General features: G+C 40.6%; 1 protein-coding gene across 9 annotated transcripts; it reads right to left on the bottom strand.

Moving 5' to 3' along the window:
• Positions 1 to 600: 600 nt before the first annotated feature.
• Positions 601 to 56,064, bottom strand: CNOT2 (CCR4-NOT transcription complex subunit 2). Of its 9 annotated transcripts, XM_033163426.1 has the most exons (17): positions 55,930 to 56,023; positions 28,202 to 28,271; positions 22,896 to 23,018; positions 20,361 to 20,427; positions 16,291 to 16,438; positions 15,638 to 15,820; positions 12,449 to 12,528; positions 11,318 to 11,443; positions 10,207 to 10,331; positions 8,961 to 9,081; positions 8,678 to 8,834; positions 6,717 to 6,778; positions 6,548 to 6,597; positions 5,903 to 6,003; positions 5,124 to 5,268; positions 3,255 to 3,336; positions 601 to 1,751 (listed from the first exon to the last, which is right to left on the bottom strand). In XM_033163426.1, exons 3-17 carry the CDS (start codon positions 23,004 to 23,006, stop codon positions 1,732 to 1,734), a joined length of 1,578 nt encoding a protein of 525 aa, XP_033019317.1. In that variant the 5' UTR covers positions 23,007 to 23,018; positions 28,202 to 28,271; positions 55,930 to 56,023; the 3' UTR covers positions 601 to 1,731. The 9 variants fall into 9 exon arrangements, 6 of the variants coding, with proteins under 6 accessions (XP_033019317.1, XP_033019322.1, XP_033019320.1 ...); XM_033163431.1 differs by lacking the exon at positions 28,202 to 28,271 and having other exon boundaries at positions 55,930 to 56,064; XM_033163429.1 differs by lacking the exon at positions 3,255 to 3,336.
• Positions 56,065 to 72,089: the final 16,025 nt, after the last annotated feature.

Below are 72,089 nucleotides of genomic sequence, written 5' to 3' on the forward strand. Positions count from 1 at the left end.
CATTTCTCTCGACATTATTTTGCTGTCTTTTCCCACTTTGGTAACTTCAGATAAGTTGTAACAACTTTATAATATCCGATTGCAATATAATTCACAGTTGACTGAATTATGTGTTAAAGGATACACACTATCCCCTTTCCCCCTTTGCCTAGAGAATAGTTACAGTTCCTTTCACAAATTAAATGCTTTTCATGTTGTTTTATTTAGATTTGAACCTCCAGGGGAAAAAATAGCCATTAAACGAAATGTACCTTCTCTGCTCAAAAAGTTTAAACAACATACTCATGACAAAAAGAAAGTTATTTCAATGTGAATTTTTGGACCATCTTCCATGATTGCCCATCTTACCCCATTGCTAAAAATACATTGTTCTATTATTACGTCAGCCTGTTCTGACATTAACAAGGTTTGATCACGAATTCAGACCTACAGTGGAAACGTACGCGACTCTTATTCAATGAAGCTCCAGCAGCAAAAAGACTCTTCCTTTTAAGTGCCACAAACACTTTATAGCTTAGTATGTTTTAATACTTCAACTTTTTTCCATATTTTTCTCATCGTTGAAGAAGTGATATCACAATTTCAAATCAAAGTCAACACTGCAGTGAGGAGAGCTTTTCTACTTTATTACAAAGAGAAGAAGCCTTTATGTGGTCAGAAAATACAAGATTGATCTTTTTTTTTTTCTCTTCCTATGAAACGCTGCTGTTCAAACAGCCAGAGTGAATTGTCTCAGTTCACTTCGTTAAGTCCCATCACATTCACTTGGGTATGGATGTCCTTGGCTGCTGAAATCTGGCCCTTTAGTGCACAGGGCGACAAAGACGTCCCCTGACCAGCAGTTCCAGAATGTCCCGTTTTCATATATTGCATCCATGCACACCTCCTAAAAATGAGGTACAGCAGGGCAAACATTTTCCAAAATAGATGTCATATATATAATATATACACATTCGTACATACATACCTTTATTCATGTGATGTCCAAAAATTTAAAAAAAATGTACACATTTATTACAAAATCGTAACAAAGACTGGACAGTGTTTTGCTCATTCTGGAAAGATGAAGCTCAGTAACACACAACCCTGGAAATGGACCAAAGGTTGTGGCAATATCTTTCTTCTAAACAGTCAGATATTCTTGCATTAAGTTGGCGAAAACTGCCTTTTCAAAAACTGAAGGGGAAGTAAAATGAAGGAAGCAGACCTTGCTCATCTTTCCAAATGAAATACGAGAAGGATCTTTACATAAAAATGCACAAACATTTTTTTTATTACCAAGAGTGCTACAATGAACAATGCAAATTTTATTGTCTATTTCTTGTTTCTTTTTTTCCTTTTTTTACATTTTGGAAACTAAGTGGTAAACTTTTGTCAGTGTACTTGCTTGTCTTTACAGACCCAAGCTTGTCTGCTGGCAAAAAAAAAGTAAAAATAAAAAAAATTAAATCCGACCCTGCTCAAACTAAAGAAAAACAAATTATAAATTTAGTTGTTGGGCAGCACATAATTAGTAAGGCAGGACTTCAAATGGTGACCCTTTTGCATGAGCCAATTGCCAGATCCTCATAAGGAATTAAAACCAGGATGCCTGAGCCACATCAGTTTTGCAGTTATGTTGAGTATTGTGCTGAGACAGCCATACCCCAAGACAAGGGAAGTCTTTAGAAGGCTTGCTGAGCAGGGTTGTAGTTGAAGGTGGATGGCAGATGAGGCCTTTCTTCTAGCTTGTCATATTCCAGATGAAACTCCTAGAAAACCAAATAAAAAAGACGATCACTTCATTATCAGCAGATGGCCCACTAAATTCTATAAAGTCATGTGTAACCCAAAGAAAAATGCTGCATCGGAGGGGAAATCTGCTAGATTTTCTCTTGACCAAAGAAGCTAATCTTCTCTTGGCCTTGTCTCCTTTTATATCATGATGGTGAGGGGGAAATAAATATTCTGCAACAGCAGCAACAGCCTTCACTTTTGAAATTGGTTTTACAAAAGCTCTCCAGTAGCTACTTAAAAACTTACGGCAGAATCCAACATAATGCCCATGAACTTCCACTCCTGCAGAAAAACTCTGGGCTTCCTGTCTCCCTGAAACCCCAAAATCTGCTCTGGAAGATCGTGGTAAAACACTACATACAAACTGTGAGAGTGAGTATTTTCTCAAAATTGTCCATCTACTACTTTCCTCATTTTATTTTTTTCTTCTGTGCCACATTCTGCAGATGTGCAGAATGCATAGCATATTCTAAATTTTGGGAGGTGCTGGACTATAAATTACATTTCCCCTGCCAGCTCTTTTATAAGGAGGCAGGGGAAGGCATTCTTGACAATGAAGAAGCAGCAATCTGTTAAGTGAAAATGATGTAGTTTTAAATTCTACTAAAGGATATATCGGGAGGAAAGCAATGACAAACCTAGACAGCATCTTAAAAAGCAGGGAATCACTTTGCCGACAAAGGTCCGTATAGTTAAAGCTATGGTTTTCCCAGTAGTAATGTATGGAAGTGAGAGCTGGACCATACAGAAGACTGATGCCGAAGAATTGATGCTTTTGAATTATGGTGCTGGAGGAGACTCTTGAGAGTCCCATGGACTGCAAAAAGATCAAACTTATCCATCCTTAAAGAAATCAGCCCTGAGTGCTCACTGGAAGGACAGATCCTGAAGTTGAGGCTCCAGTACTTTGGCCACCTCATGAGAAGAGAAGACTCCCTAGAAAAGACCCTGATGCTGGGAAAGATGGAGGGCACAAGGAGAAGGGGACGACAGAGGATGAGATGGTTGGACAGTGTTCTCGAAGTGACTAGCTTGAATTTGGCCAAACTGCGGGAGGCAGTGAAAGATAGGCGTGCCTGGCGTGCTCTGGTCCATGGGGTCACGAAGAGTCGGACATGACTGAACAACTGAACAACAACAAAAGGATGTATCTGGAATGTAAAGCCAGTCAGTCACCTGGTCACTTGTAGCTGGTAAGAACTACCTCCAGATGATAGACAGACATCTATTTATTTTCATTTCTCTCTATATATATTCTGCCCCTTTCCACTTCAGTGATCTCAGGGCAGATTATAAATAATGAAAGAAAAATGTTTGCCAGCAATATCGCCTTGCAGCTCAAACGCAGTGGCATGTGTGGGAGCTCCAAATGAACTGGCTCCAAATGAATTGGCTCCAAATTGTCCCATGTGTGAGCAGAAGGCACTTTTGCTCACATGCAGGAATTTCCCATTTCTCCCGTGATGCAATGCACTGACCCTCAGGAGCATCTTTCTGGGGGCTGTGATGGACTGCAGCTGAAAGATTGGGGGGGAATCCATGTACAGAAAGATCTGGATGCTTAAAACATAAATAACATAGGCCCATGAGGAATAAAACAAGGGAGTACTATTCATAGACAGAGGATTGCCAAATAAAAGGTTCTGTTCTTAACTTACCTATGAAAGGTTGGGTACAAAGAGCAAGACTTCTGCAGAAGATCTTAAAGGGGGGAATATAAGAGCAGGTAGGCCTTTACTTATGCCTCAACATGTTCAGAGTTTTATAGGTAAAACAAACATATTGAAGTGTGTACTCAGTGTGCATTTTTAAACTCTGGCAGTTCTTTGGATCAAAGTTCTCTGAATGAAAGAGCTTTCCTGCCCATCTCAGTATCAGGGACAGATCTGCATGTTATGTGTACTAACGGTAGCAATCAAATGCAGGTTTGCGCTTGCCAGCATGTTTAGATATACCCATTAAGCTTAAGATTTTAAAGGTAAGGCGGCATCCAAACACACCATTCGTCTTTCTGTGATGAAGGCTAACCAGAAAAAGTCTAATGTTTCCTGGTGATCTGAAATAGCTATACAGTATTTTCTCATCCATTTCTTTTAAACAATGGTTTATTTACCTACAATTTGTATCACAGCACACATTCAGGATGGATAACATTCAGTTCAGTTCAAAATGGCAAAAACAACATTTTTCAAAGATACAAAGTCACACTCAAACTCCTTCTCGTGTCCACAGGGAGCAAGACCAACTCCTAGCCATTCAAGCCTCCTGCTATGTTGGCTAGGACATGCCTCTCTCTCCCATCTTGTGTGTAAGCAATTATTCCAAGGTTTAAGTTGTTTCTTCTCCTGTCTTTAGATTGTGAGCTGTCTGGAGAGAAATGTCCTCGTTTATACAAAATATCTATTACTGACCCTGTACTCAGTCAACAAATACTACATGTAATGTAATCCACATGCAATTTCCTTCCTCCTTTTGCAGGTATGGCTTGATTTTAAGATGCGCCTCCTAACAACCCCCCCCCTTGTAGCCCAATTTAAATGGAGCCCATTTTTCTTGAGAAATAAAAATGCTCCTTTGCATCCCAAGCTTGACTTCAAGCCGGGTAGACAGAAAAAGGGAAGCAGGATATGAGTCACAGTGCCCAGAGTGTCCCTGGTTACCTCTTAGCAACAGATTCTGGATGCCGCAGATGACACCTTGCTTGAGCCTAAGTAGTGGTTCCCCACTGCTGATATATAGATTTGTGACAAAATAAACTGCATTTTACCACTCCATTTACTTTTCAACCAAGATTCACAGAAAGGTACAAAGCATACCTCTTCCTAAGGTGAACGAACTATTGTTTTAAGAGCCATTTCTAGAATGTGAAATCAAAACCCCAAGGCTTTCTACAAAGCTGGTTGAAGGATGTCATCTTTACATAATTATCCCCATGACAATAGTCTTAATACGTTTCAATCACTTACACAATGAGCGGATAAACAAAGACTGAAGCAAGTTGAAAAGAAGGAACATGGTTCCGACTTAACTAGGGGATCTTGATATACTTCTGGGTTCATCTTCCGATAAGCATTTGTGTAAAAATAAATACGGCCATTATCCGAGGCATTCCGAAGATGGGCAACAGCGAACTGAGAGGGAACCAAGGTAATGAACGCTGGTATGCGACTGCCTCTGCCCCAACAGAGTCTCCTTCCACATAATCAGAATTTTTTGGTGTAGAACAACCCACCCTAAATGTGCATAGCCTTGAATGCCCCCCTCTGTTTACAAATACTAGTGAGAATGTGCACAAAGTAAACATTTTACATGCAACTTTTAAATGTTTCTCTGAAGAAGAAAAATACCTTAGCTACTTTTCTCCAGTTAAGACAGTCGAAGAAGTAGTATGTTCCCCTCTCATATGTATTGGTTTTCATTGTTGGCTCCATGCCTGGTGCCCTGGTAATCCATACTCTTTCTTCTTTGTGGTATCTCCAATCTCGGTTGAATCTATTATTATCCAATCAGGAAGGAAGAGATTCTGTTAGCTTGGCTAATTTCCACTGATTTAATCTTCTTTAAAACTCAAAATATATCTACGCTAACATGGCTGCTCAACATCTTTAAAATGCTACAATAATTTAGCCGCTATCAAAGTTAGTACCTCAAGCAAAAAATTGAACATATTGTCCTATATGCAATGCCGATATTAGGAAGTATTAATGAAATATTTTTGCACAGCATGAAGTAGGCAATACAAGATACCGGTAACTAAATTGCAAGACTATTTATGAGAGCTTAGATTACGATTTTAGTTAATGGCATGAATCTAGACGATAAAGCAGTGCACACACACATCCCCCCCCCCATTAAGAACTCCCAGTATTCTCCTTCTAATGAGTGATGGGTGTCCATCATCTGGCAGAGGTTAGAGAATAGGTTCTCCACCATGCAAGCACAAGTGCAGGAAATATATAAGCAGAAACCAGTTTCCTTTCAAGTGACATTCTTGCTAGCATGGAATTCCCTAACATGTGGCATACAAAATAACTTGCATTTGAAACAGCAATTTAAAATTTTTAAATAACCAGAATAATTGTCTCCTTTGTATCCTAATACAAAATTCACTGAAATCTGAACATACAGCTCTACTGCTGCTAATAGCTGTAATACATCTCCTCCATTCATGTAATAGAGATAAAACAGCAGATCTTCCCCATAGCGGCCAAGCTTTATTGCAGCCAACTGTAAAGGAAAAAAAAAAAAAGATGAACACTTTTTAAAGAAAGGAGTTTGCATAAAGGCACTAAATCCAATCAAACTTGTGTTGACCTATAGTTAAGGGTGCTATTATGAGACAAATTACTCTGGTAGAATTCCAGCTGGCTTCAACAACGAAGCAGGAAGAGTGTAACTGGATTGTGAACCTATCTCCAAGCATACTACCAACACTTTTTCTAGCATGTATAATAAAGCAATCCATTTCCCCCTCTAGCGTCTATTTCAATTTACCTATTTAGCAGTTGTAGAGCTAATGTTGTAGAAAATATTTGGTCTTATAATTTTCTTGTCCTCCACATATTCATAGTCCTACTGCTAATTTGTTTACATAACAAGTATCTGTTAAAATAGTTTTCCTGAACTGTACTGTCCTGGGAGAAGTAAAGAATTTAATCTGTCTAGAAATCAAGTTTTTTGCTGAAATTATAGACAATTCAAAGAAACTTGCATTATGCATTTCAACAGGCAAACTTTTTGTTTATATAAAGGGACAAGACGGAACGCTCACCTTATCCCTAATGTGAATGTTCGTTAAATATTCAGATGGAACATGGAAGTCTAGATAAAGGAATGAAAAGCGATTTAATTTTGATCCCATGACATTGACTCTCACTTAGGAATTTTAACCACACACACACACACACACACACACACACACACACACACATCCACCCTACCTATATCTTGAGGTCGACAAGGTGAAGAAGCCCAAGGTGATGCAAATTTGGGATAAAGATTTCTGCACAGAAAAAAAAGTGACTGAATTGGTATCAAGATCCATCTTTCTCCCAACATTTGTGTTATTTTTCCCCACAATATTACTTTATGCACACACACAGGCTAAAATTCATACATTATCTAGACAACGCAGTAGCCATTGAAACCCTGATTTGGTATGGCTTGGCTCCATTGTGCAAAGGTAATGTATGAAATGGCAAAACACGTGGGCTGCTTGATCTTCTTGGGTATTTCCCATACCAATACTTCATCTCAGGCCTGAGGAGGAGCATACCACTGCTTCTCTTCTCTTGCTGAAGGAACTACACCAATCCTCAGGTTTCTCATACTCCAAAGAGTGGGAAACAACCATTCAGATACCAGTAGAGCTATGATCTTTCTTTTTGAGGTCACAGCTTACCCTGTTTTCTGATGGAATGGAGGGGATGCAGATGAAGGAAATTTTCCAGCTGAAACTGTCAATAGGTTCTAAAATTTACCATGTACAGCCATGGTAAATTTACCTTCAAGCTTACTCAATTACCTTTCTGTCCTGAACATGGGATGTGTGGAGAAATAGTGCACTAGGGAACTTGTTCTTCGCATACACTCACATGCAGCAAAGGAACTGGAAGCAGCAGGGCCCTCACATGCTATTTATTACCAAACATTTTTATTTTTGCAAAAGCCCAACACACAACACAAAACCAGAGTCCTGATCAAAGCAGTGGCACAGGCCCAATAAAGAGGGGCATGGAACGAGATTGTGTCAGGGGACCAGATCTTTCTGTTCTCCCACCCCCACCCCAGTCAATCACATGACGCTGTGATGTATTCCCCACCCATCTGTGACAACGTTTTCAAAAGAGGGTGCTGTAGCCACTGATTAGCTGGCTAACAGAAACCTCCTTTGAAAACGTGCTTTCAGCACCTTCAGCTGATTGGTGCAGGGACTTTGCAGAGACTCCATGTAACTGACCACCAGCTTATTGTCAGTCAGAGAGCTCCTCAAGTCTCTGCAAAGGGAAAAAATGCTCCTAAAAATGTAGTGCAGTTGGGGGTGTGTGGCGTCCATCATGCTCCCTGGGACAGCCCCCCTCCCAAAAAATAAAACATACGTTTAATAAACACTTTCAGCCATTCCCAGTTGCACACTTTTCTATGGAAAGCTCGATAAATAAAATCAATGGCTATTCCTCACCTAGCAATAACGGCAGCAAACTATGGTAATGCAAGTAGTCTGGCACATTGTCTGCCGCTCAGACAACAAATAACTCAAGAAAAGCAGGAAATACATAGTCAGTGAAAACAAAGTCTTTCTAGGGTGTGTGTGTGTATTATAAATGGTAATGATTGTGGCTGTACACCTAGTATGACCTATTATATTCTCTTATTAATATTGGTTGGTGCAGTTGGTTGGTTACTGCAGATATTAGAAATTATATTATTGTGCTTTATTGTTTTTTATCATCATCATCATCATCATCATCAAGGTTTTTTTTACAATCAAGCAGTAGATAAATTTTATGGCATAAATAAATTATTATTATTATTAATTGTATGCTTTTTCCTTTTGGACACTGCTTTAATATTCTCAAGTAAGTGTTATGAAAGTGTTTTAAACAAAAAAAATTGTGCACAAGAACATATACTATTCACAAATGCTAATCAATATCTTGTTTTGTTTTAATTGATTTGATATGAAGCATTTTTCCAATTCACACTCTTGAAAACAGAAGGAAATGAAAAGAGGATCTTGATTTATTGGAAGCTTGCAGAGCTGAACTCAACATCTTGAAACAAACTGTATTTTTTGCTTTCCAATATTACATTTTTAGTTAGCAAAATATATTTAAAGTTCTGATTTTTCAAGGTGCCTAGCTGAAGTCATTAGTTTGAACGGAAACAGAAAACAACTTACTCAGGAGAGTTGAGATTGAGACCTAGAGTTGTCAAGTCACTTCCTAGTGCGAGATGTACCATGCCGGGGTCTGTCTCTGCTGCCCTGATGAATGTTAACAAACCAATCATTCCAAACTGGTCTGTTACCATCCCTTGAGGAATGTTGGTAACCCGACCTAGGCAAACACACCACAAAATTAATCCCAAAATGTCCAGAACCAATTTTTTTTTTGGAGAAATTATGAGAAAATTTAATGGAAAACAGGTGCAGGAGGAGAGAAAGAGAAAGAGATTGAGCATACCATCAGGTAACACCTGGATCCCTTTTTTCTGCTGGTTATTGTTTTGCGTTGTTGAACTTTTATCTCCAGGAAATTTAGGTCCATCTGCACTAGAAGATGTCTTGCCTGATGTATTCAAATTCTATTCAGAGAAAATGTAGCAAGAAATTTAGCATGAGAAAAGACATAGAAGGACAAGTATACATAAACTGTAATCCACAGAATCCCTTTAGAGGTGTACAGAGATATGTGCTTGTGTACCATTTTTTCTTCCCAATGACAACTGTTTCCTTGTGTTAGAGGTTGATCCTGAACCTCCCATGAGCTTTGTGTGCACCACTGTAAGGGAGGACAACAGCCTTAAAACCATGGGCTCAGAAGACTGGCTGTGTGCATATTCAAGGAGTCCACAGTCCAACCCTTTAGAATAGGACCTTAAATTAAAGCTGCACTTCTTTTCTTTTTTTAAGTATTTGTCCAGCTGATTTCACCATATGTCATTTTTGCTATGAGGTCTTTGCAGGTCTCATTTTTGTTCCCCATGTTTTATAGCATCTTTATCGGGGTGGAGAACAGGAGGAGGAGCTCCTCAATCCCTACTGGCCATTTTGCTGGGTGGGTGAGGATGTCAACATGTCAATCACCTGGCGTTCTAAGTGCGCTCCTGATTCTTTGAACTCAAGGCAGGCTGCAAAGTCGCATGACTGGGAACGCCACAGTGCAACCTATCATGGAAAAGGTTTTCTGGTACCGCTGATTAGCACAGACTGCAAGTTTTGCTTGCCATGGAACAGTCAGGAGTGTACTTGAAGGCTCTCTCTTGCTCCTTTGCAGCTGAATCTTTGCCTGCCCAGCGTAATAAATGATTTAAGGTGTAGGGCAGGTGGGCATAGTTGGGGGAAATGGCTGGCTTTGCAGGCCAAATTAAGAGCTGTGCTGGTCCTAATCTGGCTTGCAGGCTCCCCACTGCTGATGTGTATGAAGGCGTTCAATGCCATGAACTGGGAAATTTGAATGGGGCATCAATGTGCTGACAGCACCCAACTCTATTTCTCCTTTACATAAAATTTAGGGAAGTAGTGGAATGCAAAATTAGTACCACGGTACAGTAGTAGACTCTGAGGGTCCATAAACTGATGCTCAACACCAACAATACAGAAGTTCTGCCAAAGAGGTTGATGCTCAACCTGTTCTGGATGAGGTTAATTCTTTCTAGATCCATGGGTTCAAAGTAATTGTTTCTTTTTTAAAACCAGGAGACACTTACGGATTTACTGTCATCATTACTCGATGTTGGATCTTTGTAGTTAGAGCCTGGTAAAGCTGGGAAATCTTCATTGTGTATTGAGAAGTCCTGGGTTTGCTCACTTGCTGGTTTTGTTACCATTCCAACTGTGTTGAAGATAAGTGTACCAAATTAGATATTATATTTCTGTGCTGCTATTGATTTTTCTCACTTCCATCAGCAAAATTTTCTACCTCAACAGATAATGAAAGAAGAAATTAAAAAACAGGGGAAATATGTTTTCAATGCAGCAGTTTGCAGAAACTATTATAAATGTAGGTCTATTGAACCAATTCTTCATAAAATATTTGATTGATATTTTTAAGTTAACATTCTTACAATTAACAATGTCAAGGTATGGGAGGGGGCAACAGGGTGCTTTAAAAAATAAAATAAACAGCATTTAACACAGTTATTAAAGAAAGCAGTTCTAAATTGCTTGGGCACATTTCCTCATCTTATATCTTCTAACATACTAAGATAATTGGTAACACAACATGGTCATTGCAATGGTTTATGGTGACTAAGTGCAGGAGAAAAACTGCAAGCACTGGTAGATCTGCAGATGCCCTCTAGACACAATCCTTCAACCCTTACACAAAAAAATAGGTCACGCTATTCAAGATGGGAATGTGAAACTGGGCTAAAGAGATGAATTCTTTGCTACAACAATGGAAAGTACATCAGAAATAACTGTTTGACTCACATATAGATAAAAAAAATACGAAGTAGCAGTTGAAAGTAGAATGGCGAGGCGGTAAGTGAAAACAAGAAAATGTATAGCACAAATGATCTGGCAATTCTCTCGCTTCTCTTAATTATTCTCAGATTAGGACATCAAAGTTCTCTCTTGATTTTAGGACCTCTGCCTCTTTAGGGCTTCTGGGTGAGTTGGTATAGGATTGCAGCCTACATATGTTTTAATTATGTTTCTATGGGAACCTTGCATTTTCCTTTTGCCCGAGAAATGACATTTACTATAGAACAGTGTCAAGTAGCAAGTTCAACACACCTGTTTTCAAATACCCATTGTACCTTTTGATAAAAGCAAACTAGACTGCCAAAGTACCAGTTTTAAGTGAGACACACTCACCATAGGGTGCCCTTCCAGCTAGAGGGTTTATTAGTGGAGTTGGATTCCCACTTCCTTCCCTTCTGTTTCTGTCTGCTAGTGCCGGAAAATCTGAAAGGTCCAGTCCCGTCACATTTTCACTGCCATCTAAAAGTAAATGCAGGCAACTTAAAATTCTTCTCAAATATTGTCTCCCATAAAAACAACACTGCAGAGTGAATAATTACTAACTCTCAAGCACCAGGGTGATATTTATATCACTTCCTTGCCCCTACAACAAAAGGAAAAAAATATCCCAAAATGGAGAGGTGAAGTTAGAGAGGGTCTCGCACTGTAAATATGATCAGGAGCTTAACACAAGCTAGTAAAAAAATAAAATGCTAATTCTTGAATGGACACAGAAAACAAAAGCAAAATTAACAGTCCTAAAACCATGTTGTGGCTATAGCTAGCTGGAAAAAAAGATGGGGGGGGGGGAGAAACATTACCAACAACATCCTGGAACAGGTTCAATATCACAGTGGTTTACCACTGGGGCTACAGGTGATGCAGCTCTGGCATCACTATACAATTTTAATTTAACTAGTAGTTGCCTAGTGTTGAATTACCCAGTTAATGATCCAACAGTAGTTCAAAACATCCTACGTGATAAAGGGTTTAAAGAGGGGAATTATGCCTGGTGTCTAGCCAGCATAAGCAGCTGAGTCCCAGGAAAACCAATGGATAGTTGTGTGTCAAATGCTACCATCACAATTTATGACATTCCCACTGCAGTGAGAAAGTCCAGTGGCTGGGAATGGGGAGAAGGCAGTCATTCCAGCATTGTGGTATCTGCTTCCCCTGAGATCCCCAAGGCTCAGCTAGAAGAAGGTTGCAAACCCAGAATAGAAATTTGGTGGAGCTGGGCTATGATTACATGCAAGAATTTAACACACATTATTTAAATGTTTTTGTAAATAAAATAATTTAGTTTGCCTTCTAATTTATATGACTCAGAACTTAAGTCATTTATAATTTAAGAACTCTGAATATTTATTGAAAAACATCATGAATGTCTACACAAATGTTGTAATTTTGGAGGGAACCTTAAAATTGTATACAAAATGTGCTTCCAGCAAAGTCTCTCAAGTGTGCGATTTTAAGTGGGCTTACCTGTTCCATTAAAAATGTTACTTGATAAAGAATTATTCATTCCAAACGCCTGATTCCTGTTCATTCCAAATCCAGACATACTATAAAAAACAAACAAATAAAAGTAGAGTAATGGAATAGATTTAAAATCACCTGTGGGGGATGAGAGAAAATTATACATGACTAACACCTAACTAACTGTTCATATGACTCCCCAACACACACAGCTCTGCAAAACAAACATTAATTTGAACACAATATAATGGTTAGCTTAAAAAGAAAGCTCAAAATTTAAAACAAAAATCTGGATTATACTGCTGCTTCAATCTCAAAAATGCTTTGGTCGTCTTTCAGTTCTGGATGACTACATTGGCTAAAATAGGTAAAGAGCTAACTGGCTCCTGCTGGAAGCCTAAATAGATCCTTATGTTTTTTTTTAAAAAAAGGATCAGGGATTTTAAATTGACAGCCCTTGGAGCTCTTAAAAGAACCAATCCTTAGTACAGCTAGGATCCCATGGAATGCTGATAAAGGCAATCAATGTGAAGAGGAACGAAAAACGTAAACCCTCTGATAGAATTTAATGGCACACCATTGTATTCAATGCTGGACAAAATGTTAGAATGAGATTGTTTCAACTTTTCCATGAATATTTAATTTAATAAAAAGTTAAGTGGAACCTTGCACCAAAAGAGGTAAAAAAAACCTGAGCATTTTAGTGGGTTCAACGAAGCATCTTTATGCATATCCTACATTTGTTTAAGCAGGGTGTGCATTCCAAGGTTGCTTTGTCTCAAACAAATCCTTTCATGGAAAATGTTAGAACAAGGTGTAAAGTGCAGCTCTGAGGAAATGCAGAAGTAAGCATCCAAGCAAGCTCTCAAAACAACAGAGGAAATTCAAAACCTCCCCAGGAAGTAGAGATCACTTATAATACTGAAACAATCAGTATATGGTAAAAAGAGAAAGAAAAAAGGGCTCTTAGTTGTTTCAGATTTGAAACATACTCATAAAAGTATAAAACTATTTTAATACTCAGTCTCTCTTCCTGTTTCTCCCTTTCACCAGCTGTTTGGTGTGTTTTTTCTATTTAGCCACTTCTTCATTTATACTTCAAGCGGTCGGTCCACCTGACTTTGGGGGTGAGTGCAGAGAAAGAACAGCCATGAGTATAACATGAAGGCTATTAACGTGTTCTCCGTAATTTATTAATGCAACAATAAGCTTGTTTTAGTATGTTATTTGGAAATGGGTATCTGATGGTCAGGTTCAAGATTCTTCAAGTGAAAAGAATGGAACTGCTAATGAATTATCAGTTGCATTCTAACTGACACACCTGCCTTCCATTTTTAAAAATGCATTGTTTGGCATAATTGATATTGTTCACTGTCAGAAAACTGGAATGATGGCTGAACAGGCTTCTGTTTTAACAGTTCTTATTTAAAATAAACATGTTGCAGTAGCAACGTTCTTTGTTAGCTATTGCCCTAGTAGTTTATGCCTTGGTAAAATTTATGTCTAACACTCGTATTCTTAAAACACAGTAATACCAATACTGCACCTCTTCCAAGCTAAAAATGTTCAGAAAATGGATATTACATTGACCAACAGACCCAGCAAGTGAAAAGATTTCTCTATGAAACAACTGCACAAACACAGAAGTCTTCACTGTACAAAAATTGTTGAGAACTGAAGCCAGTTAATAATTTAAGACGTTTTAAACCTTGGCTAAATTTGATAAATTTGAAACCTTGGCTAAATTTGATAAAGTACTGATATGACCTCCCTTAGATATGGGAACTTGCTTATTAGCAATTTTTTTTCTTTCCTTATATGAAGATCTACATTACCTATAAAAAGGCAGAGGTACCCCTGACCATTAAGTCCAGTCGCGGACGACTCTGGGGTTACGGCACTCATCTCGCTCTATAGGCCAAGGGAGCCGCCGTTGGTCCGCAGACTGCTTCCGGGTCATGTGGCCAGCATGACTAAGCTGCTTCTGGCGAACCAGAGCAGTGCCCGGAAACGCTGTTTACCTTCCCGCTGGAGCGGTACCTATTTGACTACTTGCACTTTGATGTGCTTTTGAACTTACCTATACTGCAACTTAAATATTAAATATATAACATTATTTTACTTCCTATCACCACTTTCAAGTTATTCTGTCTGGAATTATAAATACATGATACCAGTGTACTAAATGTTATTTTTGGTCTACAAGCATCCAAGACTGAATCTCAGCAGGTTAACATGGGTGACTAGAAGGTGTTCCATTTCAAGTTTGCTTTCTGTTCCTAGTCCTTTTAAAAAAGCTTGTATCAGGAAGAGTAGATGATAAGCACTATCTCAGGCATAGGCAAACTTGGCCCTCCAGATGTTTTGGGACTACGGCTCCCATCATCCCTGACCACGAGTCCTGTTAGCTAGGGATGGTGGGAGTTGTAGTCCCAAAACATCTGGAGGGCGAGTTTGCCTATGCCTGCACTATCTTATCCACAGAGGCCAGTTATATTTGTGCAGGGGCTTGATCTGTTTCAGTGGCGCTGTTCTGGATGGAAGGAAGGGCAGCTTGTTGGACATGGGTTTATGTCAGAAGAAAGGAAGTTCCATTACATACATGAAGTTCATGTTTTCATATTGCTCCTTGAGCTGGGAGAGTTGATACATTTAACATGAAGCTTGACAATACGAGCTAACTAATCCTAATACATCGCAAGTCAGCTTTGGCTGCTGTTCCACTTGAACAGTAAGACATTCATGCTCACAATGGCTCTTCCTCATCCTCTCTCGTTCCTCATGCACCCTCAACCTCAGCTAGGGGGTGGGGAGTTGGCAACACACTGCAGCAGATTTTGGGTGGCTGGGGTGGGGGAAATGGAAGTCCTGCTGTGCCAGTGGGACGCCATTGGTGTAGCATTCAATACAATCCTAAATAATTATGTTTTGATACATTTGATTAAAAAATATGTTTTGATTTCAGTTTGTAGGGCTGCAAAAACTGGTGAAATCATTTCAAAAGAAACCCAGCCAGATGGGCGGGGTATAAAATTTATTATTATTACTACTACTACCACTACTTCTACTACCACTACTACTACTACCACTACTACCCATTCACTTTCCCACAAAAAATGACCTAATTTAACTCGTAACCCAGCTTTGAAAATGATCATAGCAGCAAATTGGTTCCCAATACCGAATCTGAATTACCTGTTCACAGTAAAAGGTTGTCGAGAGGGTTGTTGCTTTGGCATACAGATTATGCTGGGTGAGCTTCGATTAGGGCTGCCTAATCCCGAACTACTCATGCTGTTTGTCCTGCTGGGAATTCCGATGCCCTGACCGACCTGGGAGTGGTTCATCATATTCCTAGGATTCATAGGCAATATACCCCTGTAAAAGAAGATCCAACAGATACAATGATGTTCAGCAGAATATTGTTATTTTGAAGCAGTCAAAGCAAACCATTCTTTTCAGAATTGCATCTAAACAAACTGGCTATTAGAAACATACACATATAAAGAGCTGCCTGTATTGTCTACCTTGACTGGCAGTGGCTCCCAAAGTTTTTCCCTAGCTCAGTTAGTTTCAGATTTTTTAAAAAGGGTGAGCAAGTTTAGGACATTTCATATATAGTGTCTTATTTTAACAAGCTGCACAGCAGAATGTGAATATTATTTTCCAAAGGCTGGGATCAATATTGCATTCCAAGCTTTCCTCCAGTACCCTCAAACACAAGCCGTAATCTAGAAAATTAAAACATTGTTCTTTTTAATGTATGTGCACTGCAAAATAATTTAAAGTAAAAACATATGCTACATATTTTAGGAGCCCCTGCAGAAATAAGTGCTGTCAATAAATACCTGCTTGGAGATGGAGGCGTGTGAAGTGACATTGTTGGTACCCCTGTTGTTGGCGTTACGTGGCTCGGTAACTGAGTGCCTTGCGATAAGCTGCGATTTAACTGAGGGGTATTGTTGCTCATTCCCCTCATTGGAAGGCCTAGTGCACCTATTGGAAAAAAGTCAGAGGAGTGGCAATGTACAGAATTAAGGAAGACAATTATGGTTTTCGCAAAAATGGGTATTCATTCTGATTTGACAGCCAAATGTGCTGGGTAGTTTTTAAAAAATGCACGCAATAGGCTATCTTTTTATAAAATCAGTTCTAAATTCAGTGGGTACAGTTTCCAAACTTTTTTTTTTTTAATTGGGTAAAGGGAACTTCATTTTTGAGATAAATTACTTACATATATATTAATATAAAGTTTTCCCTGATATGTTAATGTGTTTGATTGACAAAACATTTTTTTAAGTGACATTTTCAAGCAGCACCTATGTTTTCAGAACTTATTTTAAATTTGATGGCACCATAAGCCTCCTAAGCAAATATTGGCTCCAAAGAAATTTCACTAACAGAAATTGTTCCATTTGCTTTAAAACATCAGGAATTTTAAAAAGTGTATACCAGAAGTCTTCATTTCCAGTATTTATTGGTGCACTGCAATGTCACTTACACTGATTGTAAGCTCCATTGGCTTTGTTCAGGCTGTGTTAATTATGACAGGAACAAACCTAGTCTCTCCCCAGACTTGTATGTTTCCTCTCCCACTGCAGCGCCATGAAATCAGAAGCTGTTGCTTCCCATTTAGATTAACCAGATTAGCATTTCATCTGAATCCTAAAAAGCAGTTAATCTTAACTATGGTTTATTGGGGGGAGGGGAATCAGCTTCATAAACTATGGTTTGAAGTTAACTACAGTCTGTTTGAAACAAAGCAAGATTAACCAGAATTTGCTGGGTTCAAGTGACAAGTGGCAGTTAATCAAAAAGAGACCTGACCACTTCACAGCTATGCAAGAAGAATGAATGCCAAAGGAAACTAGGCATCAAAACATAGTCACTAAGTGCCTATGATTGAAATCCTTCACCAGCTCACTAGACAATGGCCTAGTTTTCCCATTATAGTTATAGAACCACAGAACTGTGCAGGCTTCTGGAGAGGAGCTTAAAGTGTCTTCGCTCCTCCCTGCTGTTTTCATTCTCTCTTCCTTCCTTTCAAAAAACTCTTATGCCAAGTTAAATCAAGGTTTGGCTTATTGTGTCATTCGAACCCAAGGTAGAAGAAGAAGAAGAAGAGTTTGGATTTGATATCCCGCTTTATCACTACCCGAAGGAGTCTCAAAGCGGCTAACATTCTCCTTTCCCTTCCTCCCCCACAACAAACACTCTGTGAGGTGAGTGGGGCTGAGAGACTTCAAAGAAGTGTGACTAGCCCAAAGTCACCCAGCAGCTGCATGTGGAGGAGCGGAGACACGAACCCGGTTCCCCAGATTACGAGTCTACCGCTCTTAACCACTACACCACACTGGTCATGTATAAGCTCTCTCCTTGCTAACTACAATCTGCAGTCAAGGTTCATTCTCCTCTTTTGCAACACATCTGTGAATATGGACACAATGAGTATGATATGAAGTTTTGTTTGGCATCTAGACCACCTGAAGTACCACAAACTTCTGCAGATAAGTTTCTATATTCTAAAAACCAAGCTGCCTAAAGGTATAACAAAAAAAGACTATATACCTATATGTTAAACAGGGATATATATGGGCTTTTGTTTTAACCAACTTTGTTGATATACAAGTCCCCAACTTTCGACTCATTTGCCCTTGTTAAAGGTAATGTATTAAAATATTCAAGTGGCAAACCTACTGATTTGCCATTGATCCATTGCCTGTGACAAATTTGTTTGAAAATATAGAAACATTTTTTCATGTGCAGTATGCAAACTGGGACTACTCAAATTAAAAAAGAACAAGAAGGAAGATCAAAATGGAAAAAATATGTACTGTCATCAGTTTTACAACACTATGTGTTGTGAGAGAAGCTGTTAATATTGGTTTGCCTAAGAGTAATCAATAGTTCTTTTACATGCATCAATTGGTATGTATTTATTTTGGAGTGTCTTATGGTTGTTTTAATCTTAATCGTCATAAAATATATTTAACTGATTCCTATGTGTCTGCATAACTTGGAATTTTGAATATGGTAAATACTATTTATCTCAACATGCTATGGCTCTTTTTAGGGTCTGCTGCTGGGTTTGATTTCATTTTGGCCTTTTGCTGTAAATCACGGTTTCAGAGACAGATCTACATAATATTAAAAAGCACTTGGAAAAGGAGAAGGCATGCCCTTGGTACAACTTTCCAGTTTCCATTTTCAGTCAACAAAGAAATACGCTTCTTAAAGAGTAGACTATATTTACATTGCAATACCTTCTATATTATTAGTGAAAAAATAAGTGGAAAATTAAAGTGAAAACCACATCCTGGAACATTCATTATGCCCAAGAAATAACGTTTAGGTCATCACGTTCAAAATTCTGCACTATCTACATTAATGTTGAAAATGCTGACTAATTGGTACAATATTAAAGTCAATTAAAAGGCAGTGGTCTCTAAGGTGCTACTGGAAGGAATTTTTCCATTCATCCATGTGAGTCTGGCTCTTCAGGCCTCCAACAGTTTGGGCTAGGGCTGCGATTACCCTTTGTTCTGCACTGGGAGCTGCCGCTTCATGTGCCAAAACCAACATTACCACCTGAATTGTCTAGCCAGGCTTCCTACTGTTTGCTACTCCTGCTTGCTCTTCACAGGTTTAGGAAAATTTGTACCACAAATACCACCATGCCTTCCCACTCATGAATATGGGTATGGAGAGAAACAAAACATCAGGCTATCAACATGAATGGTGTGTGTGTGTATGTATGTATGTATGTGTGTGTGTGTGTGTGTGTGTGTATATATATATATATATATATTAATGTGGAATCCTAAAACACCTTAGTTGTGAGGAATTAGATGTTAGTAATCATGACCGCAATTCTGTCTATATTATATCATAACTGGCTAATATGAAGCGGGGGAAGTATTAGCACATTGTTGCACCACGGGGAGCATTTCTTGTGGGCAGTCAAGAAATTTCTACATTTGCCTGCTGAAATGAAGATAAATTCCTAGACAGTCTTGTAAGGCAAGGGAGTTGCTTTTGTCTATTTTCACTTTTAATTCCTGTTGGCAGTTTATCCAGACTTGGAAATAATCCTGACCTACTGAATTATTTCCAGATATCCGCTAAACTAATAAATTCAGCCCAGCTGTTTTTCATTTTAGAGTTAAGGAGAGGTTGCCCACCCCAAAATTCATGAAAAAATCAACTGTATTTAATAGCTATATAACCTGATTTGCACTTCACATCAAACCATAGTTAAAACAGACTATTGTTTAATGTGATCGAGCAATGTGCTTGTTGTACAATGCTGAAATTGCAAGCACTTCCTTCTTCTCTCACTCTTGCCACACTGCCAGGAAGCAAGTTGTAGTATGGTCCGGTATGTTTCTGAAACAAACCACATGATTCTGTTTCCTCCCAACAAACCACAAGTGGTAAGCCAAGCTGGTTTCTGATCATGGTTTGTTCACAGTGAAATAAGCCACGGGGCCAGATTCAGACAATACAAGCTACATGCCTTATTTCCAGGCAAGACAGCAGCAACAAGAGCAGAAAAGATGCAATTTCAGCAGCATGCACCAGGACCATGCTTGTTCATATTAAACCATAGTTTATTTTAACTATGGTTTAATGTGGCGTGTGAACTAGGCCTATGAGAGAAAAAATCCACTGCACCATAGAGGATATTCAGCCTCTTGTAATCTAGAAAAACCTCCCTGTTAAGACAGAAGGTAGGACACTATAAATGTATGTTGCACTCCATTGACCTTTCAGGGGTTGGTTAAAAAAACAACAAGATTCTAAAGATACACTGAAATAACAGTGGTAGGCAAACAAAAAGCAACATTAAGCCAGCATGTTTGCAAAACAACTTATACAAGCCTGTACATTCACATATAACTTAGAATAGAATACTTACTTTGATGCCCGTATAAACTTGCCCCAAACTGAGACAGCTGACCTGATGTTGAAGGTGATGCCAGCATCTAAAATGGTAAATAAAAGAGTCGGTCAAGGATAGGATAATGAAGTATTTCTACAATATTAAACTTTTAAGAAAATTAATGAAGGCAGTTGTGAAATCAATTGCAATTATCTACTGCAGGCAAGTTTTAACTGCAATTAATGTGTTTGGGGCAAGCATGTGCAGGTTTAAAGTAGGGAGCTAAAGGCAGTGTGCAGAGAAGGCCCTGCTCCCAACCTCCCAGTAAACTCTGGCACCCTTCAAATTCTGGCACCCTTCAAACTTTCAATGTGTGTTGGGTGCATAGCTCTGAAGTGAGGTTATAAGCGTGCTCATATGAACATGTGTAAAAGTAGTAACATAGGGTTCTTGGCTAAGAAGAGGCTTCTAAGCATGTTCAGCTTAGAATTGCCCTTCTTTGGATCTTGCATTTAACACCAGAAGTTCGGAAACAGAACCAGTAGTCATTAGGAGTGGAGCCCTGTGTGCATGTGACCTCCCCACTTTATACCCACAAGCTTTTGCCTGAATAGGACTATTGTTAGTTACATTTTGCTATACGGAGCTGCGTACAAGGACTCAGTTTTAGTAAACTGAGATTAGGAAGGTTCTCTAAGCTAGTGACCACCACTAACAGAACAGATAATGGAACATACAGGAAGTATCTAAAGTTACAAAGGCAACACTAGTGCTTCTGCACAGAAGCTCCCAAGTGCCCCTCTCCTACAAAATATGCTCTAAAAGACTGAGGTTGAGAAAGACTGAGAAGCTCCCAAGGCACCATGGGAAGTTGCAGGAGAAAGAGGGAGGTTGGAAAGCTCCAAAAACACAGATGCAAATAGGAATGCACATGGGGGAAATTCTGGAAATGGTTAATGAGCAATAGTACCAAAAGAAAAAAAATACTAATAAACTATTCAGGTTCTAATTCAAACTAATCACATTTAATAAAACAATTTGAAATGAAAGTGAGGAAATTTCTCAGTGTGACACTCAGAATGCAAGGCTATCCGTGATTTATTAATACTCTTGATTCACCATAAATTTCTAACATCCAAAATTATTATTCAAAACTCACGGAGAAAAATGGTTCTATTACATATGTGCAGTAATATGCATATTTTCTGCATGCACACATTCTAACTTGTTATCGGCACAATAAACCTAACAGAGATTATCTGACTCACTAAGTATCATTGACCTAGTTCTCAGTCTGAGCTGTTTCACTTAGACTGCAGGTGGAAGTTTACATCATCAATTACTCCTGTACATAGAGCATCTCTCTACATAGATAACTGTATGACAGGGTGTTCTAGTTTAGCTTTCCAGATTTATTTATTTTTTCAAAACAGAGGGGTATTCAGTCATATGAACTTTCTTTCACCTGTTGTCTGAAGTGGTACTGCCCAACAATAGGCTTGCCACCTCACTGAGAACTAGCCCACTGAGAACTTTGTCAACAGTAGGCAGGTCACCATGAACTAAGCAGAAAAGCTTTTTGGAAATTGGAAAAGTGGTTTTATTTTTCCTTTCTCAGGCCACTTATGTATAAGAAATGCCTCAAGAATGTAAGAATTTCTGGCATGGGGACTAGGACAAAGAAGGGGGGACGGGGACGGAACTGGATGGATTTATTATCAAGGATGATCAACCACACAGCCATATGCCAATGAAAAGCTCCATGAGCATAAATAGCATTTCTATCTCTCTGAAACACTGAATACTGGAATGTTTGGAGTGATCCCTAGTTTGCATTTAGTGCAAAAGAGCCACTGGACTATGAATAGGTACATTATAAAAGCTTTCAGGAATGACTGGAGGCAAAATGGGGCCTCCATATTTACAGGCAGCACAGCAATAAACTTCATATTCTGAGTAACTGGAGAAGATTATTTCCTTCTTGTCCTGTGTGAAAGCTTCACAAGGCCCTCAGGTCTGGCACAAGAACAACCTATCCATTTTATAGTTCCTAGTTAGCTGAAGGGCATGCATTGCCACAGATCTGTGTGACACAAATGTGGAGCTTGCAAACACTCAAGTACCATGTGTGCACCTAAACATGATATCAAATATTTTCCAGTTGTTTATTCAAGATTTTGCCTACTGTGCCTGCTTTTGTTGTGTTTTCTTTCATATTACTATTTTATTGTGAAATTTAATCAGCAAAAGCGCCCTTGAGTAATACGTACATATTGGAAAGTTGGAGCAAAAATGCTTACATAAATAAATAAGGTGGTGCCTAGAAATCTGATTATGGCACTAAATATGTTAAATGCTAGCCACGAGTGCCAATTTTTCCAGTTAATGGTTAGATCTACACTTGAGGACTTGAGCTTTCCAATCTATCGCAAGTGTGAACACTTATGCACATTCTGTGCAGCATGTATGGTAATTCAAGCCAATTAACTCTGGTATCCCCGATTACAAAATCATGTATTTTCAACCAGTTTAAAAAACGGAAAAAATAAGTTAGTGTTAATAAAAACTTACATCTTTTTCTGATCGATGTGGGAACATCGAAGGCTGGCCGTAGTACATGTTTTCATCGTGGTAGTCACTGTCGACTCCCTCTACAAACTTCTTTCTTGAAGCACCAAACATGCTGTTTGTCACCTACATTATAAGAATATGGCATTAATCTCTGGAACAAAAGTAAAGCAATTCCTGAATTTAATGATGCTTAAAAACACACATACATACTCCAGTTCTAACAATTTGCTAAACTATGGTTTACAGTAATACTCCTCTACCACAGGCAAGAGGAAGCATTTGCTTCTACAGTCATACCTCTGGTTACGTTCGCTGCGGGTTGCGTTTTTGCGGGTTGCGCATGCAGCAAACCCGGAAGTGTTTACTTCCGGGTTTCATCGCGCGCACACGCGCAGAAGCGCTCCGCACAGTCTGCGTGTCAGGGTAGAGTTAGAAAAAGAGTTAGGATGTTCACAGAGGCAAGGGTTAAGTTATGACTCCAACTGGGGGGAGGGGAGGTACAAGCCAGTCCTCACTAGGAGGTTAGAAAAAGAGCTACCCTGACACTGCGCATGTGCAGGAGCGTTCTGTGCAGTTCACGCATGCGCAGAAGCACGTTATCGCGCTTTCACAATACTGCCACTTGGGATGCGGACTTTTTGGGGTGCGAACGGCACCCCGGAACGGATCGTATCCACAACCCAAGGTACCACTGTATTTGTTTGCTGAAAACCGAAGTTACTCATTATATTTGAATCTCTCATTTGGGGAATCAACCAAACTTAAATCAGGATTTGTTTCCCTAAACCACAGTTAAAGTTAACCATAGTTCTGGTTTTGGCCAGGGCTGTGTGTTTGGAGTACTGTAGCAATGAAGGGCCCAGACAGTGATAAAACATAGTCATATATGATAAAATCCTCCTTAGACCAGCTTCTTTTATACCCAGGCACTAATGTTCAGTGAAAGTTATTGAGCTCTCTCTCTCTCCCTTTACAGATTGAAAGCCATTTTCGTACTTTAGGAACTTTAGGATATATATCTTGTTATATATGTTTGGTATATTAAAAGTACAGTTTAGTCAGACAATAATTCGAAATTGAAGTTTTTATTTTTATTTTTGTTACAAATTGAGCTACAAACTGCTGAACTGTAAGGAACATGAGCTATAAGGAACCTTTTTGGTTTTGCTAGTTTATGACAAGCAGGTAAAAACCGATAAAAACAGAGGAAACAAAACATTAGCAAAACAAAGAAAATTATTATGTGTCCTACAGTACTTCACAGTGTCAAGCAGACATAAAACACTCATTTCCATAAAAACAGCTGAGAAAAAGGGGGGACTAGGCAACAAAGATTCAATAAATATACCGTACAGGTAATTTTAAGTACACTTTCAGCTCTTTTTTGTTGCCCTGTACTATGCTCCAGTCCTTTGAGGCCTACCGGTAGTCAAGGACAGATACAGATCCACCAACTATGCCAACAATAGAAAGCCCACAACCAAAGAAGGCACTGAAACCTTCCTCCTCCTCCTGTGACAATGGCAGTGCCCCTAGAGGCACAAGTGCATCTTGCTCTTACGGTTGATAGTAGTAGTCTCTGTTTACAACTCAGGGCTTGTTTGTTCTCAATGCACAGGAGCTGCAATGATCTGACACTGTACATAGTCTTACAGAAAGCTTTTGTGTTACATAGCTTTTAGAAATCATTTCAGGGGAGTAAATATATGAACACCTTGGCTTAAATATCCCCCCCCCCCAATCATTCTAAAAGAAAATATTCCATAATCCATTTTTTCCTGAAAACCAACAAGAAACCCTTTTTGGGGGGTGGGTGGGTGGGATGGAATCCACAGTTCCCCCTTCACTCCTCTAATCTTTATTTCACAGCAAAGTAAATGCCAGGTTCCCCCAATACACTTAACTAGCGCTCTCACTTCACTATTGGCTCACAAATCACCTACAAAATGGAATGCAGTATTTAACAGGCTAAGGGGATTATCTCCTCTTTTACTCTAGCTGAGCAAAGTGATGATGAGCTGAGAAATTGTTGGTGGCAGCTGCTGCTCCTAGCAAGGGTGAAGAAGAGTAGAGTCAACCAAGGTAATCTTGCATGCAGTGAAGCCAGAAAGAATGTTCTTTGCCAACTTACTCCCTTCTCATTATAACACTACCCTATCCTACTAATACTACCATTGCATTGTCCTCACTATAAAAAAGACAGAATTGCTTTGTAGTTATCAATACTTGCACTTGAAGCTACAAACTGCCAGCAGAAAGACATAAATCAGTAACCATAGCAGTTTGAACTTGTTCCTCAGAGAAGTTTGTGCTTTACCTTTGGCACAGGAGGCACAAGCAAGCCTCACCTGTGATATACTGCCAGGTGAAGGCACCATCATGCTCTGGCCCTCAAACTGGTTCTGGGCAATGTATCGATACATCACCCAGGCCTGGATAGCTCAGTTGGTTAGAGTGTGGTGCTAATAATGCCAAGACAGCAGGTTTGATTCCCATATGGGGCAGCTGCATAGTCCCGCATTGCAAGGGTTTAGACTAAGATGATCCTCAGGGTCCCTTCCAACTCTATGATCCGATAATGCCAAGGTTGCCTAGTAAACATAGGAACTTTCATGAAATGTTTCCTCATTTCCACATCAACTATAGAGACAATGATAGTCCACCCATCTCCTGAGCAGAGATGCCATATTTAGCCAAAGAAAAATATAATTTCCTCCTTTTTTGGAGCAGGGAGTGGAACAATAATAGCACTGTCAATTCACACATTTTATGCTAATGCTTGCTCTCTTTGAAGAATCTTCATTAGGCACGATTTTTAGCTTCCTAGCCTCAGTCTCAAAGATCAAAGATCAAAGTACTTCCTTCCTTCCTTCCTTCCTTTCTTAGTTCTAGCCTCCCACTTTTCCTATATTATCATTATTATATTCTTCTATGACTGTTTTTAAAGGATTTAAATTGTAAGATTTTCTGAAATTCAAAGAACTATAATTTTTTACTCATTCCACCAATACTAAGAAACTGTAGTAAAGGTAAAGGGACCCCTGACCATTAGGTCCAGTCGTGGACAACTCTGTGGTTGTGGCGCTCATCTCGCATTACTGGCCAAGGGAGCCGGCGTACAGCTTCCGGGTCATGTGGCCAGCATGACTAAGCCACTTCTGGCAAACCAGAGCAGCGCACGGAAATGCCGTTTCTTCCCGCCGGAGCAGTACCTATTTATCTACTTGCACTGCGTGCTTTCGAACTGCTAGATAAGCAGGAGCAGGAACCGAGCAACGGGAGCTCACAAGTATAAACGAGATAGAGGAACCTACTTCTGGAATTCTTGGAAAAACTAGGTCGGTCCCACAAGCCAGTGTGGTTTAGGTACTCTCATCATTTTTATTTTCATCACGAGAATTGCCTCCATGTGCACTCCCACAAGGGAAGAAAGAGTGAAATCTGAAGCATCTCTAAGTGGCAAGGGAAAACATTAACTTGAGTACCCTTCCCCAGCCAAGACAAGGGATTTGCATTGCCAAGTATAGGCATACAAACAGCCACATGGCTGTGGTAACAGCAGCTAAGAGAAAGATGTTGTCATAATGGGGTAGTTAGTATATGATCTGTTCAACAGTAGTTTACATCTTGTCTGAAAAGTCATAAAAGGGCAGAACAGATTTTGTAAGAATAACAAGCTCTTTAAGGGGAGGCAAAATCATATTCAGATTTTAGATGTCTAGTGTTTAAGGTTACAAACTGTAAGACTTCTCTTTGAAGATATTTAATTCAAATCATGTCTGATTAATTATAGATTGGAGCTTGGGGGGGGGGGGAATTCTGTACATTTCCTCCAAACAGCTTAACATTTGCTTCTGACACCAAACAATTTGGCATTCTTGCTCTCCCTCAAGTTTGCTCAGGGTACTGTCCTTAGTACATGATGCAGACTCTTAGGAATTTGAAATATTTTTCCTCCAAGGGAGAGTCTTCTCATCAAAATTTTGCTCTCTTATACTTAAGAAAGGGAGGTCTACCACCTACAACTCTCTGAAGACATTTTCCTGAATAACTCTTTAATCAAAGATATTAGGACATAGCTTTCAAATATTACAATAGTGGTGGCATATGGTGTGCCACTTCTGAAAGAGATCAAAGGAGACATGCAGGTACATATGGAAGCCATTTCCCTCAAGTATGCAGAACTCATGAGGTTTTGAACTTGCTGGGAGGAATTCAATGCAGCTCTATGGCAATCATTCCAGCACAACAAGCTTTTCAACTTTCCAGATGGAACATCCCCCCCTCCTGCTCCCATATTGTCCTTCTAGGGGCTCTCCCAGCCCCACCATAGCCCAATTTGGGTGATACACAGGCGACGGGGAAGGGAGAAATCCCTGCTGTGCTAGCAAAAGTCTTCACTGAATCCTGCTCTAAATCTTCAATCCTAGGCATGCTTATCAGAAAGTAAGCAAGCACAGTGTGATTTACTTCTGTGCAGACAATACATAGGACTGTTAAAGTCAAGAGGGTTCTTAAGGCTGAACAGGTTTTCCATCACAATATGTTAGCACAAATACCAGACAGTATCAATCAGGGCTTCGTGTGGAAGGCCCCTTCCAAAAATCTTAAAATCCAGCTGTTCAACTGCTTGGCTGGAACAGGGTGGAAAAGCAAGGAACTGAAAACAATTGCCTACTCCTATTTCCAAACAGCTGAGCAGTACTTTTCCCTGAAGAGTTATGTGCATGCAGTCTCAAATGTTGGATCAGTGAGAGGAATTGAATAAACATTTTAATATTAAGGTTCAAATAAATACATTGAATAAACATATATTTTAACAAATGGCCCAATGGGCACTCAAGGTGGCTTTAAAAATGTCAATGACAAAACCACTAAAATAATGTACAAAAATGTACACAGTGTACACTTCAGGTATTACTAACTAAAATGGTAATTCAACCACAACAAAGTGTTACCAACTCAGTTTAAAAGCAGCAATTTGCCTTATTAGAACTATAATATTGGAAGCAAACTTCCTATTTGGGCATTTCCCCCCCTCCCAAGTATTCCAAAATGTTTTCACAAGAAAAACGCTTATCTTACAAACCCCCCACAATACTGTACTGAATTGCCATTATATGCAAAGTTAAAAATAAAATAAAATAAAAGATTGCAAAGCTGCCCACAAACATCCAGGTTACTTTTCCATCCTGGACTGGATCAAATATTTATCAGTGAAAAACTTCATTTATTATCTGTTTACAAACATTACTAGAAAATCTTTTCTAGAAAACCTAACACACACTAAGAAAATATCTACCTACCTAAAAACTGTACTTTTGCCCATTAACTTTTTTGTGTCTGTTGAAGCAAGCAAGCTTTGATGGACACTTCCTGTAAATGAAGTAGATTAAGTTATTAGAAAAGTTGAGGGAATCAACAACTTTAGCAAACACAATAGGTTTTATTTCACTATAAAATGAAAAATCATATTGTAAAGTCAAAGGCTCATTTATATGTTACTTACAGAACTGAAAGGATCTTCAAAAGCATTGACCTTGCCATTATGCAATGTGGTTCAACATAAACAATACATGAATTCTTTAATGGCAAGGTATTATTGCCAATGTTAATTAAGGTTTAAAAAGGGGCTATCAAAAATTAGCTACAAGTCTTCTACTTATATGCTCCTTATTTACTTACTGGGAACATACCAAATGCATTGACCAGGTCAAGGGTCCACCGAGTCCAAAACACTGTCTCCCAACAGTATCCAACTAAGTACCAATACAAATCTCAAGCATGGGCATGGATGGAGGCGGTATTCTGGGTTTTTGTTTTTTAGTGTGCCAGATGATAACCAAAACAACAATAACCACCCGGCCACTGAAATATTGCCAGTTAATATGGGCATCAGTGTTAGAAACTGAGATATTAAAGCTAGGAACTAAATGGCACCTTAAACCTAGGTTATAGGTGCCACAAAGGATTGTCTAGGCACACTTTTTTATAACAAGAATACAAAGTCGAAAATGAATAAATGCAGCCTGTTCCTCATAAACTGGCAAAATCACATGATCTAGTCCTAATCTGAAAGCAGAAAAAAACCCAAAGCCATACTTCCCCTGCCCGCCCCCCTAATATTCTTATGAGGGTCCCTTCTCCAGTCTTCAGAATGGCTGGCAGTGGGGAGGCAGAAAAAGTTCTTCCTTTCCTTCCAGCAGTGGAAGTTTTAATCTGAAATCTTAGGCGCAGTACTGGGCCCAGAGCTCACAAGCTGCTTGCATTAATGAAATTCCCTGTTGCAAAATGTGCCTAGAACAATGAATTTGTCTCATCTTAGTATGTTCAGCAATGTAAGTTCGAACTAGAATTAATGGGAGGAGTAGAGAAAGACTGGGGAAACGAAGAAGACATGAGAGAAAGTGGAATATAAAAGAAACCAAGGAAGGAGAGGAAAGGAAGTCCGTCAGTGATTGTATTTTTTAACATAATATATTATGTAATATGTAATTCTTCTCTCCTTTTTTATTACTTTCGGGTTTTTCCTTCTGTTGAAATGAATCAGAAACACAATATTAAAAAAAAGAAGAATTTGTCTCATCTCCTTTTAAATCCATCCAAGTTGGTCACCATCACTACCTCCCATGGAAGCAAATTCCATGGTATAGTTTAACTATGCACTGTGTGAAGTAGTACTTTCTTTTGTCTCCTTCACACAGCACATAAATAAACAGTGGAACTCATTCCCACAGTAGTCACGTCTGTTTATAAATCAACTAAAAGGCACACCGATACTGTCAAGTTGCTTTTTGTGAACTGGAAAGTATTACGTTGATATAGATGTAAATGTTACTGAAACACATTAAAATGTTATGCAGTATTTTACAGTTATAAATTAGTTTTCCACTGGTTGTTTTTTCCTTTACCTCCCTAACTTTTGAAGACTGTGGATACAGAAGAGTGTTCCATGACCCCTTGTTTGCCTCATGAGCTTCTCTTCAACAGTCCATAAGAATAAAATGTTAAGGTGAAATGTACTCTTAATGCAACAATTCAAGGGAATTACTACTTTCTCTAGCACATGAAAATAACTCTGACTCAGTACAGTTGCTAAAGGGCTGAGCCTTCCTTTATGATAAGCAAGTGACCCAGATTCACTTCCTTTAATCTGTCCTTCTCTAACAGCATACAGAGGGCATAACACATCATAGTCAGCCCAGGAATATGGATCTTAACAGCATACAGAGAGAAGCCACAAACAATGTGTAAAATCTAACTGAAAAAAGGGCATGCTTCAATGCTATGCATGCATCTTCACTTAGACGTATGCCACATTAAATTCAAAGGGCCTTATTCTCTGTTAAGTGCACATAGGGATTGAGGCCTCAATAGCAGTTACTTTATACACTAAAGCAGGCATAGGCAACCTTCGGCTCTCCAGGTGTTTCGGACTACAATTCCCATCATCCCTGACCACTGGTCCTGTTAGCTAGGGATCATGGGAGTTGTAGGCCAAAACATCTGGAGAGCCGAAGGTTGCCTATGCCTGCACTAAAGTGTATGAGCTTTAAACTAAAAAAGTTGTTAAAATGCAGTATTTCATTTCAAGCTGCCTGTGCAGAACTGGTCAAGGGTGCTAAACTAGTTTCATCAATGTAGCTATCCTTAAATGCCAAGAGCAGCTCCATCTTCAATCCCCTTCTTATTGCAATATACATACATATGTTGCATGGTGGGGCTCCCTGAGGAGTTTGCTTAAAGCAGCAGCTTCATACAGGTATATGGCCCCAGTCCAATACTACTAAAATAAGAAATACAAAGGGGGGATTCAAACCATCTCTTACATTTAAGAATTCTTTGTTCTTTCTATGGCTACTGCAGAGGCAAAAACTGCCATTCATTATATGGCTTCCTTAACCCCACTGTGTAAGGACAGGGAAATGCAGGTGCTGCTAAATTCACTAATTTAGCAGCACCTGCATTTCCAAGGAGAGGGAGAAAGAGTGAGACATTGGCACCGCATGGATTTGCCCACCCCCACGCCCATCATTTCGCCCACCACCATACCCATGCTGGGAATGATGGGCTATGACAGTCAGCAGCCAGCTACAGAAAGAATAACAAGCAAAACATGAATTGCAAACTACAGATTGTGCCCAAGCCAGATAAAAACTAATGAAATAAGGAAACAAAAGACTTGACTCCATTATAGTTTAATGATTGCATTTTCAATTAATTAGAAACTTTTATTACTGAAGACTGTTTTTATGTTGTACCGTTTGTAAACGGCCTTTTAAGACCGCATACTGAGATAAAGAATAAATTATTGAGAAATATTACAATAACTCAAATTTATTTTAAAAACCTCTCCTTAGCTTGATAGTACATCTCTCAAAAAAGTCAAAATGTACACAAACTGACACTAAAAAATAAAGCTATAACGTTACATAAGTTCTGTTCTATCATTGCTTATTTTCTCTAATGAGTTCTGGTAACTATTAAAACTGAGCCACCTACACAACAGACACAGCGGTTCCATCACTTATTTCTGATCATTTTCCCACACCCAGGAATTATACATGGTGTATATTTGCATTTATAAACATAGAATATGCTAAAATGTGGATATTAAAATATAGCAAAACAAGTATTAGAAGTTGAGATATGAAAACTAGGAGCTAAATCGCACCTTAAACAGAGGTTATGGGCGCAGCAATGGAATGTCTAGTCTCGCTTTTTTATAACAACAATACACAGCTAAAATATTATGTTCATTTTTCACATAGTCTAGTCCAGGGGTAGGCAACCTAAGGCCCGTGGGCCGGATGTGGCCCAATCACCTTCTCAATCCGGCCCGCGGACGGTCCGGGAATCAGCGTGTTTTTACATGAGTAGAATGTGTCCTTTTATTTAAAATGCATCTCTGGGTTATTTGTGGGGCATAGGAATTGGTTCTTTTTTCTCACTCTCTCTTCAAAATATAGTCCAGCCCACCACATGGTCTGAGGGACGGTGGACTGGCCTACGGCTGAAAAAGGTCTAGTCCTTCCCCTGCCCACTCCCCTTAATATTCCTAACAGGTTCTCTTCTCCTGTCTTCAAAGAGTAGCTGGAAGTGGAAAGGCAGAAAAAGTCCTCCTTTCCTTCCACTCTGCAGTTTTAATCTGAAATCTTAGGTGCAGTACTGCACCCAGAGCTCAGAAGCTGCTCATGCTAATGAAATTCCCTGTCACAAAGTGCGCCTAGAACAATGGGAGTTTCGAACACTGAGCAAAACACTGCCAAGCATGGCTACCTAGGATATTTTTATTCTGAAACCCAAGAATTTGAAAGATTTTAATCCCAGTGCAGGGCTCAAATAAAAAAGTGAAATATTTTTCCAACCCTGGAAATACAAAACTGAGTAATATGAAGATACAATTCAGAGTTCAATGACAACATCTTTTCCTATCTTTAAACTCTGGATATCTTGTGTCCCCATCCATCAGGAACTAAAGAATCTCTGTATTCAAGACCATAGCCTTCTCTCAGCAAAATTACCTATGTGATCTAACATTAGCATTTGTTTTTTTGTGAACCAACTATCTTTTAAATTGCTCCCTACTGGATCCAGCATCCTGCAACCCATTTCCCACAGTTGCCAGGCAGATGCTTTTGGCAAACTCCCAAGCAGGACATAAAGACCACAGACCTCTCAATTAACACAGAATAATGCACTAATGGATGGGGATAGGATGATAAGGCGCCATTTTTAGCCAGCTAGGAAAAGCCTGGGCCATGAGCTTACACAGCTCCAACTCTCGTCTCTCTCTCTACTTCCATGCAGGCAGGGGTGAGAGTTAAAACTAGTATGGACATGCCACATACAGAAATGAAGCATTGCTTAACACAAGAAGATGCCTGAAGTCTCTCACATATAACTAAACACTTGCATGCACGCATACAATTTTTGTACACCATATCGGGCTTTTTTTGGAAATGTTGTTGAGCTTTGTTGAGCCCCCACTCCACCCCACTCAATGAAGCTTTTGAGCTATTTTTTTAAAAGGAAAATCACCAAAAAATCAACACTTCCAATATAGATTGTTATACACCTACCGGTAGGTTTTTAATCAGCCATAGAAAATTCTGCCTGGACGAATTTTGACGGACTGGCTGTTTTCGACAGACGGATCCCAGAAATGTCCAGGAAATTCCAGACATATGGCAGCCCTATGTGGCTTATACTGCACAAAGGAAAGCAGGGGCACACTGCCACGACCCACTCCCTCCAGCGCATTAGTTTCCCCCTTCCAAGAGTAGAGGACACTCCTTGTTTCAGAACGTGACCACCCAACTCATGGAGGGCTGAAAAGAATAAAAGAAGTGATGCACTGGAGTGGGATGGAGTTTGGCAGCATCCCCCTCCTCTTCCTTGCACAATGACAAAAGCCTGAAATATATGGTGTTTGCAGAAATCTATGCAACTTGTTCACGTACAACCCCCCCCCCTTTTAAAAAACAACAACCCGTATTTAGACTCAGAATACAATATGGCAAAATATTCTATGCTAGAAATGTTATTTGAATGTGTTATTTTGACAACTTTTTATTATGTTAGGCTGCTTCAAGTGGAAGTGGAAGGATCAGACAATTATTTCATTTATTTGAAAATGAACTTTTCACACCCAGGTAACTTTTCTGAATTGGCTTTTCACATCCAGGATGGCAACAAGAAGAAATCAATTACATTCCAGAGGAAGGCATTTACTACTACCTGAGCAGGTTAGAATATGCGAACCAAATCAAATAAATGAAATAAAGAAAGGAGTAATATTTACTCAACTCACATGCAGCACATATGAAAAACAATATTCAATATTTTTAATTTTTAATTTTCTATCCTGAGATGATCTAAGGTGGCTTAAGTATGTTGCAAAGTCATTGGTTAGAATAGGTGATCCTTGAGGAAGAATTTAAACACGGATTTCTGATCAGCTTTTGGAATAGCTAAACTCATTTGAAAAGCTGCCTATCTGGCTAGAATCAGCAAGCAAGCTTAAAATAATCAGCCTAGAAGGGGTATTTGTGGCTTGCCATCGCCTTTGCTGTCAACTTGCCACTCAGGGGGCCAATGGGAAGACAAACTAGAGAAAATTGTATTGTTGCAAGTTATTCTGACACAATTAATAATATAATGTAATATAACAATGCCAACAGAAGATTAGGACATCAAAATGTGTTAAATTGTACAGTTTATTATTATAAAAGGGGTGGATGGGGAACTGCTTTCTGGATTTCTCTTCCATTACTATAATATCTGGATGAATCAATTTGTGCTGATACTACTGGTAAATTAAATACAAATATTATAGCAGATTTCAGAACAGACATTTTAACTGATGCTGCAGCAAAGTTATGAAACAATTTCTACCATGGCTCCCTACAGCAATAAAAGAAATGAAGTACAACTAACAGACTTAATTCAAATTCTGATGAAAATAGAATTTTAGGACTCCCACCTAAGAATATAATAGTCTTCAGAGAAGACCTGCATCAACAATTTTGTCTAGTTCATTAAGAAGAGATATTAACATCTTCTTTCCTTGTTAAACATGCTGAAGATTCATCCTAACACTGCTTTTTAAATTCATTTCTTGCGTGACTGTCTTATCATATGTACATTCCCCAAAGAGAGAAACCTACAGAAAACTCTTAAGGTGGTAGCCTCCTATACTTGAAACAAACCTTTGAGGGCCTTCAAAACACAGCACAAAGTGAGTTCCTCACTTACCGTACCTTTGAAGGCAGAAACACCTGCAAATCCCAGTGCAAGTTCAGAAGTGGAACAGAGCTCTCCTCAAAGTCATCTGTGAATGCCAGAGGATATGGGCTGGGGCACGGCACACAATGTTAGTTATGGCCCCCTTCACTTTCCCCCCCTAAAATAAAAAACCCCAAATGCTGTACAGTAGCTCTTTCCTTAGAGGATAGTTGCTCCACACACACCCTAATAATTCGGGTGGCCCTTTTCTGCACCATTTCTAGCTCTATAATATTCTTTTCAAGATGCAGCAACTAGACCTGTTTACAGTAGTCAAACTGTGGTTGTGCCATATATTTTTATAAAGGAATTGCAATAATGCCAGTTTTATTTTCCACCCCTTTCCTAATGATCCTCAGCCACAGACTTTGTCTTTTTCACAAATGCTGAAAAAGAGGGCCAACTGTTTCCTTGAGCTATCTATGACAACACCAAGATCCCTTTCCTTGTAAGTGAAGACCCCATCACTTACACTTTACACTTCTTTGACTGAACCACAATTACCATTTAAATACCAACTCACCCAGTTTGGAGTGATCCTTTTGAAATGCCTTGCAATCCCTTTTAATTTATCACCCCAAATGACTTGGTGTCACCAGCAAACCTGTCTACCTCCCTGCTCACCTCCAGATAATTTATGAAACAAGTTAAAGAACAGGGGTCCCAATACAAATCCTTGAGGACATCACTTTTTACATCTCTCCATTGTGAGAACTGTCCATTTATTCTTTCCGTCTGCTTGCTGTTCCTTAGCTATTTGTCAATCCATAAAGAGGCCTGTTAAAATAATTTTCACCCCACTTTATATATTGTATTAATCTCAGGTGGATCATTTATATATGAGTTCAAAGCAAGGATGCATATACAGAAAGGATCCAGGTATTTCCACGAAAAGGCAGATTCACTATGGACTAATATTCAAAAGAAATACTGTTAACTCAGTAATGTGTTCACTGAACACCTGGCGTTTCTACCAGTGGCTTCTCAAATTACAATTAAACAAGCTATATTGTGTCAGTTCCTTTTTGACTACAACATAATGGGTCACAGAAGGTACAGTAGACATCTGAGGAAATAGATGTGGCAATAGATTCAATGAAACAGTGTCACCTTTCCTTCCCCCTCTCTCCCCACTGAGATATAGTAATAAAAGTATGAGATTTCTATTAATAAGGCCACAAAAGTTGCTGGCCTTCAAAAAAAGGCCTGCCAGCTCTCAGCAGGCTGAGAACTCTGTCCTACAGCCTAATCCATTTTAATGGCGGGCACAGAGGAGGGGGCTTCTCTCCTCCAGCTCACTACTTTCTGAGCTGAGCATGAAGGAGGGACCAGGCACTTCTTCCCTCCTCCACCAGTCTGCTCACTCAGCTGAATGGATTCCTGGTTACCTATGGCTTCCAGGCTAGTGATTAAAGACAAGTCTGAGCTAGTGGACTGCAAAGTTATAAAGCAAAACAAGCTCTAGGAAGGATTCTCTATAAAATAAAATGAAAAGGGAGCATTGAATGCTAGCAAGCAATGCATTCTGAGCTATGATGGAACCCTATGTTATGGGGGTCAGAAATCACATTATTAACTAGTCAGGAAAATAGTTCATCTGGTTAGTTGGTTGATGTTGGTTGAGGACAGACATCTCCATCTTCAGCTTTCTTAAGCAGGTCAGCAGAAGAGCTTATTTATTGCCTTTATCTCCTACCTTTTGCTCTAAGGACATTGTTCACACACACCCTCATCAGTTAATGCCTACGACGACCCTGCAAGGTAGTTGAAGAGGTGGCAAGGTCACCCAGTGAGCTTCATGACTGAGTGGGGATTTGAACCCTGATCTCCCAGGTCCTAGCCCAACACTCTAACCACTAAACCACCCTGGCTTCCTATTGTCCTTCTGCTATGGGGCAGTTCTATAAATTGAATCGGTAAATCAATATGGGGAAAGCAAAATGTACCTTAGAGAAGGATCTGAAGTATTTTCCTTGAAGCTTGGATATATTTTATTCTGAATGTTGTCAACTGCTGTGACATTTAAAATATGAAGCGGCATAGAAATGAAAATGAAAATGAAAATTCTATTGGGGGGATGACGGTGCCTAGACAGTCCATGATGGCGACAGGAACAGAGGTTTAAGCTGGCATTTGGCGATTAGATTACACATCTGAGTTTCTAAGAGTGACAGAAACATGGGAAGCTGCCTTACACCATATAAGATCACTGGCCCATCCAGCCCAGTATTGTCTATGCCTGGTTTTAGGCAGGAGTCTATACTAGCCCTACTAGGAGATGCTGGGGATTGAATCTTTGTCTTTCTGCACACAAAGCTTATGCTCTACCACTGAACCCTTCCCAAAGTTCAAAGAAATCAGCATCCAAAGCCACATTTCCCTGAACAAACCAGTTAGAATTAATTGCCGCTTGCAAAGTTCAGACATAATGGGAAGCTGCAGGTTATTTGAAACAGAAAGTGTAAGTTCTTTACCTCTACGCTCACATGCAAAGGAAGGGAAAGGGGAAGGAAAAGAACCTGAGGCTTATCATAGTTTATTCTCATAATCCAAAATCATTAAGTATGAACTATTTGGTAAACCTCACTGATAAGCAATTGCCCTCAACAAGTTTGCTTTTGCAAAGATACTCAATAAAACTACTTACAGTACTCAGCATAGTTTTTATATATCTTAAGATATTTTTTTCTTGCTTTAAAGCATGTTTACCTTACTCTTCTGCTGAAAAGGCTCCTTGAGGGGCCCACATAAGATCAAACCAAAAAGCAAGGTAGCCCCTTCCTGCAGACTCTAAATCATTCTAAAATATGTGACACAAAAGGAAAAAGTGATGAGGAGGGAAGAGGAAAAACAAGCTAACTCAGGTACAAATAGTTTTTCATAGTTCTTGTAATGACCAGCTGAAATCGGAGTTCAGGGAGAGAAGCTAATGGAGTGCCCCTTCTTTTCATCACTTCCTCTGCTGCAAGCAGATTTGTCCTCATCAATGATAAAATACTTTGCACTGTTCTGCTAAGGAAGTTGAGCTTGCAGCCCTATACCTAATTATTTAATAGGAAGCTCAAATGAACTCCACAAGTTTTACTTCTGAGTAGACATTTACCAGACTGCAAAATCGATTGAATGGGAAACACATTTTAGCTTTCATCATATATCTATTTTCTGATAACACTGTCTATGTTCATGTAAAACAGTTACTTCAGCCGTAAGAATGAACTGTAGAGTTTAATATTAACTTCAATATTATTCACTTGGAAAAGATGGGCAATAGTAAGTCCTTAACTTCTGTCCCAAGGATGAGTGATTACTCAATAGTAAGCCTAGCTGGGTTAAATGGGGCATGCTTCCAGGTAGTGGGCACCAGATTCCAGCATTGGTTATGCTACTGTGAACAATATCTCAGATTTTAGCAGGATAGTTGATCCAGTAGAAGTTTTCATTGATGGAAAGGAGGTGATTTCGCTTCCCTATGCAGCGCCCTTTGTTCTCTAAATCTGCTCCAGAGGCTTGGATGACTTTTTCAAACAGTGCTATAGGTAACAATTTTCAGGAAATGGATTTATATACCCTCAGCTATACACAGAACCACAGAATAGAATTATAAATTGTAGAGTTGGAAGGACCATGAGGGTCATCTACACCAACCCGCTGCAATGCAGGAATCATGAAATACTTTCTTGGAAGTTTTTTTGTTCTTTAATGTCAATATAACTCTTGCAATCCTATTTCGGAAGTTAAGCTATGGCTTAATTATCACCTATAAGCACTTTATACAGAAACACAGTGAGTTACTTGGAAGTACTTCTTATTTGTGTTAACTGCAGCCAAAAAAACAAGCAGGTGTCACTTTAAGCTGCATAATGCTGCCATGCAATTTTAACCCTTCAACACTTTTATTTTTTAACGGTAACAATCCGATATTGGGGTCCAAGGATCCCATCAAGGTTCTAGCTAGAAATAAAGGTTATGACTGATTTCATTATGAGAGTGTTAATGCTTACATCCAGAAAAGGCCATCTAGGAGTAGGATTGGTCCCGAAGGGCAGAAGAGGGGAAACTTTTTCGGCCCAAGTGCCACATTCCTTTCATAGCAACTTTCTGAGAGTCACATGCAAGTGATAGGCGGAGCCAGGGGCAAAAGTGGACAGAGCAATAAAAGTAAAATTTACCTCCGTACAGTAAGTTAGTTTCTATATACGTTCACATACAACTCTCTATCCTCCATCCAGGCAAGCAACAGGCAGTAACAAGAGTTCAAGGAAGCATTCCAACTAGGCAAAAACATTCAAGGGGTGTGTGAAGCATGGCTGTTGAGAGATATGCATGGAAAGTGAGGGTTTGTGACCTAGGAAAGAGTTCTAAGCACAGGGAGGCCTGAGATTCAACATCACTGCCCTAGGCAAAATTTACTCCTGGAGTTCAACAGACTCCTGCAATGCTTTGTTTTGGGGTTTCTTTGTTTTCTGATACAGGACTGTACAGATCTAATTCCCTCCACCACCACCACCCCCCAAAAAACCCTCCAGTACCCGTTAAGTGGTATTAACAAATAAAAATGGAATTTAATATACAGATGGAATGCTGTTGTTTTTTCTATCCTATTTTGAGAAGTGGATGGGAATAGAACAGACCCCAGTTACCTTAGGCATTTCAGAGCTTCCCTTTCCCATTCGTTTCAAAAACAGTAAAGCAGCTTAGTAAGTTAAATGTAAATTATAAGAAATTGTAAATGGCGGTGGGAGGTGAAACACCACAGGACAATTGGTCCCACAATTGCGAAGAGGACATATGATGGTTCATGTTTGCTCAAAAGGATTTCCAAGAGCCGCTGGAGTTCACAACAATGCCAGTAAGGTAGCTAGGGTTCATAACAACCCTCACTAAAGTATGAGGTTTAAGAGTTATTTATCACTGTAATTAACAATAATTTTGTTCTTTGCTTATTATTGTTAAAATTTAATTAAAAATTGTTAATAAAAAAGTAGAACTTATTTGTCATAATACGGTACACACTTAACTCAAACTTGTCTTATCAGTGGAACTTAATGAGTGTAACAGTGCTATTTGAAAGCCATTTTAAAATATATATTTTTGAAAGATTAATTATAATTAAATTATTTTGTAGTTTTCAAGTGTAAGTCACTGCCTACAATTATAATACTAGTTTACCTTCAGATATTTCAAAGTGTTTTCAGGAGTTTGGGGTATCTTCCTTAGAAATCTTAAAAATCATGAAATATTGCAGCTAAACAATATGTGCACTTATGACAATAAAAGTAAAATGGAGTTTCAAAAACAGCCAATACATGCAACTATTTTAAACTGATGTGGCTAACTGATTCCATTTTGAATAGATGTATGGAACAAGACAATGGAAAAAATAGAAATGTCCCTACTGTCCACACAACAAAGAATTAAAATGTAATTTACTTTCCTAATAAAGTAAATAGAAGACAGCAATACAGAAAATTCAACATAGGAAAAATTCTACTCCAAGCCATCCTGTCAACAGGAGTTTTGCAGAAGCTAATCACCAATAATTAATCTTTGTCTCTTTAACATTTAGAAATAAAGGAAACCCTTGCCAATAGTAATCAGAAGACAACTTTTTTAAAACAACATTTTATTTGACATGTATCTCAAGTTATGCACTTTTACAAATTTGTTTGTATTTTTAATAAACAAAACTACAAGCACACATTTTAGAAAGATAACTTTCCAGTAAAGCTAGACCTAGCTAGACCTTTCAAAAAGGAAGCCAATACATACCTAAATTTGTCAGCACTTCCAGTATAAAATCTACTTCTGTGTTTTTAAGTGGTTACCTCCCAGTTTCATTTTCTATAATCTCATGGACATTGAGTGCTGCCTCATTCTTATCCAAACCAATTTTCTGGAGCGGCAACTTTTAACCTCCAAACTAGCCAAACTTTTTTTAAAAAACAAAAACATTAGTGCTGATACACAAGTGCAGCAGTATTAATATCTTATGAATTTCTCTTGCTGTCAGAAGGTGTTAGATATATTCTGTTAGTATCTAAGCTCCTTACTTCCTTCTAGATGAATGAGAAGGGAACAGTATCACTGTAATGGGGAACAATATGAAGGACTTCAGAAGACGAGATAGAAAACATGCGGACATTATCTTAGATTCCAAAGAATATAGAAACTCTATTTGTGATATTCCATGAAGCAGCTCTACATTACCATTTTCTATTATATATATGGATGGACTTCAAGAAGATCAAACCTATCCATTCTTAAGGAAATCAGCCCTGAGTGCTCACTGGAAGGACAGATCCTGAAGCTGAGGCTCCAATACTTTGGCCACCTCATGAGAAGAGAAGACTTCCTGGAAAAGACCCTGATGTTGGGAAAGATGGAGGGCACAAGAAGAAGGGGATGGCAGAGGACGAGATGGATGGACAGTGTTCTTGAAGCTACCAACATGAGTCTGACCATACTGCGGGAGGCAGTGGAAGACAGGAGTGCCTGGCGTGCTCTGGTCCATGGGGTCACGAAGAGTCAGACACGACTAAACAACAACAACAACAACAACATAAAATTTAACCTTAAAGCAGTTTGCCTCTTTTTAGCAGTGCAAACAGCTGAAACAGAAATATCAAAGAGTGGAGAAAAGATATTGAACAGAAGCAAAGAAAGAAAATCAGCTTCCATACCGGAAAGCAATGATCTGGCACAACAGACCAGGAAGTCGGTTGCATGAACTCTGTAAGACCATTCTCTCTCTTCCTGCAGTATCTGTTGGGAGCAGACTTCTTACAACATTGTTTTGAAAAACAATAACAACAGGAATGGTTTTAACATACAGTTGTGACACAAGACCATCTATTCTACTCCACCCTAGGCATCCTCAACTTTGGAGACTAGAATGTGGCTCAGGAATAAATTTTTAATAGATGAAGAAAGGGCAAGCAGGAAAATTAAATTTATTGACGCATTCTAAAAAGAAGCAGCATTCTTGTGAGTTTGGCATTGTCTGCTTTGATGATAGCTTTGGTGCTCTACTATTGCTAAACTATAAAATAGAAATACTTTACAAGGGTTCAACAACCAGGTGAGAGCTCCTACATTAGAATAATTACAAACCAGAGTAAGTTTTATGTTGGTACTCTCTAAGCTTAGAGGGTCTCAGCCTGGTGTTGGGCAGACTGGGGGTGCTGGTGGTCTATCAAGCCCCCTGTTGTCCAAATGCACCCCTGACTAAGCTGGCCAAAATTGTATCTTGCATGGTGTTAGAGGACTTCGGTATCCATGCAGAAACTGATGTTAGGTCTGCTCAGCACTTTATAGTCTTCATGACAGCCATGGGGCTGTCTCAGTAATCAGTTCAACAAAACGAGCAATCCACACCTGCAATGTAGTCTTTAGTCCAAGTGATGAGCAGTGAAACAAAGTTGGGACAGGGTGCAATGCAGTTCCTTGTCCTGGTTGGATCATTACCTGGTGAAGATTAGACTAATTGCTGCTATTCCCCCACAAGGTCATGGGCCTTTTTTAATGGTCTATCCTAAGGGACTGATGGAATATGAGGGGTTCCTGAATCTGAACTGGGGATCTTTCAGAAGAGAAAGCTGACGGTCTTGTCAAAGCCCCAATTTCACTATGAAATAGTGAGCTGAAATGAGTGGTTGACATGATCACTACCAAGTGTCCTCTCTGCCGTTGTGGAACCCCAGTGGTTCTTTTGTATTCTGAAGAGCTTCGTACCATGAAGCAAACTAGATGAAGACTAAAGCGCAAATGCCGCAAGTCTGACTCTGAAGCAGACTGAACACTTGTTAGTGAGCATAATATTGTCTACCGTGGTGCAGTACAGGCTGCAAAGAAGGCTCATATCACAGCTTGGATTGCTTCTTCTAATAGCAAACTGGCAAAATTATTTCACAGTCTGGAGGATACTGACTCCCAATCTAGGGAACTTTGGTGCATTCAAGGACCTGCTGTGACCAACTGGCTACACAATTTGAGGACAGGGTTGCTTGACTTCAAAGTGACCTTGACTCTTCAATTATTGTAGTTCCACATGAAGTATCCAAAACCAGAGTTGGTGATGTGCTGTGGGATTGGTTTCAGCTTGTATAGGCAACTGGTAATACAGTACATCCAACCATATGCCCTCCTAACCCTGTCCCCAACTGGCTTATTAAATCTAAGGCTTGACTGCTTAGCTCCAAAGCATGGTTAACACTTCCCATGGTGCAGCCTCTCCTTTAAAAAAAACCCGGCTCTGGATCCCTTGGGCTGGAATATATTGTACTAAATATCCCTTCTTGGGGGAGGTGGCAGACAGGATTGTAGTGGGACAGCTGCAGACATTCTTGGATGACAGAAATTCTTTAGATCAGCTCCAATCTGGGTTCAGGCCAAGGCATGGGATTGAGTCTGTCTTGGTCACCCTGATAGATTACCTTTCCAGAGAGTGGAACAAGGGGAATGTGACCTTACTCCTGCTTCTTGATCTCTCTGAAAGTTTTGGTACCATAGACCATAGTATCTTCCCAGAATGGTTCTATGGAATGGGAACTGGAAGCATTGAATTGTCATTGTTCCTGTCTGACCTTCAGGACAGAGTCCAAAGAACAGAACTAAAAGAGTGCTTTGGGGGGCCTCAAGCAGTTACACTATGACACTACTCTATTCCCAGTGCTACTTAATATTTACCTGATGCCACTGGGAGCAGTCTTTAAAAGAATTTTGAGGCAGGGTGACATCATACACTGATGACACTCAGCTCCATTTCGCCATAACACCTGAATCAACAAAGCTAGGCAGGCCCTGGACCAATGCCTGGTGAAGTGGTGGGATGGATAAAGGAAAGTAAGCTGAAACTGAACCTTGGCAAGACCGAGGCACTGTGGGTGAGTGGCTCCTATGTCCAGAAAATTAGTCCTAGATGGGTTTACTCTTCCCCTGCAGGAGAAAGTACATAGTTTGAGTGTTCTTCTAGATCCAGCTTTGTCACAAGAAATCCAGCGAGCCTTGATGGCTGTAAGCACCTTTTACCAGCTGCAAATGGTGCAACAGCTACAGCAATTCCTGGAATGGGAGACCTCAACCACACTAGTTCAGGCATTGGTACTTCATCATTAGATTACTGCAATGCACTCTATGTAGTGCTTCCCTGTGGCAACACTCACAGTTTGGAACCAGTGTTAGAAAGTGAGATATAAAAGCTAGGAGCCAAACTGCTAGAAAGATAAGCCATATTCAAGTTACTGATGTGAGTGGTTTCCACATTATTATGATGTGGTTAAATGCTTCTTCGTGAGCAATGTGGAACTAGAATGGTGTGTTCAACCTGGAGTAGAATCAGAAGGTTTAGCAAACCTTACAGCAGAAGGCTGACACTATGACTGTTCTATGCAACTCCATAAGCTGTCCCTTAAGGGCATTGGACTTAAAAGGAAGCAGGTGTAAATGTTATCAAGACCAGGAATAGAAGAGGAATGGATTCCAAGGCAGACTCATTTGATCAATCTGGGCTAATCATAACAGTACATGTAGTTTAATCTCATTTATCATATATACAATCAACTACCAAAGGCTTTCAACGTAACTGTAGGGGAAGATATAAAAGTGATCTTGAGCTGTAAACATGAGAGGGGAGATGCTCAGGTGGTGTTGCATACATTTCTTACTGGTGGTGCAGTCAATATCAAATCAAATGATACAAGCACACTCATAATGATGGTCTATGCTCTCACTCTAACCGTCAAAAGGCAGATTGGTTCAAGCAGATATTCAACAGGTTCAACAGCGTAAGGAAGATCATGCACAAAATTTGAATTCCAGACTCTCTCAAACATGTTCTAACATGTTCTGCCAACACACGCTACCTTACAGAGCCTCAAAACAAGTTCTCTTCAGGAAAGTTCTTAGGACTGATATGCTCGACCTATTTTCAATTGGAGATAACAAAACCTTGAATTCTGATACAGAAAGGGATGCTACAACTTTCATCCAACCCATTGTCCACTCTGGAAAGAAGATACCTAACTGTACACAGTCATGTAAGGCTCTACAATCACCTTGCCACCAAAACAACCCAGATCATCTGAATCCTTACAGCCGAAGTCTTCAACTTTTTTCAAACCCAGGCTCCACCTTAACCAGACATGCATCTGAGGATCCATTTCTTAATTTTCTTTATCATTTGTGGTAGTGCTGCTGTTGTATAAGGTAAAACTAGTGCTGCTGTTGTAATCTACCTTTGCTCAGACTATGTCCAGCAATGAGTCCCAACCCATCAGCTGAATACTACACGTCTAAACTGTCTGATCAAAGGAGTAATTTTTGCTGCATATGATTGGTACCGTCTGAAACAAAACAAAAAGAAAATGTGTACAGTACAGTCCACCATTTGTACAGTCCACTGGCCCACTGATAAACTCTTCCAGACTAGTTTTCATGGTGAAAAAAAACTGTAAGCTACGATTTTATACAGTACAGCCCTTAGTCCATTGTGAAGATCAAGGACACAAAGAATGAAACAACCCAGCATATCTATAAACTACTTCCCAATGCTTGTTTCCTTTCCTCTTCATTCTGCACATGTATTTTCTTTGCTGAAAAATGGAACAACTGTATGAAAGCAGGTAAATTTTAGTTTTTATTCTATAAAAGCATCCGCCCACACCACATGGGAAGAGAAGCAAAGAAATGTGGTAGATTGCAAATAACAACCAAACCACATTAAGTTATTGGGGTAATGAGTAAAACAGTGATTCTTATATTTTGTAGTGTTTTCAATACTGCATATGAACAACTGCTGTACAAACTGCTCCAGTAACTTATTTCTAGGTAAACACTCTGCTCATAAAATTTAAACTAAAAAGTTTAGCATCTCCCAAAAGTATATGTACTAGATGGTATTTCCTTCTTTGACACAACCCTCCCAAAAAATTCAGTGGGAATGTGACCAGCTTCACCTTTAAAGTGTGCCTGTTCCAACTAGAGTTGTAGCTAAGCTTCTTCTGGTACTTTGAGAACATGAAATATATTGGGTGATATCCACTGTTAGTCATACTCAGAACTGACTCACCAAAAATCAATCCTACTGATTTCAGTGGAACTCCTGAGCATGCTAGTTTGGTATCACCTATTATGTATAACAGCGGATAAAATTGGTTAAGTATGGTAAATATATATATATATATATATATATATATATATATATATATATATATATATACATACACACACACACACACACACGCGCGCAGTCATACCTCGTGTTGCATACGCTCCATGTTGTGTACGTTCGGGATACGCACTCCCGCCCCCCGGAAGTGTTTTCCGGAGCTCGCGCAAGCACCGTATGCGCAGAGCGCTTCTGCGCACTTCGCGCATGCACAGAAGTGCTCGAATCGCGCGACTTCCAGGGTTTTTTTTTACTTGCGTTCGAGTTACGCATGGCGACCCGGAACGGATCGCGTGCGTAACCCAGGGTTCCATTGTATTTCACAATTAAGAAACTAAAAAAGAAAAGATCAACATTGTAACAAACAAAAATTAAGTTATGTTATCTGAGCTTAGAAGCATTTTCACACATAAACAAAAAATCCTTTCTGGAGAAAAAGCTCAAAGATATAAACACCACCACAATGTAATTAAGAAGTTGCAATAAATTTGAATATCAAATACTCTTTATAATACTATCCGCTGTTTCTTCACACAGCAAGCATCAACATAACTGAGTAAATAATGATGACTACCGGTAATTCTATTCCAATCCCAGTAAATATATTTTTTCTTAAAACAACAGTACAACTTGTTCTATTTATCTAAACAGTATTTGTGTCTGAAAGACCAACTGCTTCCTATTCTGAATTTTTATGGCAAGCCTCAAGGTCTTCAGAAAATGGAAGGTTTGAATGAAAGCGGCTTCTCAACTCTTTTCACATATTTATGAATCTAGTCTAGTCAAACGCTCTGCAATGCAGGAATATCAACTAAAGCATCCATCACAGATGGCCATCCAAACTCTGCTTTAAAACCTCCAACTTCCAAAGGGCTCCCATTCCACTGTCAAACAGCTCTTACTGTCAGAAGGTTCTTTTTTATGCTTAGTCTGAATCTCCTTTCTTGTAACTTGTAACTTCTTGTCAACATCCTTCTTAAATTCTGGTGGCCAAAACTGGACACAGTACTCCAGGTGTGGGCTGGCCGAGGCAGAATACAGCGAGACCATTACTTCCCTTGAGTAGGCAGGACACTAGACTTCTGTTGGTACAGCCTAGACTACCATTAGCTTTTTTTTTGCTGCTGCATCACACTCATGTTTAGCTCTTGTTTAGCTTGTTGCCTAACTAAAATTCCTCAATCCTTTTCACATGTACTACTGGCAAGCCAAGTTTCCCCCCATCTTATATTTGTGCAGCTGGTTCTTCCTGCCTAAGTGTAGAACCATGCATTTGTCCCTACTGAAATTCATTTTGTTAGTTTTGGCCCTGTTCTCCAATCTATTAAGGTCATCTTGAATCCTTGATTATGTATTCTACACCCTCCCAGCATGGTGTCTTCTGCAAATTTGCTGAGCATCCCCTCAATTCCTTCATCCAAGTAATTTATAAAGATGTTGAACAATGGGCCCAGGACAGAACCCTGCAGTACCCCACTTGTCACTTTTATCCAGGATGACAAGAAACTATTAGTGAGCACTCTTTGGGTTTGGTCAGTCAAGCGGCTACCAATCCACCTAACAGTAACTTTGTTCAGCCCCTATTTTACCAGCTTCTCAGCAAGAATATCATGGAGGACTTTGTCAAAAGTCTTACTGAAAGAAAGATACACTACATCTACAGCATTACACTGGTCCTCCAAGCTTGTAACTCTATCCAAAAAGAGATTTGTCTGTTATGACTTGTTTTTGAGAAACCCATGCTTGCGTCTTAGTAATCACAACTTTTCTAAGTGCTCATAGACCATTTAATTATCTGTTCTAGGAGTGCAGATGTCGAGCTGACCAGTCAGTAGTTACATAGGTCTACTTCCCCCCCTTTTTTGGAGATGCATACATTTGCCCGCCTCCAATCTGCAGGGACCTCACCTGTCTCCAGAAATTCTCAAAGATTATAGACAGGCTCTGAGATTACATCCACAAGCTCCTTTAGTACCCTTGGGTGCAGCTCATCAGGTCCTGGAGATCTGAATTCATTTAAAGTAGTTAGGTGTTCCCTTACTATCTCTTTTCCTATTGGGTTGAAGCTCTCTCCTTGCATCATTTATTATGTTATCACCAGGTTGGGCACTGCTTTCCTTTTAAGTGAAGACAAAGGTAAAGTACATGTTGAGTAGTTCCACCTTCTCTCTGCCAGCCAAGCGCATTTCTCCATGGAGAGGACCTAATACATATTCTTTCTTTCATTTGCTTTTTCAAACATGGTTGAAGAAACCTTTTTAAATTATTTTTAACCTCTCTTGAAGGCCTGAGCTCATTCTGAGCTTTGGTCTGCTTGACCTTCTCCCTGCATTTGTTGGCTGCTCGTGTATATTCTTACTTTGTGATTTCCCCTTTCTTCCATTTCTTCTACATGCCCTTGTTAAATATCAACTCATCTGTAGCCACATTAGTTTCTTTAGATGCCTCCCACTTTCCTTTTTTGTTGGAATTGTGTGTATTTGGGCCTTCAATATTGGACTCCCTTCTCTTTGAATATTTCTGACCATGGGATCTCACCCAGAGGTTCCTTAAGCATTTTGAAATCTGCCTTCTTAAAGTCCAGGGTGCATGTCCAACTACACTCAGATTTCCCTTGCCTCTATCATGAAACCCAAGAGGACATGATCACTTCCTCTCAAGGTTCCCAGTACTTCCACTTTGTCAACCAGTTCCTCCATTAGGTTCAAGACACATGATCCCCTTGTTGCTCTTCAAGCTTCTGGGAAATGAAATTGTCAGCGAAGAAATTGAGGAATTTGTTGGACTTTACATTCTTGGCTGAGATTGAGTTCCAACAGATTTCAGGGTAGCTGAAGTATCCCATGATTACTTTATCTCTCCTTTTTGAGTGTTTGGTAATGTGCTCTAGGAAGGCAACGTTCATATTTTAAGTTCCAGTATCTTCTTTATACTATTATTCTAGGAAGATGAAAGTGTTTTCATATCAGATTGATTTCATGAATGAAATCCAAATACACATTCCTAATTAATTTATTTCAAATAAGAACAAATATATTTCAAATCCTAATGGGCTTGAACAGTGTTAGAAAGTGGGATAGAAAAGCTAGGAGCCAAATGGCTTTTGGGACCTAGGTTGTGGGAGTCAAAACAGAATGTCTAGTCACCATGGGGGCGGGTGTCGGCAACTCTATTTATTTTCTTTCCAGTAGCACCTTAGGTGCTACTGGAAAGAATTTCCTATTTTGTTTCGACTATGGCAGACCAACACGGCTACCCACCTGTAACTGGATCTATTTATTTTGATAAGCATGAAATAATACACAATTCACTTAAGTGACACATTGTTAATATCAATTTTTAGCAGAAATTGTTAATACATGTTTAACTTGGTGTTCACAATAAAAATATTGGTACCATACTTCATTTTTTCCAAACACTCTACTCTTTATCGTTAAACTCTTTGACATATTGTCTACCCTTAACATATACTTTGAGGTTTCAAAGCACATGCATTTCAGTAATCCTTGAATGTCAGCCAGGTGTAAAAAATAGCACCCAGACTTTTTAAGGTTCTCGCAAATGAAGAACCTTTAGGTGCAAAATGCACCTGGCGCCCTGCTAATTTTGAACCCTGGACTTAAAGCTTAAAGCTTTCCAAGATACGAAAAACTAATGTCTCTTGTTAAATTTTACTATACACACTCTGCACTACACTCTCCCTGGCACTTAGAGGGTCTATTCCTTTTATTCTTGTGCAACTTAACAATGCCAACCAATTTCAAGGTCACATGAAATATAGAAACCTTCCATCTTCATCAAAATTATCTTTTAATGTACAGTGATAACACAGGGCTGTCCATTTTCTGTACCTCTAACAGAAAATGGATGTGCAGGCATTAACAGGTGACAACATCTATCTCTATACTATGAAAAGGTGTATCTGCATATTGCATACCAAAAGCACACTAGTAGGCCAGGCAGAGGTTCGTTTGGCTACTTGGCAGCATTATAAACAGGTTCTGTTTTTACATACTTTAGTTCAAAAGAGCCTCCTAGCATTTGTATACTTCATAACCCAAATAACTGTTTTAAAAATCATCAATACAGTCCCTCTGGCAAGACAAGGAAATTGTATGAGCTATGTACAGAGGCTCTCCAACTGAGTTGCATTCAAGGCCTACAGATTTATTTAGTTTGAGGATGAATATTTAAAAAAATGAAAACAGAATTCTAGTATACAATTTTATTCAGAGAAGAGGTCCAACCCTTAAATCAACTCCTCACAACCCAGAAGTGTTTGAAGGAAGCATGCAGCTTATAATCACCTGAAAGAACAGTCAGATATTTTTCTGATCAGAAAGTCTGTCCTGTTATTTGTAACAACCAAATGGCACACAATTTCCATAGAAAGATGGGATATAAATTATTGTAATAAATAAAATCACAGGAAGCCCCAAAGTTGATTTTAGAACCAAGGGTGATATCCAAACAAGTGTGGCTTAACCACACCCATTGAAAACTACGGCTACCTTAAGCTTATTTATTTCAGTGGATCTAATCAGAGTATTGCTTAGTTAGATACAACCCTGAATACCGGTACATAAAGTTAAACTGGATGTTCTGTAATGTTTTTAAATCTAAATGAATAAATTTGCTAGTTTAGCTTTTCAATAACCTAATTTGAGAGTACTTAATGTAAACAAAAGTATTACCAGTCAAAATGTAAACAACTTTTTAACTGTATGTGTATGCTAAAAAGGCAAGTTTAAATGGCAGACATATCTGAGTCCCAACACACAAGACTACTACTTGTGTACATCAGAGCTTTGCATTGTCCACTACTCTGAAATAAATAGAAGCTTTTTATCACAAGGAACCTGCAGGGAGGCCAAATCCTATGCAAAATTTTGAATTAGGTTGCAAATCTTTCTGTTACCTGTAAAAGTACAATTTTGACTTTTAAAGCTAGTTCAAATGTGCCAAGAGGTTTAAGGATGTCACAGGCTACTTGTTTAGCATTTCAATTTCATCACTAAAACAGTTCAATAACAGTATCAACTCTGATCGATACCCGAGGCTGCAAGTTATATCCACTCACCTGGGAGTAGCACCACTGAACTCAATGGGGCTCATTTCTGAGTAGGCATATATAGTGTATTTCATACATAATTGCTAAAAACAGAAGCAACAAGCTAAAGTGATAAATTAAAAGTGCTCAGGTGAACGTACAAACAGAAATGGGTCGAATCTCCATAATATATTGACTTGACTATTCACTACCCTCTTTGACATTCTAATACTATTTCTTCATTCTGTGAAGACATCTCATTATAAGAACAACTGTTATCGCCTTCACCCTCATGAAATTTCATGTCTAGTGTGTCACAATGTGTGCTGAGATACCTTAACAAACCAGGAAGTGCAGGAGAGGAGGACAAAGACAGCCTCAAGTATTATATACTGTCTACAGAGAAAGCAACTCCATGTGAAAGTAACATGTAAACAGCACGTTACTTAAGTAGTACATAAATATTTGATTATACATGTTCTGGGAAATTGCAGTCAAATCAGTACATGGAATTTTATTGCCTGTAAATATTACATAATTAGACCAAATTATTATCTAATATATTAATTTCATCATAAATAACCATTACATGTTCATCTTAAGTTGCCTTAAATAGCCTTTTAAAAAAGAGAAAGAAACTCACACTTGCATTACTCTGAAACTACAGCAAACAATTCTATGAAGGACTTAAGAAATAAAGAAATAAAGAAACAGTGATGGTCACAGTGTGATAACTCCAGGAATATCTATTTTGAATCCTTGAAAGAAACTTGATTTTAAATCATTAATTTTTGTATTTCAGATACTCTAGTGAACATGGAATGCACTTCTCTGCATGTTTACTCAGAAATAAGTGTAACTGAATTAAAGTGGGTTTACTTCCAGGTACATGTACAGAGACGCGGGTGGCACTGTGGGTTAAACCAGAGCCTAGGGTTTGCTGATCAGAAGATTGGCAGTTCGAATCCCCGCAATGGGGTGAGCTCCCGTTGCTCGGTCCCTGCTCCTGCCAACCTAGCAGTTCGAAAGCACTTCAAAGTGCAAGTAGATAAATAGGTACCGCTCCGGTGGGAAGGTAAACGGCGTTTCCGTGCATTGCTCTGGTTCACATGACCTGGAAGCTGTACACTGGCTCCCTCAGTCAATAAAGCGAGATGAGCACCGCAACCTCAGAGTTGTCCGCGACTGGACCTAATGGTGAAGGGTCCCTTTACCTTTACCTTTTACATGTACATAGAATTGCAGTTTTAATAAGCAAAGAGGAAAGTATCTCCATGGCAAATTGTAGACATGCACAGTACTGCTCTGCAAATGAAGTAACTGCCACAACTTATGACTTCCAAGTAATGTATAGTTGGATCCAGAGTTCCCCTGAGTGGAACAGGGCGCACAGGATTCTCCTCTTGCTTTCTGTGAATTCTATCCTTCCTCCGGAAAGTCTATTCCAGAGGGCTGAGAGACCCTTCTGAACAGTGTGTGAAGTGGTGTGGGAGTCTGCACTGAGAATCATCCTCCTCCCACCCCAGTTCCATCAGCAGGAGCCTCCAATGGATTGCAGTCCCTTCCATTTATAGAAAAGCCAACTCTGAATCCAACTCTATGCATTAACGATGGACAATATCAATCATGTTATATATTAGTAATCCCAGAAAATGTCATCAACTCCATGCAACTTTTAATTACTCGAGTTTAACAGATACGTTGTTTGTACTCAAGGTTAGAGTCTTTTAAACAGTTCAAAATTTTGTGCAGGGAATCCATGCACAAGTCTCACCATGGAAAACCTAACTTTACAGTATAAAAATATCCACCAGAGACATCAGAAGAGCTCTGCTTCAGTTACATGAGTATCTGACAACTTTTCAGGGAGCATCATTGAAGTACAACTTTTTGAGTTTAAGAACAAACTATTCCTGATAATTACTAACAATTTTCTGCAGTTACTTTAGTACATAAATCTAGACGTCATGTCTTGCTTAAAATGAGAAGAAACCTCAAAGGCAGTGGTTTTCAACCAGTGTGCCATGGCTCCCGGGGTGCCTTGAATGATCGTCAGGAGTGCTGCAGGCAACACTGGCCTCTGTCCCTCTTTCCTTTCTTCCCTCCTCTGACGCCCTGTTGCATCTGTGCCTCCAAAAGAAATGCACAACTGTTTGTTACAGCATCCCTGGTTACAAGCTCCTCAGGTGAATGGGGCTGGCCAGGGGGTGCTTCCCAAGTCCTGTAGGGCAGTGTGAGAAGGCACCTCTTTGGGGCAGGGGGGGGCAGCTCAGAAACCAGGGGGCGGCAGCTGCTGCTGCCCAGAGGACTCTCAAGGAGAGGGGATAGGAAGCTGAGGGAACACTCCACAAGGGAGCATGTTTGAAAAGGGGTGAGGGGCTGACTCTGCAGGCAAAGGGTGACATAACTGGGCTCCTAAGACCCACAGAAAGAATGGAGCTGGGTCAAAGGAGCTGTGGACTCAAAAAGGTTAAAAACCTTTACTCTAAGGCATAACTAATGGTGATGGATGGAAAAATTTCCAGTGCTTTGTTTTTCTTGGGAAAATTTCCCATTTAAGAAGTCCATCAGCAACAATGTAAGGATCCCAGTTGCAAAAAATATTAGGCAAGTTTTTAGCTTTGCTCACTAAATACAAGTAAAATAAACAGTGTGTAATTAGATCAAACTTTATGACATCAGAAAAATTACTGATGAAATCATCCCCATTTGCACGCATAAAAATTCCAGAAAAATATTCTATTCAATTTCTTTCTGAAAAAGCCACATCACTGATATTTTATCAAGAACAAGAAGAAAGTCATGATCTGTAATAATTTTCTGAAGTCATTGAAGTAGAAGTTCACCCTCACAAAAACAATCAGAGTAGCTTTTAGAACTTACACTACATGGACTTTGGTAGAATCTATGCATGTCTCATTAAGAGCTGAATACCCATTTCTGATTATTATTTTTTTAAAAAGGTATTACCTGCTTGACATTTTACGTCCTACTGTATTAGAAATCTATTGGTGTGCATTAGTTATACAATTTTCAGTATCCAGCCATATCAGTAACATTTGTTCTTTATTAGCTTTCATTTAAAAATGATTTTTCTTAAACAATGGTATTTAAAAGATTTCCCTGCACACATTCATGGCATCTTTAAGAACAAAGCTGACAATTTCTATTTCAGGAACACCAATGTTTGTTGTTGTCTTTCACCAAATAGTAAATGAAGTGAACAGTGTTTTTAGAAATGATTTGTGCTTTATGATCAGATGTATTATTTTGTGTATCATATCAAAACAGCTTCCATATAGTCTTTTAATGCTGATTACTCTGTGTGTGTGTACAGATTAAATTAATTACCAGCGGCAAAAGAAGACAGACTTTCCACTCCCCTCCCCAAATATTTCAAAAGTAACTAATGCTCAGTATTACTCCCACCATAAGTAAATTAGGGATTGAAAGTAGAAAGCTCAGCAGACTCACAAAACTGTTTCTGAATCTTACAGCCTATACCTAAAATCTAGATGCCAGCAGGCCACACAGGACCAAAACAACCAGCTGCCTGGGATGCTTACAACTCCCCTATAAAGTTTACAAGAGCATGTTAAGGTCTACAATATGGTACTCTGGAATGCCACATCACATATATTAATACAAGAACCACCACGCAATTGTAAGAATCAGCATGATATTTGCTTAAAAAGCAGGGGCTAGGCAAGGGAAGCTTCAATGCACCCACTGTGTTTTAACATGATCAGTTTTGCAGGTTGCAGGTTGCCACGACTGAAAGATGTGCTACATACAAGGCCTCAACTTCGAACTTAAAAAAAAAAAAAGCAGCCAGGTATCAAAACTCCTTAATGGCCCAAACCATCTCAGTCTCATAAAAAAACCTCACTCCTGCTCACTAAACGTTGACAGGATCGGCCACATTATTACACACAGCTTCAACGCGAACAAAGGGCAGCCTTGCCACTTCCTCCAGGGAGCTGCTTCTCCACCCCACCCCACCCCACCCCAAATGCAATGTTACTATTTACACACACACACACAAACACACACACACACAAACAAAAGCGTTATCAGTTTACCGCGGGGGAACTGCAGTGCACGCTCCAGAGCGAGCAAAACAAAAACAAGCCCATCCACGCAAGAAAGACCTAGTCCTGGAAGAGAGCGAAACCGCTCAGTCGCAAGTTTGTTCTGCAAACCTCGTCGGGGGCCGGAAGGAGGCTCTTCGCAGCCGCTGGGTCGTACGGCTGCGGCGAAACCCCCCACACCCCCGCCAGCAAATGCAAAGGGAGCCCCCCTTCTCCATCCCGGGCCTTCCATCCTAATACAGAGGCCGCCGAGGCCGCCTCCCGCTTAGGACGAGAGAAAGACGCGAGGCGGCGGGAAGGGGCAGAGAGCTCTGCTTTGTCGCTTCCTTACCCGGAGCCTCAGGCATCAGGGGGGACGCGGCGCTCGCACCCGGGTGGCATAAAGGGCAGCAGCGCGGGAGGCGGGAAAGAGGGAGAAGAGCGGAAGCGGCCGCGACTAGGCCGAGCGGCGGCTGGGCGGGAGGCGCAGGCAGGACCGGACCCCAGTCAGCCGGCGGCGGGAACGGAAGCTGCGGGCCCAGGGGAGGAGCGGCCGGGCAGAAGCAGGACGCGGCCCTGACGGGCCTCCGCGGTGCCGCCTCCCGCGGCGGGGCTTCCCACCCACCCCCTCCTTGCTCCGGGCCGGGCCTCGGGGCTGCCCGCTCAGAGCTTGCGCGTCGCCTCGCTCGCCCTCCTCCTCCTGTTCCCCTCACGCATCTCTTCTCCTCCTCCTCCCCCCCCCCGCACTCCCTGCTCCTCTCCCTCAGAGAGAGAGAGAGAGAGAGAGAGAGACAAAAGCAAACGGAAACCGAGCGGGAAGAAGCGGGCCGCGGCCAGCCCGAAGCGGGCCGGAGCCGTCGGGAAGGCCTCCCCCGGCGCCCGCGAGCTCCCCCGGGAGCTGCCGAGCTGGGCCGCGGCGCGGGGGAGAGGCGGCGGGGGGAAGGAGAATCGGGCCGAACTCACCGCATGAATTTTCTTGTCCCGAGGATCCAAGATGGCTGAGCACCCTGCACGGAGGATGCTGGGGGAGCGACCTTTACCCTCTGACCCCGCCGCTGCCGTCGTGACCTCGCCGCCGCCGCCCGGCAGCAACTGCGGGACCAGCGCTCGATGCCGGCAAGCAGGCGCCTGTCGTCCGCCAGAGCCTCCGAGGGGGGAAACGCGGCCTCTCTTCTTCGGGCGGGCGCGGAGGAGTCTCGCTCACGCGGCGCGGAGCCCGGTCGGCGGGAGGCGCTTGCGGGCCCGACGAGGAGGATGTCGGCGACGCTGGCAGGCCCCGCAGTGGAGAGAGCGGCCTTGTGGGAGAAGAAGAGATCCCGAGACATCCGGGGGAAGCGGGGCGGGCGGGCGGGCGGGCGGGCGGGGGGAGCCGTTATTTACACGCTGGGAGGAAGGCGACCTTTTACGCACGTCCTTGCGAGAGCGAGTTGTATCGTGGGGGGTCGCAAGAGCCTCTTCATCTGAGCTTGGGGGGAGGAGTTTCCTCTCGACCACTGAGGCCAGGATAGTCCCCGGTTTATTCCTACTCCAAAAGCTACGTGCACCCCCCCCCCACCCGAAGTGATGAAATTCCTATACGAAACTAGGGGTTTGAATGCACCTTGCCACGTGTGATGGCCTTCCACGCGTGTTCACTATAGCACAGAAAGGGCTTCCCAGTGTGTGGTGTCTCTTGGGTAAGGATTTGGCCACTTGCAAAGCAGGCCTAAGAGTAGTACCCGTTTCTTAAGTGAGGAACGCCTCAAAAGTTCCAAAGTGGAAATGGTGTAAAGACAGGGTTGTCTCCAGCTGTTTTTGGACTACAACTCCTGTTGTTGTTAAAAATTTGTAGACTACCCTTCATCCATAGATCTCGGGGCAGTTCATAATTTAAAGTATTAGCACAAACAAATGGTACAAAAAGCAGAACCAGTGGTCAGGGATGATGGGAATTGCAGTCCAAAAAACAGCTGAAGACCCAAGTTTGGGAAACCCTGGTCTAAGAGTTAAGTCCATAGGATAACTTGCGACACAGTAAAAGCGAGTGGTGAGCAGCAGCTACATGGGAGAAGGGGTAAGGACAAAGTGGGGTTAGAATCAATATTTTTTAAACTACCATAGCTTATGGCCCGTTTCCACATGATGCTATAAAACCAAAAGCAATGCGCCTATGAGGCATTGTACTTCCCTGCCATTGTTATGTCCTTGGCTCCTGTGCATAAAGTAACAGCGTTTGAGTGCAGCACCCACCTGGTCTGTGGAACTGGTGTGCTAGCACCAGGTGCCCTGGGTTATATATACCAGATACGTGTAACACCAGATGGGTAAGTTCTTGGTCATCTACCAACATGTTTAAATTGACATACACACACCCTTGTTCCCCCTTACAGAGAAAAAGTGGAGCAAAGACAGGTAGCCAATAATAGACCACAGCACCTCTTAGGATAAAGTGCTCTCATTTTACCATGGGAGAAAATATATAGGAAAGTTTCAGTAACATAATTTTGAAACGGAGACATTAACAAATCATCTTTTCCCACAAACCTGACTGAAAGTTCATGTGTGCATCACTTTGGTGCCAGTATGACAGTAAATAATATCCATTGAAAAAGAGGGGGGCAGAGGCAAATTACCTTATCATGTAGTAATATTTTGTAATCCCTATACCCCCACAGCATATGCTTAGTTTGTTGCCCTGAACACTACCATTTATAGTATTTTCCATCTCTTGTTCTGTATAAAATTTTAAAGAATAATATATCAAAAATGGTCTCAAGGGTTTGTTTGTTTTTTTAAAAAAAATTACATGAAATCCATATTTATAAAGAATGAGCAGCAGCATATTTAATTTTCACATTTCAGGGCATAAAATAACGACTGAAGGATCCAATACAGGTGACAAGGTGCAAGATACTAAACTTAAATCTGAAGATCTAAACATACTTTGAAAGAAGTCCTGTTGAGTTCAGTGAGATCATGTACCCTCTAAAATGTGTGTTTAGGTTTATGCCTAGATTTGTGATTTATTTGAGTTTGAGTGGTATAATTAGGTTTACATCAGTACCTTTGTATCTGATTAAAGGCCATGTCATACATTATTATATAGATAGCACCTACATGTAGGAAATTCCCTGCAAGCCTCAGCCAGGTCCTGAATTGCAGTTTCATCTCTTGCTGTGGAACACATGATGATCTGCCAATAAATGCTATCAATGTAGGAAATACTGTATGTGATTTTTGAGGTAGCTCTGGTGCATAGTGATACAGGGAAACTCCACTACAGGCCTAGTCATTTGGGGAAGTTCTCCAACTGTTACCTTCCCATCTAGAAATGGGAGTGATATTCCTTCTTACGGTGACAATTGTGAAACAAATCTAATTTATGACTTTTGCAGAATAATATTGCACTAAAGGCGTGTGATTTAGGTAGAATTTTGCAGGTCATCTGGATTTGTCCATCTATCCAAAACTGTTTAACCATGTATGTGTATGTGGTGTCCCTACTTCAGCATCATATAATTTTTGTAAAACTTGTCATGACAATAACAGTGTGTGGTTATTCCAGCTAATGACTTGTAAGAGTTCCCTGGTACATAGGCAGAGTTAATTTTATAATACAGCAAAGCCACATTTTGTGCTGATCTAGACATCATTTATCAAGCAGGTAGACTGGATGTATCTTCTATAGGCACTACCAACCATACCCGCAATTGCTGCCGTTAGAGAGTAACTTTCTCTGTGAATGACTTGACACCTTGGTATAATCAGATGGTATTTAATATTTCCACTATGCATATAATTCATAGTAGCCCAGTATGAGCTGTCAGGTTGAAGGGTTCCATGGCAACACTTAATTGATTTTATTTTTCAGAAGGGTGTAATGGGATGGTTTGTGTAGGATTTGGAAATTTGGTAATAACTGTTTCACTATTTAAAGAATCCAGAAATAGCAGAGTGTCTTAATGTAACTAGCTTAGCACATTTTCTGCATTTAAGTAGGATTTACCTATGCCATTGGAAATATTTTTGTGTTCACTTCCTTCCAAGCATGTAGAATTGAGAGGTGGTAGTTCAGTGGTATGGTTTGCATGGAGAAGGTCCTAGGTTCAATCTCTGACATCTCCAATGTAGAATAGGTAAGGTGATTTATTAATGTTTTAAAATATTAGTTTATTCCCATTGAGTAGAGCAGGATTTATTTAAAGCATTTTTCATTGCTCTTCAGCTGAATGGGCTCCCAAAAGAGACTTACAGAGGATAACAAAATGGTGGCAGTGATGACCACAAACCTGGATGCCTTTAAAGAGGGATAGACAAATTTATGAAGAAGAAGAAGAGTTTGGATTTGATATCCTGCTTTTCACTACCCGAAGGAGTCTCAAAGCGGCTAACATTCTCCTTTCCCTTCCTCCCCCACAACAAACACTCTGTGAGGTGAGTGGGGCTGAGAGACTTCAGAGAAGTGTGACTAGCCCAAGGTCACCCAGCAGCTGCATGTGGAGGAGTGGAGACGCGAACCCGGTTCCCCAGATAACGAGTCTACCGCTCTTAACCACTACACCACACTGGCTGGATAAGGCTATTGATGACTACTAGACATGGTGGTCATGTTCTACCATCACTGTTGGAGGCAGCATACTTCTGAACATCAGATGCTAGAAATCACAGAGAAGGCTGTTGCACTAAGATCCTGCTTGCAGGGGCATGTCGTTGGCTGCTGTGAGAACAGGATGCTGGACTAGGCAAACTACTGGCCAGATCCAGCAGTGCTATTCTTACAATCTTATTAATAAGACAGTTGGTAGGCTTGCACTCTATAAGACACAATACAAAAGGGGGATGGGGAGAGAAGAGGGTAAAAGCAAACTGAGGCATCAAGTCTTAACAGTGACTAGCTTGAATAGAAGCTGGTCAGAGATGTGAAGACTAGCTCAACGTTGTGCAAGGATTTGACCTGAATTATACAACTTTTGTCCTCTTTTCTGGGCCAGTCCGTACAGTAGAACCTGGGAAGAAGTCTCCTTTCTCCTCCCAAGGACCGAGGCCTTAATAGTTCCCAGTAGGTTCCTGCCCCAAAAGTTATGGGGCTCCTCAGATGTGATGAAATTCCTACATGAATTTCTACCATCCCTGCAGGAATTTGAATGCACATTGTCTCATTTGACGCCCTTTCACACTTGTCATATGGCACAAAGAAATGGCTTCCCAGTGTGCAGCACACGCCGTGTCTTTAGTGTAAGAATTTGGCTACTTGTGAAGCAGGCCTAAGAGTAGTACCTCGGTTTGTGCTTAGAGGAGCAGGTGTTTGCAGCTCAAAAGTTTCAAGGAAAGGGGCATCAAGAGGTATGTTCCATATTGTGTTGGAATTGGGCTTTTAGTGTACTCTTTAGAACTCCCTCTTACATATCAGACAGGTGCAGTCTGTATTATCTTTTCGGTGCCTGGCGAAGGCCTTCCCACAAGCCTTTTAATAAGTACAGTGGTACCTCGGATTACATACGCTTCAGGTTGCATATTCTGTTAACCCAGAAATAACGCTTCAGGTTAAGAACTTTGCTTCAGGATAAGAACAGAAGTCGTGCTCTGGCAGCGCAGCGGAAGGTCCCATTAGCTAAAGTGGTGCTTCAGGTTAAGAACAGTTTCAGGTTAAGAACGGACCTCTGGAACAAATTAAGTACGTAACCAGAGGTACCACTGTACAGGTTTTTATCCCAGTCTTTAACTCCAATGGACTAGAGATTGAATTTATTTATGTTTTTTATTGTTAATCACTTCAGGATATTTCATAGGAAGCAATTCATAAGTAAAATCAGTAATACTATAATCGGGATTGTAAAACCTACTGCATTTATTTATTTATTTAGGACTGATCAAGACTAGTATTTTAAGGTGCCATAAGAGTCTCTGATTGTTCTTGGTGCAAGAAACTTACACAGCTAGCCCTCTGGAAATAGTTATTAGAGTTTTCCTGTTGTTTTTAAACCAGCTGTGCACTTGTAGAAAGCATCTGGAACTCTGTGTATTTTATTTCACCTTATTATTACATTAAATAATCATAGTACAGTAATATTTATTATTGTTATATACAGCACTTATCTATAGCCCACCTTTTTCCCTGTTGGGACTCAAGGCATCTTACAGATAAAACCTAGAATTGCTAAAAACAGAAGAAACAATCATTAAAAACAATTAAATCTTGATGAAATTAAAACTATATACATATATAAAATCAGTTTAAAATATACAAATAAATACAATAAAAATAGCACTGCACCAGCCATAAAAATAAGTAAATGATGAGAAAATTATTAACATCTCTAGTATGTTTGACAAGTACAAAAAATAAATAGTTTTATAAAACAACTACTATTCAATGCCGTAACTATGTAGCAGAATGTGTAAAATAGTTCCTGTTCAAAATCAAACCATCAGTACTCCGCTTGTTGACATGAGTAAAAATTTGATAGAAAATATTGAGAGAAACTGACTAAATTTGAAACACTGTTGCCTCAATTCAGTGAAGCACATATTCCTGTAACTATGCAGACAGTATGAACAACCTTGACAAACATGGAATAATTCACCAGCTGTTCAGCCCAGAAACAACTATATGTGATTGACAGTTATGCTTCCCAAGTCCTGACCCACTACAGTTCAGAGGAAAAAGCTACAAAACATATTATAACTTCACAACAACTGGCAGATGGTACCGGCTGCAGTGGGCTGTTGCTCACTGCTATATATTGCCCTCTGGGGTGGTCTTGGTCTACTTCAGGAGTAGCTAACCATTGGCCCTCTGGATGGTGTTGGACTCCAACTCCCATCAGCCCCAGCCAGAATGTCCAGTGGTCACAGATACGGGAGTCTTAGACCCAACAACATCTAGGCAGTACTGTACAGTGGTACCTCAAGTTGAGAACTTAATTAGTTCTGGGGGTCTATTCTTAACCTGAAACTGTTCTTAACCTGAGGTACCACTTTAGCTAATGGGGCCTGCCGCTGCACCGCTGCCACGTGGTTTCTGTTCTCATCCTGAAGCAAAGTTCTTATCCCGAGGTACTATTTCAGGGTTAGCAGAGTCTGTAACCTGAAGCATCTGTAACCCGAGGTACCACTGTATTTTCCAAACTTGGGTCTCCAGCTGTTTTTGGACTACAACTCCCATTATCTCTAGCTAGCAGTACCAGTGGCCAGGGGTGGTGGGAATTATAGTCTGAAAATACCTGGAGATCCAAGATTGGGAAACACAGATCTAGCGATAACTGATTAGTCACCCCGGTCTACTTCATTCTTGTCTCTTTATGACATTGGATCAAATGTCATTCATCTCTTGTGTTCCTGGATAGCAGAGATCTATACTGAAGTCCCAAACCCACAAGTAAACTCCACTCAGCTTAGTGGGGCGTTACTTTGAGACAACATGTATAGGATTAGTGCTTCCAGGTGTCAAGTGAAGAAGATACAGAAAGAGTCACATAATTCCGTGCGCAAGAACAAAGTACAGTGGAACCCCGGGTTACGCACGCGATCCGTTGCAGGTCGCCATGCGTAACGCGGGCGTGCGTAACTCGAACACAGGTTAAAAAAACCTGAAAAACCGGAAGTCGTGCGATTTGAGCGCTTCTGCGCATGCGCGAAGTGCGCAGAAGCGTTCTGTGCATCTGGCAGTCGCGCACACTCCGGAAAACACTTCCGGGGTGTGTGAGTGCGTATCCAGAACGTACGCAACACATGGTATGACTGTACTGAGATGCATCGATACTCAAAGAAGAATGGGGAAATGACTACCATGTGATGTCTCCTGGGGAAAGGGTAGGTGAACCAGAAGTAATTTACAAATGTTGAAAAGAGCACAAGGATCCAGTGTAAGGTCAAATTGTTTACTAAACTGGGTGTAGCATTTGAGATTAATTCACAAGACACTATCGTTTTAACTGAGCCCCACTCGTCCTTTGCCATGCTCCAAATTCCTCCATATTTCCCCCCACACAAGGAGCGGTGAACCTTAGGCCTAGGGTCAAATGCAGTCCTCTGGACTATTCCTTCAAGAGATGGCCAGCTGCACTTCAGAGGTAAATGTGTTCCACAATCTGGGTGCAACCACTTGGAAGTCCCTTTTACCCCAACCAGGAGATATCTGGGAGTACATGTACCAGAATTTTTTGTTTATATAGGTCACAGGACTAGTGGAATGTACCTTCAATATTTTCCTCAAAACCTATCAGTAACTAGATCCCACCACACTCCTAAACAGTGTGTCCCATTGCTGCACTGCTCTTTTTAAAATTTAAATAATAATTTAAACTCCTAAAGTCTCCAAAGGTCTTACGGATAATTTAACTTGCCTGCCTGCCTTAAACCATTCCTTGTCTCATTCCCTGTGATCAGGTTAAATTAACCAGTGTTTCCTCCCTCTTCTTCCTGGGATTCTTAAAAAGAATCATTTCAAATCCTGAAATATTGGCTCCCATATTCTGCCCACGCCTCTAGGCAAAGCTCATTCAGTTCCTTTAGCCTGGAAATCCTTTTGGATTTTTCCTTTAGCCACGTGATTATTTGGGTAGAAGAAACTATTTTCAGCTTGTCAATATCTTTTAACAAGGTTTTCTAATTTTACTAGTGACAAGAAAAATAGTGTTAGCACTGCTCCTTTTGATAGTTTGAAAATGCTACTTCTCAGGCCGTTATCATCACCTAAAACATACATGCTTTTATTTTTGTATACAACAAGTCGGAGTTAGCAGGGAAATTTCATTTCGCTGCTAGCTGCCCAGCTCGCCCATTTACTGAATCATTTAACGGTGTTTAGCTCTGATCTCAGTCTGTTTTGAGCATCTCTTTATTTTGCAATACCAGAGTTATATGGCAAGTGCAATCTAAATCACTGATTAAAAAAACAACAACAACCACTGAACAAAAGCAGTCCTAGCACTGACTCAGACGAGCCTAGTGGAATGTAATTGGATAACACTTTCTAATTTGATTTTAAGCCATTTACCTTTCCCACCAATGGGCCACAAATCTTATAGCAGTTTCTTGAAATCAACGATTCGAAAGCATTATAATAATATGGATGAGCATGGTGGAAAACCCAAGATATAATGAAAGAAGACAACATCTTTACTAAGCCAATTAGTTTGTCAGAGATTAAGCATGTCTGGTATGATATGCTTTTGTTCTGTCAAGAACCACCATGGTGTAAGCAGAGGCTTTGCTTATACACTGGCTGCAATTTTAAGTGGGGTTGAGCAGATATTAACAACAGTACAAGCCTTACAAACGGACACAAGCAACATCAAAGCTACAGTGTATAGACAAGACCTCAGCCATTGCCTTCTATGGTGAATTATCACTTATACTTTTTGCCCAGAATAACAGCATGCAATATTAGAGGAGGGCAACAACATAGCTTCGAAATCTTTTCTTTCTTTCTGTTGACCAGGAGTGAATGTTTTCATCAGTATATTTTTCAGTAAAGATTTAATATTCTTCACCAATATATTCACATGCACGCACAGACCATGAAAAATCTCCTTAAACCCAGCGATGTCATTCTAAGATAACAAAGTCTGCAACTGTCAATGGCTTTTGTATATTCAAAATCGGGCACCATCAACAGGTTCATAAGGACTGCCATCAATAAAAATTAAAAGTTGTGTTTAGAGGCACCCTAGGAAGATGTTAAATTGTTAGGGCATCTGCTAATTCATTCATTATTTATTGCATTTTTTTTCAGATGAGTGATAAGCTGATGAGCGATTAGAAAAGATGTGGAGAATTATCTGAGAGAAAAGAAACTACATGACAACACATCTGAGGATTTTGGAAACCAGGGAGCCTAGCTATAAGGCTTAGCTAACCAGGGAAAGAGAAACAGTGCAATCTGATGCATGCTTAAGGGTAAAGGGACCCCTGACCATTAGGTCCAGTCGCGGACGACTGGGGTTGCAGCGCTCATCTCGCTTTATTGGCCGAGGGAGCCGGAGTACTTGGAAGTAAAGTCTCACTTCATTCAGCAGATCTTACCTCAGACAAAGATGCATAAAATTGCAGCCTAGCAGTGCAATGCTTTGCGTGTTCAGTCCCCTGCTGTGTTCAGTTACTTCTGAGTAATGTGCTTAGGGATTGCTGCTCGAGACTAATTAAGGAAGGGCTGAGGCTAAGAATCTAGAAATGCATTGAAAAACATACTTTTGTGGCACCAGCTCAATCCATAGCATTTAATGGTTAACTTTGACTTTAGTTTCACTTTATTGAGGTCAATGGGATTTGTATCTGTGGGGCAGCTATTAAACCACACCACAGCTGTTCCAAGTCCACAGAGTGCTAAAGCTCACATGCCTTAAACATTCGGAGAAGCAAAGCCTGAGTAAGCTGTCCAGTTAATATAGAGTGAAGGTTGAGAAAGGAGAATGGTTGTTCTATATGACCACTATAAAATGTTCCCCGCCGCTATTAATGGTGATATCTAATGTTGTACTCTTTCTTTTTTTCTGTAAATATATTTACCGTAGTCACAAATTCTGAACTGCTTGTTGATTTAATGCCTGTGTTTTATTTTTTTTTTTATAAGAATTTATTGACCTTTTTCTTATAACAACATATACCCACACCCACACCTACAATTAAACAAGTACAAAACGAATACATTGATAAAACAAATACAAACAGTGTCAAGTTTTCTTGTTGCATCTTTTCTTTAAAAAGAAAATTTCTATTTCCATATCTTGACCATTGACTTCCCCTGCCCTTTCTCCTTCGAGTTCATATCCTTAATCTATTTTATAACCATTTCTCCTGAAATTCAAATTCAATTATATAGTTACACACAATTATATATTCAACATTTAACTAACAATGCATCCTCGTAATAATATCTCATCATAATTCTTCTTCCATTGAAATCTTCACCAATCATTTATATCATATCTATCTCTTCTATCCTTTAAACTGCTGCTAATAACATAGTAACTCAAAATATCTCCTTTCATATTCAAACAAAAAATAAAACAGAAAGATTGTTGACAGTATTCACCCTCCGATTTCAAAATTCCATGACAGGCTACTTCAAATTTTACTTAGTGTTTCACCCCACACCCCCTCTGTCCATTATTCTTCTCCTGGTGGCATCAACACTGAATTTCCCTGTGGCTTCCCTCTCCAAGCGTCCACAGATCCAGGCACAGTCCAAAACTCTCCTTGCCACGAGCTCCAGGATGTCCATCTCGTCGTCTCTCAGCTTCTCCGGTTCTTTGTAGCATTCCTTTTCTTCTTGTAAAAACCATAATTCTCTGTCCCTGGCCCCCGAGCTCACACCTCGGGGACTGGATATAACAAATCTTACCGTCGCCTTGGGACTGCCACCCCCAAAAGGCGAGTTTCTTCTCCGAAGTAGCTCACTCATTTCTCTCCATCTTCCCAGACATCCTCTCAGCTCTTTGGCAAGACTTTCTTCCAAAGTGTTAAAAGTTTTAAAAGCCTCCTCTGTGGGCAATTGGTTCTCTTTCAGACCCCCACACAAGACTTTGACTTTCCTGTACAGCAGTTCCACCTTCAAAGCAGTGAGCCTCTGTTCGTCCGTTAGTCCAGAGTTCAGTACCAGTTCAAGGACGAAGCCCAGCATACTGGTAGAGGGGGAGGAAGTGGGTATCAAATTTCTACTCCTGCCTCTCTGTTCATCGCCATTTTCCTAAACTGGAGCGCAGATACCGCAACTTTAAATGGAGATATTTTCCACTAATTTACTTCCCAAGAAAAAAGTTTGCCAGTCTCATGTATCAATTTTAAGCACATTGTAGCAGTCCTGTAGCAGCAGTTGCTCAAATTGGTTAGCTTCTTTAACTCGAAGGGAAGAAGGCAGGCTGCCTTTCTCCTTCCCCCCGGATCGTTCCAAAAGCTCGATTTCTGGTCAAATTAGTTACTCACGACCACCGGGTTCCTTTGGCTCCATTCTTCAAAGGTAGAACTAAGACGCTCACCGCGGGCTTTGTCGCCGCATTTGCATCCCGGTTGGGGCATATCCCCGTAAGCCCGGCTCCGTTGTCCCTTCACCCCCACTCCCCCTTTACAGGGGGGGCAAGGGAAGGGTTCGGAGCCTCCGTGGGCGCAGCCGGGGAGCCCAGGGTGCGGGACGCTCTTCCCGCACCCCAACCGGAGCCCCGCTTTGCGGTTGCGGGGCTCCTAACCCCCGGGATGGATCGGGCGCCTCGCAGCCGAAGCAGCCCCGACCACCCGCTATGGCGTCGCCAGCCGGAAGTCGATTTAATGCCTGTGTTTTAATATAGGTCTGTATAGGCTTAGATTAAAATCAAAGCAAAAGAGCTTTGCCAATTGCATGCTGAAAAGAGAGTATCAGATTATTTCATCTGTTTAATCTCTCCTCCACTGATCTGCACTGGGCTTGCTTCAAATAAAAATAACTTTATACCACTAGCTAAATTCAAGGTGAAATACTGTATAGCACTAACTTCTTTTGCAAATAAAGATCAATTGTGCAAGGATATTTTTCCCTGCCTGCATTGAAAACACCAATGTGACTTCAATAATCCTACATCATCACAAAGGCTGAGTGGGACATCATGAGATGGAGACCTCCATCTTGGTGCCATGTCACATGTTGGTCTTGTCCTTCACCCCAGCAAATGTAAAGGCCAGACTGGAGGGCATTTGTACGAAAGATGTCCTCAAGATGAGCCGTAAACATGTTGAGACAATGTAAGGAGGAAGATCTAAGGGGGAGGGAAAGGGGGCTTCCCTTCCTGCTGCCACCACGCACTGTGCAGGAGATTTGCACTATCTTGTAACACCTGCTGCAGGCTGTATACTGAGAATTGGGTGGGGTAGGGCAGATATGACCAAGCATGAAAATATAAAGGTGCTTCTGAGCCAGCCAATTGGTGTACCTTCCAGAGTGATACCTGCTTCATAGGTGGGCAACTTGAGTTCTGAAGGCCACATAGGGCCCACGAGCTCATTTTATGCCACTCCTTATGAAGCCCCATTTCCCCATCCTATCAGAATCCCTTCCTTCCTGCTTGTCTCTCCACCTCATTATTATTGTTTTAGTTTGTCTCCCTATTTCAGTGCAGTTTCAAAATAACCGAAAGGGACAATATTTTATTTGATTTAAAATAAATTGATTTTTTTAATAAAAAAAATCCTAGGCTTGAGGTGTGTGTTTCCTACAGCTGTAGGAGCACAAATTGTTACACTTCTCTTTCTCTCTGGCACGCAACAGTCAGAAAGGAATTGTTTTCACGCGCTTTCCAAAATGGTGTCTGTATTGGTATGTTGCGCTTTAAAAACAAACAACAACAACAACAACACTGTGTATTTATTTGAGAGCAGCCCTGTCAATCCCAGTGGGGATCCTGAGAATTCTAATCTCAGAAGCCATGGTGAAAATGGCAGTAGAGTGGTCTTTATGCCTCTTTGGTTAATTCAGAACACTTTCGTCTCTGGCTCTGCTTACCTGGTACCAAATGACAACATCGGGAAGGGCATTTCAAAAGTGAAGTGCCACAGCCCCAAACACTCTCTCTCTCTTGGATTACTAGCAGACTTAATTTAGAAGGTGGAGGCACCTGGATGAAAGGCTCACCTGATGATCTTTGGACAGACAGACTGATGCAGGTGAAAATCATCCCAGAGGCATTCAGGGATCCAAGACGTAAGATCAGCACAGTAGTTTGAATTGAAAACGGATTGGGAGCTAATAAGCTGATTCAGCACAGGTGAAGTGTGATCCTGGCAACGGCCTGACAGTCATATTTTGAACTAAGTGCAGGTTAGTTAACTGTCTCTAAAAGCAGGCCCATGTATGACATCACAGTAATCCAATCCAGCCTGGAGGAAGAAGGGATCTCTCAGATTTCTATACCATCTCATCCCTTTTATACTAGAGACACTTCATGGACACTCAGTTTAGATGGCAAATACGTTTGCAGTGTATTTGCCAAGCCACAGAGATGGTGGCAACATTCAAAGGGGAGAGGTGTTAATATGCATCAGAAACTGGACTATGTTTTACAGGTGTATATTTCCCATTAAAAGGTATGCCGTTCATATCTTAATACAAGTATATTTATAGATGCACATGGGCCTTTCGAAAGTTACAGTGTTTATTGTGCTGATATGCAGAAAACACATTTGCAGCAGAAAAGCTACTTGGAAGTAATTCCTAGTGAGTTGGATGAGGCTTGCTCCCAGGTAAACATGCATAGAATTGCAGCTTTATTGATGTAGCCACCCAGGTGATTGGGAGACATGTGGATTTTAGTATCTGATACCAGAAAGTATTGTTGCACACCACCCCAGTTTCCAAGTGATGCGAGATTCCAGGGTTCATGCTCCCTTTTGGAATGAGGCACAGCAGAGACTGTGGTGTCTTTATGATATGTGGCTTATTTACATATATAAAACCTGAGCCTACGATGGAGGAGTTCACAAACATCAACACCCCAAATGCATCTTATTTCTCCCATAGCTGCAGTCTTTAATTCAAACAGACATCAAACATTGCTCTCTCTCTCTGCCTTCTCCCAGCTTGCTCTTTTACATCTGTCCTCCATCACTGCAACTCTCTTCTCCAAACTCTGACTTGGTCTGTTAAGGGAGGGGCCCCCACCCATTTTTCATCTCACACGGAGCTCCTTAATTCCCCATCACCTCACTGGGAAGCTAGCTTGGCTATTCCAGGAATTGATTAGCTTTTAACACTTGCTGGATCCAGGGATTAGAGGGGTCTGGCATACTGCTTAACGCTCCCTCCTCAAAACTCTTAACTGTGTAACCAAAAAGCCACTGAATTGAGTGCAGGAAGCTCCTGGAGCCAATTGGAAGCCACGCGTTGGTTTTTCAACGTTTTCGGAAGTAGAACAGATTCTGGAATGGATACTGTTCAACAACCAAGGTACGACTACAGCCAATATGGGCCATTTCATGCATCCCCCCCCCTTTCTTTCTGAGATAAATCTCTATTGTAAGAAGAAGTGTGAGTTTCATTTCTTCCAAAGCATAGTTTGGGCAGCTGCTTGATGGTGCTCTTTGAAACCAGGGGCATTTTTACATAATTTTAGACTATACCTCATGTTCTTACAGCCCCCACTTACCTCAAAATGTGGTAAGCCACCCCAATGCATTGGGGAGGGGGTGCCTTCCTGCTCATTCTAGTCTGCTTGTGCATCAGAATCCTACCCCTGATGACACCACTGCAGGAAACTGTTTCATGTTGCACAGCACCTTCTTAGTTGGACAAAGTCATATTTTGAATAATAGGCCATCTGCACCAGATGTGTCGACTGTGCATTCTACAGATAACAGCATTAATCACTAAAGAATAAATTCCCCACCCCAATTTGATATATGTATAATCATGCAGTAGCATGTATCCTAGTTACACATGTAGAGCCTTTCATGGCACCAGACGAGGCTTAATTAGCATAGGATAAAATGAAAAGGTGCAATTTATACTTCTCATATACCTTCAATCCTCTTCCTCGCCTTTGATCCTTCAAGAGTTGCAGATGTCTCTGTTTTTCTTCTGCTCTAAATGGGGATGCTAAAGGGAGGGGGGAGGGAAACAGCAGTAGCCTCAGCTGAGCGAGGAGGTTTTGTTTCTTATGAGCGATCTTGTACCACAGCAATGTCAAAAGAACAAAAAAAAGCAATTACTACATGATTTTACACAGTCATTATCAAACCAAGCAGCTGCTCAGTGTCTTAAAACACAGCATGTGCACAGAACATGGTGTGTACAATGGATGGGGGGGGGAGACGGCTTGAAATGGTACTTCCTGGTCCTGTCTCTGATGTCCACACAGAGGCCGTGCATCCCCATGGTACAGATTATGGTCCAGTTTCAACTAACCCACCGTGCTAGTGGAAGCCAGTATAAAGGCTCCTGCTAGTGCCATTGGGCTTTCTCCCCTCTCCTCATGTGTCCCCTTTCCCTTAAATCCGCTTTGGAGTGTCGGAAGAACCCCCAGAACGGTGAGCAAGAGGAGAAGAGGCACCACTCCATCTGGCTAGCAGAAATGTTTGCCCTCAGGGAATGATCAGAAGGGCACAACCTTGAGTCCCTCCCACACTGCACAGTTTGGACACAACATATGCCTTTCTCAGACATGTCAATTATTGTGTGGAGGTCCTGGAGGACAGCAGCAGGCTCAGTCCTTTCTCAACCACAGTCATGTCAACAGGGCTAGATTTTGCCAAGTGCACAAGGAACCATGGATTGCTTAAAACGGGCCACATTCCTTTAGGGACCATATGCCAGTAGTGGGTGGGGCCTGAGGCAAAACTGAGCGCAGTAATGATTGTAGTTCCTCCCCCTTTTTACACCCTCTGTCCCCCATTCAGGCAAGCAAGAGGCATTATCAGAATTCAAGGATACATTCCAGCCAGGCCAAAAGAAATCTAGGCTATGTCTCCTTCTTTGGCGATCACTCGTAGCCGACTAAGATGGTCTTCCATGAACACGGTTTTAACAGTGAGTGCATAAGTAATTGTGGAAACCAATTCTGGATCCACACGTCCTTCCACAGTGGGGACATTGGTTTCTGGGTGGGGGTGGATCATGGTGAGGGTCTGCCAAGCGTGCCTTCCTCTTAGCACGTTTCTCCCTTTTGTCCTGAGTTTGAGCATCTTCAAAACTCATGACACCTTTGGTAAAGGCTGTTCTCCAATTGCAGTGCTTGCAGGCCAGTGTTTCCCAGTTGTCAGTCTTTATACTCATTTTTTTTAAGAATTGCCTTGAGAGAGTCTTTAAACTTCTTGTTGACCACCAGCATTACACTTTCCATTTTTAAGTTTAGAATAAGTAGTTGCTTTGGAAGACGATAATTAGGCATCCGTACAACATGACCAGTCCAACAAAGTTGATGTTGAAGAATCATTGCTTCGACTCTGGTGATCTTTGCTTCTTCCAGTACACTAACAATAGTTCGCCTGTCCCAAGTGATGTGTCAAATTTTTCAGAAGCATTGTTGATTGAATCATAGGAGGCTATGAAGAAGGCCTGGTGTGGCCTGGACAAAGAGGTGTGGCTACAGAGGGTCCCATGGACCAGAAAGAGAGGGCTGGAGTGTTGCGGTCAGTCCTTGGGCCTGAGGCTCTCCAACTCTAGTGTAAAACTCATCTCCATC

Source organism: Lacerta agilis, chromosome 10, assembly GCF_009819535.1.
Source record: "Lacerta agilis isolate rLacAgi1 chromosome 10, rLacAgi1.pri, whole genome shotgun sequence".
NCBI classification, from domain to species: domain Eukaryota; kingdom Metazoa; phylum Chordata; class Lepidosauria; order Squamata; family Lacertidae; genus Lacerta; species Lacerta agilis.

Coding starts and splice junctions, on each gene's coding strand:
- CNOT2 (XM_033163431.1), bottom strand. CDS start 23,006: ATGTTTGGTGCTTCAAGAAAGAAGTTTGTAGAGGGAGTCGACAGTGAC. Junction 9,082..10,206: donor GTAATGATGACAGTAAATCC/GTAAGTGTCTCC, acceptor TTCTCTGAATAG/AATTTGAATACATCAGGCAA. Junction 3,337..5,123: donor ACTGGAGAAAAGTAGCTAAG/GTATTTTTCTTC, acceptor TTATGTTTTAAG/CATCCAGATCTTTCTGTACA.